Source organism: Scyliorhinus torazame, chromosome 8 (assembly GCF_047496885.1).
Source record: "Scyliorhinus torazame isolate Kashiwa2021f chromosome 8, sScyTor2.1, whole genome shotgun sequence".
Taxonomy (NCBI): domain Eukaryota; kingdom Metazoa; phylum Chordata; class Chondrichthyes; order Carcharhiniformes; family Scyliorhinidae; genus Scyliorhinus; species Scyliorhinus torazame.
Genome location: NC_092714.1, coordinates 223,184,320 through 223,256,408, shown reverse-complemented (window position 1 = coordinate 223,256,408; position 72,089 = coordinate 223,184,320). Strand labels below are relative to the sequence as shown.

Sequence of the window (72,089 nt, the reverse complement as noted above, 5' to 3'; positions counted from 1 at the left end):
GTAGAATTCCTTTGGGACACAGGAGGGTCCCGCACCACACTCAATTCCTCCACGATGTTTCAGCGAGACATGTGGCCCTCAACAGACACCATCACACTCAGCGGTTTTACAGGCCATTTACAACAGGTACACATCACAGCTCCTGTAGCAATACAAATAGGGAACATCTCGACTAAGCACCCCGTAGTTTTGGTTGATCTGCCCCAGACAACAGAACATATCCTTGGGATCGATTTCATGAGCTCCCATAACCTTTCTTTTGACCCAGTTAAAAAGTGTGTTTGGAAAATTGCAAAGGCAGCTCTCACAGTAGGAGAGTATGTAAACAGGATTAGCTCAGTAGGAGACTTTTGGTTTGACCCTCGAGCCATTAGTGCAGACAAACAGGTTAGGGCAGTCCTGCAGGAACATAAAGCAGCATTTGCACAGCACAAGCACGACTGTGGTAATTTGACTGGCTTTGTGAACATTACAGGTCCCGACCCCAAACCCCAGAAGCAGTACGAATTTCCCCAGGAAGCAGAGGGAGAAATCTCCAAAGTAATAGAGAGTTTGTTGGATCAAGGTGTACTCAGATCAGTAGCCTCCACAAACAACACACCGATTTGGCCCGTCAGGAAACCCGATGGATCATGGCTACTGACCATTGATTACCGGGAACTGAACAAAGTGACCCCAGCAGCAGCCCCCACCGTAGCCACGAGTCCCGAGACCATGCTCAAACAGGGACTCCAGTCAATTTTTTTTTCGGTTTTGGACATTAGTAACGGTTTTTGGTCCATTCCGTTGGCTAAAGCATGCCAGTACAAATTCGCCTTTACATTCCAACGGCAACAGTACACGTGGATGTGCCTTCCACAAGGCTTCCACAACTCCCCCTCCATTTTCCACCGACAGCTGGCAAATGGATTAGCAAAATTTTCCCGCCCCGATTGTCTGGTCCAGTATGTAGACGACTTGTTACTACAGACAGACACAAAGGGAGAGCACGTTTCACTTCTCGCCGAACTCCTAGCACTCCTAAAAGAAATTGGTTGTAAAGTCAACCCCAAGAAGGCCCAGATTTTGAAAGAGAAAGTGATTTACTTGGGAACAGTGATCACACATGGTAAACGCGAGATCGAGCAAAAGAGGATTGACTCGATCGTCAAATTGCCCCTTCCCCACAATGTCTCAGCCCTCCAGTCATTTTTAGGACTGGTTGGCTACTGCTGAAACCATATTGACGGTTTAGCCACTAAAACAGCGCCCCTTTCCGAACTTCTCAAGAAGCAGACACCTTGGTAATGGCTTCCACAGCATACAGATCCCGTGGATGCTTTAAGAAGAGCACTCAGCACAGCCCCCGCACTATAGGTCCCAGATCAACTTTCCCCATACGCAATCGAAGTTGCAAGCACCGACCGATCCCTTTCGGCCGTGCTCCTTCAGGAACGCCATGACCAATTGCGCCCCGTAGCATACGCCTCACGCGTGTTAGACCCCATAGAGCAAGGAATTTCTGCCTGTTAAAGGCACCTGCTCGCAGTCTTTTGGGAAGTACACTACTTCGCCTACATTACAGGACTCAACCCCATCACCATCCTCACAGAACACACCCCGACACAACTATTGTTAGACGGCTGACTTAAGGATGGCACAGTCAGCCAAATCCGCGCAGCCCGTTGGACCCTTCTTTTACAGGGACGGGGCATCACAGTAAAACGAACCAAGACCCACACCTTCCTTGCCGATAATTTGCAGTATTCAGGCACCCCTCATGAATGTGAGATCATCACCACTAAACAGAACACAGGCCCATTTATTTCCAAAATACCCTCCAGGAAAACAGGTAGTACACCCCAGAGACCCCAGCCCACAGACACATGCGCACCCCTGAAGATTTACGTGGATGGCTCCTCCACAGTGTTAAATGGAAAGAGAATTACCGGTTGCGGTATATATGTAGAGGACGCGCAGGGACGCGCCCTGGATGAAATTTCATTAAAGTTGCCAGGACAATTAGGCTCGCAGGCAGCAGAACTGGCAGCAATTGCTTACATTGTAGCCCACCCCGACTCGTTCCCGACCCCAGCAGACATAGAGGCTAGGAATAGGGAGAGAGTGCAGTTGAACACGTGGCTGCAGGAATGGTGTAGGAGGGAGGGCTTCAGGTATTTGGATAATTGGAGCGCATTCTGGGGAAGGTGGGACCTGTACATCTGAACCAGAGGGGCACCAATATCCTGGGAGGGAGGTTTTCTAGTACTCTTCGGGAGGGTTTAAACTAATTTGGCAGGGGAATGGGAACTGGATTTGTAGTCCAGCAACTAAGGTAGCCGATATTCAGGATGCCAAAGCGTGTAATGAGGCAGTGGGGAAGGGAACACTGACAAAGGAGAGTACTTGCAGGCACGGAGATGGGTTGAAGTGTGTATACTTCAACGCAAGAAGCATTAGGAATAAGGTGGGTGAACTTAAGGCATGGATCGGTACTTGGGACTACGATGTGGTGGCCATCACGGCAACATGGATAGAAGAGGGGCAGAAATGGTTGTTGGAGGCCCCTGGTTATAGATGTTTCAATAAGATTAGGGAGGGTGGTAAAAGAGGTGGGGGGGAGGGGTGGCATTGTTAATTAGAGATAGTATAACAGCTGCAGAAAGGCAGTTCGAGGAGTATCACCCTACTGAGGTAGTATGGGTTGAAGTCAGAAATAGGAAAGGAGCAGTCACCTTGTTAGGAATTTTCTATAGGCCCCCCAATAGTAGCAGAGATGTGGAGGAACAAATTGGGGAACAGATTTTGGAAAGGTGCAGAAGTCACAGGGTAGTAGTCATGGGTGACTTTAACTTCCCAAATATTGAGTGGAAACTCTTTAGATCAAATAGTTTGGATGGGGTGGTGTTTGTGCAATGTGTCCAGGAAGCTTTTCTTACACAGTATGTAGATTGTCCGACCAGAGGAGGGGCAATATTGGATTTAGTACTTGGTAATGAACCAGGGCAAGTGAAAGATTTGTTAGTGGGGGAGCATTTTGGAGATAGTGACCACAATTCTGTGACTTTCACTTTAGTAATGGAGAGGGATAGGTGCGTGCAACAGGGCAAGGTTTATAATTGGGGGAAGGTTAAATACGATGTTGTCAGACAAGAATTGAAGTGCATAAGTTGGGAACATAGGCTGTCAGGGAAGGACACAAGTGAAATGTGGAACTTGTTCAAGGAACAGGTACTACGTGTCCTTGAAATGTATGTCCCTGTCAGGCAGGGAAGAGATGGTCGAGTGAGGGAACCATGGTTGACAAGAGAGGTTGAATGTCTTGTTAAGAGGAAAAAGGAGACTTATGTAAGGCTGAGGAAACAAGGTTCAGACAGGGCATTGGAGGGATACAAGATAGCCAGGAGGGAACTGAAGAAAGGGATTAGGAGAGCTAAGAGAGGGCATGAACAATCTTTGGCGGGTAGGATCAAGGAAAACCCCAAGGCCTTTTACACATATGTGAGAAATATGAGAATGACTAGAGCGAGTGTAGGTCCGATCAAGGACAGTAGCGGGAGATTGTGTATTGAGTCTGAAGAGATAGGAGAGGTCTTGAACGAGTACTTTTCTTCTGTATTTACAAATGAGAGGGGCGATATTGTTGGAGAGGACAGTGTGAAACAGACTGGTAAGCTCGAGGAAATACTTGTTAGGAAGGAAGATGTGTTGGGCATTTTCAAAAACTTGAGGATAGACAAGTCCCCCGGGCCTGACGGGATATATCCAAGGATTCTATGGGAAGCAAGAGATGAAATTGCAGAGCCGTTGGCAATGATCTTTTCGTCCTCACTCTCAACAGGGGTGGTACCAGGGGATTGGAGAGTGGCGAATGTCGTGCCCCTGTTCAAAAAAGGGACTAGGGATAACCCTGGGAATTACAGGCCAGTTAGTCTTACTTCGGTAGTAGGCAAAGTAATGGAAAGGGCACTGAAGGATAGGATTTCTGAGCATCTGGAAAGACACTGCTTGATTAGGGATAGTCAGCACGGATTTGTGAGGAGTAGGTCTTGCCTTACAAATCTTATTGAATTCTTTGAGGAGGTGACCAAGCATGTGGATGAAGGTAAAGCAGTGGATGTAGTGTACATGGATTTTAGTAAGGCATTTGATAAGGTTCCCCATGGTAGGCTTCTGCAGAAAGTAAGGAGGCATGGGATAGTGGGAAATTTGTCCAGTTGGATAACGAACTGGCTTACCGATAGAAGTCAGAGAGTGGTGGTGGATGGCAAATATTCAGCCTGGATCCCAGTTACCAGTGGCGTACCGCAGGGATCAGTTCTGGGTCCTCTGCTGTTTGTGATTTTCATTAATGACTTGGATGAGGGAGTTGAAGGGTGGATCAGTAAATTTGCAGACGATACGAAGATTGATGGAGTTGTGGATAGTAAGGAGGGTTGTTGTCGGCTGCAAAGAGACATAGATAGGATGCAGAGCTGGGCTGAGAAGTGGCAGATGGAGTTTAACCCTGAAAAGTGTGAGGTTGTCCATTTTGGAAGGACAAATATGAATGCGGAATACAAGGTTAACTGTAGAGTTCTTGGCAATGTGGAGGAGCAGAGAGATCTTGGGGTCTATGTTCATACATCTTTGAAAGTTGCCACTCAAGTGGATAGAGCTGTGAAGAAGGCCTATGGTGTGCTCGCGTTCATTAACAGAGGGATTGAATTTAAGAGCCGTGAGGTGATGATGCAGCTGTACAAAACTTTGGTAAGGCCACATTTGGAGTACTGTGTACAGTTCTGGTCGCCTCATTTTAGGAAGGATGTGGAAGCTTTGGAAAAGGTGCAAAGAAGATTTACCAGGATGTTACCTGGAATGGAGAGTAGGTCTTACGAGGAAAGGTTGAGGGTGCTGGGCCTTTTCTCATTAGAACGGAGAAGGATGAGGGGCGACTTGATAGAGGTTTATAAGATGATCAGGAGAATAGATAGAGTAGACAGTCAGAGACTTTTTCCCCGGGTGGAACAAACCATTACAAGGGGACATAAATTTAAGGTGAAAGGTAGAAGATATAGGAGGGATATCAGAGGTAGGTTCTTTACCCAGAGAGTAGTGGGGGCATGGAATGCACTGCCTGTGGAAGTAGTTGAGTCGGAAACATTAGGGACCTTCAAGCAGCTATTGGATAGGTACATGGATTACGGTAAAATGATATAGTGTAGATTTATTTGTTCTTAAGGGCAGCACGGTAGCATTGTGGATAGCACAATTGCTTCACAGCTCCAGGGTCCCAGGTTCGATTCCGGCTTGGGTCACTGTCTGTGCGGAGTCTGCACGTCCTCCCCGTGTCTGCGTGGGTTTCCTCCGGGTGCTCCGGTTTCCTCCCACAGTCCAAAGATGTGCAGGGTAGGTGGATTGGCCATGATAAATTGCCTTTAGTGTCCAAAATTGCCTTTGGTGTTGGGTGGGGGTGTTGAGTTTGGGTAGGGTGCACTTTCCAAGAGCTGGTGCAGACTCAAAGGGCCGATTGGCCTCCTTCTGCACTGTAAATTCAATGATAATCTATGATTAATCTAGGACAAAGGTTCGGCACAACATCGTAGGCCGAACGGCCTGTTCTGTGCTGTATTTTCTATGTTCTATGATCTATTCAGACAGCTTGTATGTATGCAACAGTTTAACAGAGTTCCTACCACTCTGGGAAACAAGAGGATTTGTTTCCGCGGATGGTAAACCCCTACCCTCAGCCCCATTACTCCGCCATATCTTAGAGACAGCGAAGGATAGGAAATACGGAATAATTAAGCTTCGCAGTCATCACCGTTCTTCCCCCCCATGTAACGGTAAAGCAGACGCCCTAGCGATGGCAGGCTCCAGGCATGGTCATTTTTGGAACACCCCCGAAAGCACCCCAGTACACGCAGTTAAGGTCTCACAGACCAACATTCAGGATCTAGCGAAGGCACAGAAAGAGGATGAGAAACTCAGGGAAGTTTTAAAGGGTACATTCCCAGGCCCATATGATAAATACAAAAACGCAATAACCTCACACGACGGTGTAATTTTAAAGGACAGGAACCAGATAATTTGTCAGTTCCATGACAATCATGGACACCAAGGAATTGAACCCACCCTAGCCCACCTCAGACCGCTCTGTTGGTGGCCTGATTTATAAACCGATGTAACACACTACATTGAGAATTGCTTAATCTGTGCCCAGAACAATCCGGACAGATATGCGAAAAAGGCTCAACTTAGTCATACCCGCCCAGTTAATGGACTTTGGAAAAATCTCCAGATAGATTATATAGGACCCCTACCGCCTTTCAGAAATGGTTACAACTATGTGTTGGTGGTTATAGACACCTTCACAAAATGGGTGGAAGCATTTCCATCGCGAACTAATACAGCCAAGACAACGGCTAAAATATTAACACACCACATCTTTACAAGATGGGACCTCCCCTGCAGTATAGAGTCTGATCAAGGCTCCAATTTCACAGTGCGTGTAATGAAAAACGCCTCACGATTTTCGGCATTCGACAAAAGTTTCATATCGCATACTACCCCCAGTCAAGTGGTATTGTAGAACAACTGAATAGGACATTGAAAGCCACCCTCAGGAAATGGTACAGCAAAATAACAGCACCTGGGATTCAGTACTCCCATTTGATTTAATGTTTTTAAGAAACACGGTATCTACATCCACAGGATACACCCCCCACACCCTCATGACCGGACACCCCATGAAAGGCACTGAGTATTTATTAGGACTGGATTTGGCCAGCCCCGCAGTTACAGCCCTCACGCATGAAAATGCAGTTCAACAACTGCTCGAGAACATAAAGGCAGCCCAACTCGCAGCAGTTGTGAGACTTGGAACCAGGAAGAAACAGAACAAGGCTTGTTTCGACAAAACAGTACACGCCACTGAGTTTACATTCGGGCAACAAGTTATGCTTTCCCTTTACAACCCCAGTTCATTCCTTTCCCCAAAATTTTCTGGACCGTACCCCATTTCGGACAAAGTCAGCTCCTCAGTATACAAAATAACCTATCCCAATGGTAAGTCTGCGTGGTTTCATATAAACCAGTTCAAGGCTTATGGTTCGCAGAATAGCCACACACACCACATCCTGCTCGCAGTAGCAGATGAGCATGCCCCGCCCACAGGTGACGTTTTCCTACCCTCCCCCAACCAGTCCAGCTCGCCCTCAGACACAACTTCAACTCCGCCCCCAGAGGCACGACTCCGCCTCTCCCTTCTCTCAACCAGCAGCGACAGCGACAGTGATAGTGATCATGATGACGATAGCCAGAGCACACCACATTACGACTACACCCCAGCACCAGGCCCCACTCCCAGCGAATCCGAGCATGATTCCACTGACCCCTTTGAGATTACATATATCAAAGCCCCAGACCCAGACCCACCGCCCGATGATTACGGATTGAAAAGTAGTAGCCCCAACCTCGACACACGATTCTGGCACCGAGACAATTCGTTCAGGCTCATCCGAATGATGAGATGGACCCCAATTCGTCCCAAGCAGCTTTAGCACATTTACTACAGTCAAGAGTTTGGCAGCCGGGAGGAGATGATGACTTGGAGTCTGACTCCCACCAAACAAATCCCTTTGCGTCCCTGTTCGCTATTGAGCAGTGAGGTGTCCAGATGATGGAGGAAAAAGGAACCGATGGAGAGATACGGTGTCCTTTCTGATGGAACCTGCACCATTTCCGTTGTATGTTTGTTCATTAGTGTTAATGTTAAGTGTTGTTCGTAAACTCGAAAGTTTCATGGCCCCACGTCACCACTCCTTTGACGCCCAATGCCTGTTAATGGAACAAGTTTGTCCCCAGACAATAGTTCAGAGGAACTAGTTTGTCAACAGAAACCAGTTTAAAGGTACAAGTTTGTCGCCAGACAACCGTTCAGAGGAACTAGTTTGTCGACAGAACACGACTCATAGCTACTCTCCTGATTCGAGAGGAAGCCCCCACGACGACCACATTCTTACCCGTTCTTGCCGGTTGCTCAAGCAGTGGAGAAGTGGCATTGGTCCCCGCCCTGCCTGAGGACCTCCCCCTCTGGTCCACTACGCTCGGGTAGAGCACATACGGCATTGATCACAGTCCTACCCGGGGATTCCACCCATTTCTTACCCGCCGTGGCCCATACGCACCCTATTTTGGCTCATTATATTTGAAATTCTTTTGTTTGGTTTTGGCAACCCTTTATAACCCAATTATAAAGGGAAATTGGCAACAAAGGACAGACAGACAGACATACGAGATCATAAGCAAGATAATAACAGATATTATGCTTGTGTTCACAGAACTCCGGAACCTCAGGAACCCCAGAGGAAGACAAAGAAGTATACCGACAAAGGTGAAGACAGCCTTCGTGTTCACATGGATCTTAGCGGGATCCCTTCAGTTGCGCGCGGACGCTACCCCCCTGACCCCTACCACACAAACCGTAAATGATTCTCACCCCTGCAATACACGGAACCCCAAGATAACTAGCCCCGCGACAGATAGCAATACCCCGACCTGGTGTGATAAGTTTATCACCTGGTACTCACTCTCATATGTAGTCGAAGCATTCTTAGTGCTGGCGATACTTTGCAGTGTCGTGCAAACGTTTAGTGTTAGGAAATGGTGAAAGAGAGCATATCGCTCTTGCACCCCGGTATACAGGTTTAGGTCCCCCATTTTCGGATTTCACCAGACCCCCGAACCCTTTGGGATGGATTAAAGTGCATCCATTTTTCTTTATGTATCCTGTGGAACAAGGAGATGTAAACCTTTGTGTCTGACTGCCAGACCAGAGAAATGTGTGCTGCTATTTTGTACAGGTTAAGATGTATAGATTATTTTTGGATTGTTTGAATGAGGATAGTTTATTGAGAATAGTTAGAGGTTCCAGTTTTTAAAATTTTCTGTAATGCATGTATTATTGTCATAACGCCCCATAGTTTTATGATAATGAATGTATTTAAAATGGTTTAGGTAAAATTGTGTTGCATAGGATAGGACAGTGTAGAGCCTAAGTATGGGTGCCCCATTTGGTCAGAGGATGAAGACGACGCAGTAATGTGATCCTTCACGCTTCACGTTGAGGATCACAAGGAGGGTGTGTAGCCATCTGGGATGGCCACGTCCTGATTAAAAAATGGACACTTGCAAAGAATGCAGGGAAAATTGGACAATACTGAGAAACAAGCAGGTGCAAGGTCTCTCTGTTGATTAGAGCCTTAGCCCTCAGACAGGACAGAAACTGCTAAGCCATCTACATAATAATGAGCCATCTCCGGGGGCAAAAGGGAAACATTTAGATAAACAATGTTAAGGCAGACACCCCGGCACCAGAGGAGACTCAAACAAAGCCAACCTGGGACACGCCCAACCTGGGAACTCACCCCTCTATTGGAGGATGATCGATAAGAATGATTGGGAAAGGCCCAATTAATTGAGGCCAAGTTCAAGGCCCGCACAAAAGTGCACAAAGCCCTTTTAGGTATAAAAGGTGTTCCCCAAGAGAGAATCGTTCTTCTTTGGCCTTGGCTCTCAGCGAAGAGAGAGACCAGCCTAGCAGCTACACCAGACCAAGTAAGTTCCAAGTCAATGCACGCTACGAGATAGTCGCTCCTAGTTGCTATACTGTAAACAACTCAACCCAGCAGCCTCAGAACCGAGCAACGGCCATTGTTCCTCTGACTGAGTGGGCACTTGAAGCTAAGTATAGGCTTTAGTAATAGTGGTAGTTTAGTTTGTAGAGTTTATGCATGAGTAGATTTGACTGTGTAAATAAATGAGCATTGCTTTTGAACTTACTAACTGGTGTATCGAGACTTTGATCAGTATTCGGTTCTGAACCTTGTGGCGGTGTCGAAAGAAACCTGGCGACTCTTGAGCAAACGTAATTAAACAGAGCCAAATTAAGAGACAACAGCAAAGAGAGCAACATTTACAAAGGCAGTATCACGACACGGTCACTTTTGGAAACCCTCCGAGAGTGCCCCAGTACACGCAGTCTAGGTCTCACAGATGAATATCCAAGATTTAGCACAGGCCCAAAAGGCGGACGACACTCTTCAACAAATTTTAAATGGTAACTTCCCAGCCCCCAACGACAAATTCAAGGACACACTGACGGTACAGGACAGAATTGTATTAAAAAATGGAATTTATGTGGTCCCCATCCAGGACAGGAACCAGATTATTTGTCAATTTCATGACGGACACGGACATCGGGGGTAGAAACCACCATTTCCCACTTAAGACCTTTGTGCTGGTGGCCTGATTTAAAAGCAGATGTCACACATTATATTGAAAATTGAATAATTTGCGCTCAAAATAACCTAGACAGATGCTCCAGGAAAGGTCAGTTAAGACACACTCGCCCTGTTAATGGCCCATGGACGAATTTACAACTAGATTCTATTGGTCCCCTCCCCCCCCCCCTGCAAAAATGGTTTTAAATATGTGTTGGTGGTGATCGACACCTTCACGAAATGGGTGGAAGCATTTCCCTCCAGGACAAACACGGCTATGGCAACAGCCAAGGTTTTAACACAGCAAATATTTACACGCTGGGGACTCCCCCGCAGCATTGAATCGGACCAAGGTTTGCATTTTACAGGAAGAGTGATGCAGAATGTTTTGACAATTTTTGGGATAAAACAAAAATTCCATATTGCCTGTCACCCACAATCCAGCGGCATTGTGGTACGTATGAACAGAACCTTAAAAGCGACTATCAGGAAAATGGTGCAACAGGACAACACTACATTGGTCACAGTTCTCCCATTTGCACTTATGTTTATTAGGAACACGGTATCTAGTTCCACAGGTTTCACCCCCCACACACCGGACGAACCATGACAGGAACTGAATATTTATTAGGACTTGATTTGGCCAGCCCCACAGTCACCGCCCTCACCCGTGAAAAAGCAAATTTAGGGGAGAGGAATGAACTGGAAATCAACACCTACTGATTGACTGTATACTCTACTGGGTATACTGTTCTATGAAAGCAGGCCTTACTCTTCTTTTTCCTAGCGCCTAGTTGGACAGCTGCAGCGAGCTGAGCTGCCTTAACATTTTCCATTACCGGTTTGACCCTGGATCCTACCACCCTCAACACCGCCCTCGCATCTGCCCACGTCCCTTCCTCAATCTCCTCTCCCAACTCTTCCTCCCACTTACCTTTCACCTCCACCACCGAGGCCTCCTCCTCCTCCTGCATCACCTGGTAAGTTTCCGAGATCTTCCCCACTCCCACCCACCCCCCTGAGAGCAACCTGTCCTGTACTTTGTGTGGCAGTAGCCACGGGAATTCCTCCACCTGCCGTCTGGCAAATGCCCTTATCTGTAAGTACCTGAAGGTGTTCCCGGGGGGGAGCCCGTACTTCTCCTCTAGCTCACCCAGGCTCGCGAACTTCCCGTCCACAAACAGGTCCCCCAACTTTCGTATCCCTGCCCTGTGCCACCCCGCAACCCCTCCACCTGTTCTTCCTGGGGCGAACCGGTGGTTCCGCCGTAATGGGATCCACGCCGAGGCCCCAACTACTCTCCTGTGCCGCCTCCACTGCCCTGAAATCTTGAGGGCAGCCACCACCACCAGGCTCGTGGTATACCTCCTTGGAGGGAGCGGCAGCGGTGCCGTTGCTAGCGCCCCCAGACTTGTACCCACACAAGACGCCGTCTCCAGCCTTTTCCATGCAGACCCCCCCCTCCATCACCCACTTGTGCACCATTGTCGCATTGGCGGCCCAGTAGTACCCACAGAGGTTGGGCAGCGCCAGTCCCCCCCTATCTCTACTCCGCTCCAGGAACACCCTTCTCACCCTCGGAGTCCCTTGCGCCCACACAAACCCCATTATACTCCTGTTAACCCACCTGACAAAAGCCTTCGGGATAAACACGGGGAGGCACCGGAACAGGAACAAAAACCTTGGGATCACTGTCATTTTGATTGACTGCATCCTACCCGCCAAGGACAGCGGCAACGCGCCCCACCTCTTGAACTCCTCCTCCATTTGCTCCACCAGCCTTGTAAAATTAAGCCGATGCAGGGCCCCCCAGCTCCTGGCCAGCTGGACCCCCAAATACCTGAAGCTCCTCTCCGCCTTTTTTAGTGGGTGCTCGCCAATCCCCCTCTCCTGGTCCCCTGGATGAACTACGAACAGCTCGCTCTTCCCCATGTTGAGCTTGTACCCCAAAAAGTCCCCTAATTCCCTAAGAATCCTCATTACCTCCGGCATTCCTCCCACCGGGTCCGCCACATACAGCTGCAGGTCGTCCGCATAAAGTGACATCCTATGCTCCTCCCCACCCCGCACCAACCCCCTCCAGTTCCTTGACTCCCTCAGTGCCATAGCCAGTGGTTCAATCGCCAGTGCGAAGTGCAGGGGGGACAAGGGACACCCCTGGCTTGTCCCTCGGTGCAACCGAAAGTACTTGGACCTCCTCCTGTTTGTGGCCACACTCACCATCGGGACCTCATACAACAGCCTAACCCACCTGACAAACGCCTCCCCAAACCCGCACCTCTTCAGCACCTCCCACGGGGACCCCCACTCTACCCTATCGAAGGCTTTCTCAGCGTCCATCGCCACCACTAGCTCCGCCTCCCCCTCCCTCGCCGGCATCATGATAACGTTCAAAAGCCTCCACACATTCGCGTTCAAATGTCTCCCCTTCACAAACCCCGTCTGCTCTTCATGGATGATCTGCGGCACCCAATCCTCAATCCTCATTGGTAAGACCTTTGCCAGCACCTTGGCATCTACATTTAGCAAGGAAATCGGTCTGTAAGACCCACATTGTAGGGGATCCTTGTCCCGCTTCAGGATCAAGGAGATCAGTGCCCGGGACATCGTAGGGGGCAAAGCCCCCCCCCCTTGCCTCATTAAAGGTCCTGACTAACAGCGGGCTCAACAGGTCCATATATTTTTTATAGCATTCGACCGGGAAACTGTCCGGCCCCGATGCCTTCCCCGCCTGCATGCTTCCTATCCCTTTGATCAGCTCCTCCAGCCCACTCGGGGCCCCCAATCCCGCCACCTTTGGAAACCTCAATTGGTCCAGGAGCGGCCCATCCCTCCCTCCTCCTGTGGGGGCTCGGATCGGTAGAATTCCTCGTGAAAGTCCCTGAAGACCTCATTGATGCCAACCCCACTCCGCACCACACTCCCTCCCCGTCCTTAACTCCCCCGATCTCCCTAGCTGCGTCCCGCTTCCGAAGCTGATGCGCCAGCATCCGGCTTGCCTTTTCCCATACTTGTAAATCACCCCCTGGGCCTTCCTCCACTGCACCTCTGCCTTCCTGGTGGTCACCAGGTCGAATTCAGCCTGGAGGCTACGCCTCTTCCTCAACAATCCTTCCTTGGGCTCCTCCGCATACCTCCTGTCTACCCTCACCATCTCCCCCACCAGCCTCTCCCTCTCCCCCCCGCTCCCTCCATCCTTGTGGGCCCCAATGGAGATCAGCTCTCCCCTCACCACCACCTTCAGTGCCTCCCATACCATCCCCACTCGGACCTCCCCGTTGTCGTTGGTCTCCAGGTACCTCTCTATACTTCCTTGGACCCGCTCGCTCACCTCCTCGTCCGCCAGCAGCCCCACCTCCAAGCGCCACAGCGGGTGCTGGTCCCTCTCCTCCCCCATCTCCAAGTCCACCCAATGCGGGGCATGGTCCGAAATGGCTATTGCCGAATACTCAGTATCCTCTACTCTCGCTATCAGCGCCCTACTCAAAATGAAAAAATCGATTCGGGAATAAGCCTTATGGACATGTGAGAAGAATGAAAATTCCCTAGCCCCCGGCCTTGCAAATCTCCAAGGGTCCACTCCTCCCACCTGGTCCATAAACCCCCTCAGCACTCTAGCCGCCGCCGGCTTCCTACCCGTCCTAGACCTGGAGCGACCCAGTGCCGGATCCAGCACCATGTTATAGTCTCCCCCCATTATCAGGCCCCCCACTTCCAAGTCTGGGATCCGACCCAACATACGCTGCATAAAACCCGCATCGTCCCCGTTCGGGGCATACACATTGACCAGTACCACCCTCTCTCCCTGCAGCTTATCACTTACCATTATGTACCCACCACCATTATCTGCCACAATGCTCAACGCCTTGAATGACACCTTCTTTCCCACCAAGATCGCCACCCCTCGATTTCTGGCATCCAGCCCCGAGTGAAACACCTGACCTACCCACCCTTTCCTCAATCTTATCTGGTCTGCCACCTTCGATTGTACCCGGCCCTCCTCTTCGCCACCGCCGCACTCCAGTCCTGGTATATCCGAACCTCCGCGTTCTCCCACCTGCTGCTCCTCTCCTTCTTGGCCCACCTGAGCACACACTCCTGATCGACGAACCGATGGAACCTCACCAGCACCGCCCGCGGAGGCTCGTTAGCCTTGCACCTCCTCGCCAGCACTCTATGGGCTCCTTCCAGCTCCAGGGGCCCCTGGAAGGACCCCGCTCTCATCAGCGAGTTCAACATGGTGACCACATAGGCCCCCACGTCCGGCCCCTCCAGCCCCTCCGGGAGGCCCAGAATCCGCAGATTCTTCTGCCTCGACCGATTCTTCATCTCCTCGAACTGCTCCTGCCATTTCTTGTGGAGCGCCTCGTGCACCACCACCTTTACCGCCAGGCCTAAGATCGCGTCCTCATTGTCAGAGATCTTTTGTCGAGCCTCGCGGATTGCCACCCCCTGGGCCTTCTGTGTCTCCAGCAGCTTATCAATAGACACCTTCATCGGCTCTAGCAGGTCCATTTTAATCTCTCTGAAGCAGCGCTGGATACCCTCCTGCTGCTCCTCCGCCCACTGCATCCATGCTGCCTGGTCTCCGCCCGCCGCCATTTTGTCCTTCTTCCCTCGCACCTTCTTCGGGTCCACCACCACCTTTTTGTCGCCCCGCTCCTTGTTGAAGCCATATATTGACGGGGAGCTATTATAGACTCCTTCCCACACCGGGAAACGTCGAAAAAGTGCCCAAAAGTCTGTTTTTGCGGGAGCAACCGAATGTGCGACTTAGCTCCGCATAGCCGCTACCGGAAGTCTTGGCAACAGTTATTAGTCACGCTAGTGGGATAGTATTCCATTCATCAAAATTGGCAACAATCCTCAGACTGTGACCCCCGGTTCTGGACATACCCATCATTGGTAACACCTTCCCTGCATCTACCCTATCTAGTACTGTTAGAATTTTATGAGTCTCTATGAGATCCCCCCTCATGCTTCTGAACTCCAGTGAGAACAATCCCAACCTAGTCAATCTCTCCTTATATGACAGTCCCGTTATCCCTGGAATCAGCCTGGCAAACCTTTGCTGCACTCCCTCGTGAGCAAGAACATCCTTCCTCAGAGAAGGAGACCAAAACTGCACACAATACTGCACTTCAATCTGTCCTTTGTGTCTGCCAGCTGCATGGTTTTCATATATTAACTTCCTTCCTGTTGATACTGTTTCCAGATCAAGTGTCACTTCTTTAGATCCAACAAAATGACAATTAATGCAGCACAGTGATTCAGTGGTTAGTACAGCTGCCTCACAGTGCCAGGGACCCGGGTTCAATTCTGGCCTTGAGTCACAGTCTGTGTGGAGTTTGTACATTCTCCCAGTGTCTGCATGGGTTTTCTCCGTATGTTCCGGTCTCCTCCCACAGTCTAAAAATGTGCAGGTTAGGTGGATTGGCCATGCTGAATTGTTCCTTAGTGTCCAGGGATGCGCAGCATAGTTATGGGGATAGAGCAGGGTGGACATGGGTAGAGTGCTCATTCAAAGGGTCGGAGTAAACATGGGTGGAACGACCTCCTTCTGCACTGTAAGGATTTTAAGAATGCAAACTCTTAAACGTCCTTTGCAAACATTCTTAAATTCAATGACCCTTAAATTTTCCTTACTTTATTGCCTCTGGGTTAAATGTCATCATACTGAGAAGGAAGTGGATGAAGAGCAGGGGGTACAGGTGGCAGAAAGCAACTTAAAAAACCCTTTCCTGGCTGGGCTGGTTAGGCTTGACTCATTCAACTATGATATCAGTAAACACAACCCAAATTCCACATTTACCAACAACCTCGGTACACGTGACAATAAACAAATCCAAATCCAAACCTTGTGTAAAATTGAATCCGGCCCCCAGGAGATGTTCTGGAGGCAATAAAAACGCTATTGAATATCAGAGGGTGTGCTTAGACTCTTTGTTATTGAAAATGGTCATTTCCTGATGCTTGTGTGGCATGAATGTTACTTACCACTTATCAGCCCAAATATCCTTGTTTCTGACTCATGATGGAGGAAATGTCATTGATGAAGCTGTTGAATGTGGATATTGCCCTGAGGAACTCCTGCAGTGATGTCCTATGGCTGAGGTGATTTGCCTCCAACAATCACAATAATCTTCCATTCTGCTAGTTATGAAAGCAGCTGGTGCAGTGTTTTCTGTCTGATTCCCATTTACTTCAGTCTGACTCGGGAAACTGATGCCACATTTGGTAAATTGGGAGGATTCCTAGAGATTTTTGGCAGGGTGCTGCGTGCTGCATTAAATATTCTGAGAGGTATGTTGTGTAGTTGGTACGATATGGCATTTGAAAATGCATTCACTGACCTTGACCACTCGTGTAAGATCATTAAACCTTTCGCCGCACTTCTTCCAAATCCTCAGGGCTAATACACGTGAATTGGCCACTGTGGCTCTCTGGTCCAACTGCCTTTTGAGAATTTTCTGGAAGGTTTCCTGGCTCCTTTGGCATAGATGACATTTCTCTTCCACTCCATCTCTTGAAGCTGGTCTCCAGGGCAACGCTGTAAATTCTTGGAGCCACTTGCTGCCCTTTTGTGCCATTCTTGTGTTTTTCTCAGGTCAGAAGCCGTTGCAGAATGACGTCCTGCTCGAACTAGAATTCACTTCCCCTTTAAGAGATACAGGCTGACTTTAAATAGTGCTTAATAAGTTCGAGCCTGTCATGGATTTGCAGCCACTGTTTCGGAGACAGGCCCTCAGCAGCACACATAGTACTGGCTGTACATGACAATCATTTGTAGGAGACAGTACAATGTGAGTGCTGCCTGCATGGGAAGTGACAGGTGGGAGTTAATCACATGTTGTGAACCCCGCAGCTACCTTCAGGGATTGTGAAATTTTACAGCTAGCATTTTAGTTTGAACTGAAGATTATGGAGCCTGAGAGGTTTGGGAATGTAAATTCTGAAGTGGGAAGAGGAACCAAGGAAGAGCACAATAATGTAACACCGATGTTTCTGTTTTGTTAGCATTAGTTTGTTCACCTTAAGACCTGAACTAATCAGAAGCTCGTTAGAATTCATTGGTTCTCCAATGTTCATATAGAATCTTGGATTTTGTCTTTTCGAAAATGTAATGACCTTTCCTGAGGTGTTGTAAAAAAGAACTTGAGAGCGGGACTTTCCGTCGGCTGACCCTGGAATTGGGCGGAGAATCGGTTCTGACGCCAAAATCGTGGTGGGTTCCGGTTTCACGCCAGATCATAATTCACCACTGCCTCAACAGCGGTGTCAATGCATCCATTCTACACATACAGTAAACGGCGTTGGCATATCATTAGCGGGACTGACCCGATATTCTCTGGGGCCACTGCGGTTCTCCGCTTCCACGGCGGGGGTGGGGGAGGTCTGGGGCAGGGATTCCCTATGGCGAAGTTCACTTGTGCTTTTAAAAATCAAGAAATCGATGCAGTGGCTAATGAGGGAGAGAGATGAGGTAGGACACGGAGAGGTGCGACCATGGCCTGCCGGGCTGGACACTGGCCGGGCTGGCTAGTGTGGGGGGGGGGGGGGGGGAGCTTGCTGGCTGGTTCGGGGGGTGGGTGGGACTGGGGCAGTGTCCAGGCCCAGACCTCTATTGCCAGGGGAGTGCAACTTTCAGTGTCGCAAGGCTGCAGACCATGAGGGGGGGCAAGGGTCCACCGAACTTCGGGGTCAGGCTTCGGCGGCTGCATTGGAAATCCAGACCGAGCAGCAACGGGGCGCAGAGGTGAGGGAGGATATAGAGCTTAAAACAAGAGTATTCTGCGCCCTGGATCGCGAGATTCGCAATACAATACCCCTTGATTTGGACCGAGTGGGACCCAGAGGCGATGGCTATGGTTTGGGAAGTGGGGTAGGTGTGCAAGGAGCAGCGCCTTACCATTTCTGGGTGGACAAAGCCTTCTGTGCTCCCGGAGTCGAAGAGGCAGGGTGTGTCGAGCCCGTTGGTCTGGACCTGCATCATGAAGTTCCGCAGGTGCTTTGGCCGCGATTGGTTGAGGGTGATCGTTCCCAGTTGCGGGTAAGTCGAGTCCTCAGCCGAGTCGGATTCACAAAATGGCCACCGCCGTCGGTTGCACGTGTTGGATCTGAGAAGATGGCTGCCGCCAAGATGGCCACCCCACGACTTGCACGAGGCCGATGACGCGTCAGAAAGGGGCGTGTCCGGCCGGTGCGCAGCCAAATTGTGGGGCCTGCGGGCCTGTGAGCTCGATTTTCGGGTCTGGTGTGCTCTTTGTTTCTGGGCCTTGGGCCTGGCCAGCCAGACCCTCGCGAAATGCCCCTTCTTTCCACAGTCACTGCAGATGGCAGAGCGGGCTGGGCAGTGTTGATGTGGATGCTGGCCCTACCCACAGAAACAGCACGGTGTGCCCTCGGTCTGGGCGGGTCACTGCACGGCTCAGGCCCGTAGCGTGGCCGAGTCTGGGAAAGTCTGAGGGGGGCTTGCAGCGTCCGCGGGGTACGTGCCTAGGTTGTGGTGGGCCACTTCCAGTGAGGTGGTGAGCTTTACCGTGTCCTGAAGATCTTTAGCTCCATTTTCGAGGAGTCGCTGCCTGATATAGGTCGAACGGATGCCGGACACGAAGGTGTCTCGGATGTTCAGGTTCAAGTGGACTTCCCCCGTCACATCCTGATGGTTGCAGTTCCTGGCGAGAGCGGTGAACGTTTCCACGTACTCGTTCAGCTTTTCCCCTGAGCGCTGCCGACAGGTAGCGAGCAGGTGCCGTGCATGTACCTCATTTATGGGTTAGACTAAATGCTTTCGCAGGATCTCGATCACCTCGTCGTAAGTGGTCGCCTTCTTGATCATGGCGGAGATTCTAAGGCCACCCAGGCATGGAGTAGGCGCAGCTTGCAAGGACGGGAGCTTCCGAGGATTCCAGCTAGGCCTCGAAGCAGCGGAGCCAGTACTTAAAAATTTCTTTTGCCTCCGGTGTCCGTTCTTCCAGGTTGAGTTTTTCTGGCCTGAGACCGGCGCCCATCCTAACATAGTCTGCTTATTAAATTGTAGCACCCTCAATAACGACACGAAAGTGTGGAATGCTAAATGAAGGCTTTAATAAGCAGAGAACTAGCCAGCTACAGAGATGTGTGCTTACTGAGTGCCGCCTACAGGGCGTCACCTTATATCATAGAATGTACAGTGCAGAAGAAGGCCATTCGGCCCACTGAGTCTGCACCGGCTCTTGGAAAGAGCACCCTACCCAAGGTCAACACCGCCACGCTATCATAACCCAGTAACCCCACCCAACTCGAAGGGCAATTTTGGACACTAAGGGCAATTTATCATGGCCAATCCACCTAACCTGCACATCTTTGGACTGTGGGAGGAATCCGGAGCACCTGGAGGAAACCCACGCACACACGGGGAGGATGTGCAGACGGCTACCTGGTGGGCGGAGTCAGAGGCGGAGTCCCCCAGGATTCTAAACCCGATCTTAAAGGTACAGTAACCATTCATCACACTGCCACTTGACTTTTGTGCGCCTCAAAGTGTATTTCTCCTCTTAATGATTGAAACTCGTATGTAAATCAACAACTCAACTGTTAGCAAAGCTATCAATTTGATAGAGAATGTAAGAATGTATGAATGAGGCCTGACTGATAAAAGGACTTCACTCACATCAGCTTCAGGAATAATTGATAACAAGGTCACTGCATTTCTAATAATGATAGCAATTCTAATGCAAGAGATACTGCAAATGCTGTTTTTATGTTAGAAAAACTACATTCACTTCAATGAATAATATTGAAACATCTCTAAATGCCCACTCACATGGTCCTTTGTGCAAAACCACTCAGTGCTACACAAACGCTCATGCTGATATTTACTTCACTTTTGCGCTCTGCGTGGCATTAATTTTGCTATTGTCACAACCATGTAAAAGACATTTCATTAAAGTGTTCCGTGAGCTAAGAATTTGTCTTTGTGTATATACTCCCTTTTAATTCATGAGCGATTCAATTTAAAACTAACCCAGTAGACAAGCTTTAGTCTAAAGCAAGATGCTAATTTATTACAAAACTACTGCTGAAATTTACTCAAGTAAAAGTGATAAAGTTATTAACTACAGATACAAAGATTCAAATGCAGATAAAGGAAAAAAAGGTACTTGAAGATGAAGCTTCAAATCAGTCTCTGTGAGATAACACTGTGGGCCTGTTGCTTGAAATCCTTCTTTCCAGAGTGAAGCAGTTTGGTTTATCAGCTGCAATGGCTTGTGTGGTGGAAAACGCAGAGTTTACATTTGTAGTTGGGCTCAGCAAGCAGAACCAGCCTTGGCAGTGAGTGAAGGCTTCTGTTATCACTTTTTAAAGTCCAGCAAGCTTTGGCCCTTAGCAGATTGTTTTTAATACAGCAGTCCGATAGCTGTTTCTGGAAACCTTCCTCAGTCTCTCACTGCAGCGAAGCAGCTCCTTTTTCAAGGTGTCTCTTTCATGATATCCAAGATAGTTCCATTTTTTGGCAACTTCGTTTCCTGATAATATAAAACCCGAAGATGGCTGCTCCCAAAATGACAATACATGGTAGGTATTGGGCCATATCATAGATTATCATAGATTTTACAGTGCAGAAGGCCTTTCTCCTTCCTGGGGTTCTTTGTTTAGCTTTTCAATAAGATCCTTCACAGTTAATTGTCTTTGTTCTGAAAGAAGATCAGCAAGTGGAAGGATTTCATTGATGCACGATCAATTACACAAAGACGATGCAATCGAGGCTTTATTACACTAAGATGTGTGGCCTCCTACAGCAGCTGGCGAAATGGCTGCTGTATGAGGAGCACACATATTTATACTCTGCCTACTGGGCGGAGCCAGCAGGCCGGGAACTACCCCCATACCTGTAGTACAGGGCCTTACCACAAAGCACCTAATATATACATCAGTGGTGACTACCACACTCATTTACACTTGTGGAACACTCAATGAATTTCAAAATGACTTTTGAGATTGTTCTTGAAATCTGTATTCTGATAAGGTTTTAAACCCACACAGGAAGGTAGCAAAATGCCTGTCCATGCAGCCCTTGTTTGAACAAAGGTTTTTTAAAGCACTTTCTCAGCAATCATCGGCGGGATTCTCCAATCCCCGACGGGTCGGAGAATCGCCGGGGGTTGGCATGAATCCCATCCCCGCCGTCCTCCAAAATCTCCGGACCCCAAAAATCAGCCGGTGTGAGTCGCGCCGCCTGCCTCAGAGAATGGCGGGGTCCGGCGTGACTCAATGGGCCCTGGGGTTGCCCGAATTCTCCGGCCCACAGTCCCGCCCGTCTTTTGCCGGTCCCGCTGGCGTAAATTGGAGTAGGTCCCTTACCGGCGGGACCTGGCGGCGCAAGCGGCCTCCGGGGTTCTTGGGGGGTGGTGGGGGGATTTGGCCCTGGGAGGTGCCCCCATGATGGTCTGGCCCACGATCGGGGCCCACCGATCCGCGGACAGGCTGTGCCGTGGGGGCACTCTATCCTTCTGCACTGGAGGCTGTACCGGTCCGCCACTCCCGATGCGGAAGCGAAGCCCTCTGCGCATGCCTGGAGATGACGCCAGCACGCGCTGGTGCTCCCGTGCATGTGCCAACTCACGCCGGCTGGCGGAGGCCCTTCGGCGCTGGTTGGCGTGGCGCCAAGCCCCTTTCCTGCCTGCCGGCGCGTCGTTAACCACTCCGGGACGGGTCTAGCCCCTGAAGGTGCGGAGAATTCTGCACCTTTTGGCGGCCTGACGCCGGAGTGGTTCATGCTACTCATTCCCGCCGGGATCCCCGCCCCGCCGGGTAGGGGAGAATCCCGCCCCATGTATTTTTAGGGATAAGGCATTATTCAGTTTAGTTTTTAACTAAACTGGGAAGGGAAAGGGGCTTAACAGCTAAAGAGGGAGTATCTCTTTCAATTCTACTCAAAGAAAAGCCATGCAATGGAGTAAGTAGCAAAGAAAGCAAGTGCCAGAAATCAGAAGAATATCTAGTTAAGAGAACTAGAGAAATGAAGAGAGGTTTCCAGGAAGTCTGAAGTTAAAAGAGCAGAGAAACCGGAACTAGGACAGGGTCCATTGAAGCCACCACAGGCAGAGCTGAGAAGGAGGTGGCTAGTGAGAAGCCAGAAAGATATTTGACATGGTTCTAAGGTTTGTGATACCTCACTACAAACTGTGAAGTGAAGGGTGAAATAATTGTGGAGCAATCTGTGGCTAGATCTCAGAGTTTGTGTGAAAGCATTCAAGGAGCAGAGTGGTGCAGCAGAATATCCTGGGCCCATAACTCAGAGGTCAATGGATCGAAAGCATTTTCTGCTAGTAATCTTTTTTTGGGGGAGGCATGGTAGCACAGTGATTAGCACTGTTGCTTCACAGCTCCAGGTTCCCAGGTGCGATTCCGGCTTGGGTCACTGTCTGTGTGGGGTGCGCAGAAAGATGGATGCCATGCAGGCCGCGGCAATGGCGGTCCGTGCCTGCCATACTGCCCATTCCCCCATCACCCCCCTCCCTCTCCTGGCCCTGGCAGGGTCCCCCACCCCCACCCCAGCCAGCCTGGCCAGTGTCTGGCCCGGAAGCCCACGGTCGCGCTTCTCCATGTCCTCTCTCTCCCTCATCAGCCATGATGCCGGTTTCATGATTTTCAAATGCACAATTGACCCTCTCTGTCAGGGATTTGGCCCTTTGGAGGCGGAGAATCGTGGAGGCCTTGGAGAATACCGGGCCAGGTCCACTAATGACATGCCAACGGATTGGAATGCATTGACGCTGCTGTCGAGGCAACGGAAAATTGCGATTTGGCATGAAACTGACGCTCGCCGCGATTTCGGCATTGGAATCAATTCTCCGCCCAATAGTGTATCCCGATTCCACTGTCAGCAGATGGAAAATCCCGCCCTTTGTGTCTCTACTTTCTATTTTGCAATAAACAATGCAAAAAATGTTGAATTTGGAAATCACAATTAAAAGTGTTTTTTTAGGTAGGGTTTAGCAGACTGTATCTGGTAACCATGGCAGTTTTCCTGCACACTGCTTTTCCAGTGTGCCGAGCTCTACACACTAAGGATTTGGGATCCAGTATACTGTCAAACCAAGTGGGACGTATTCCAACATCCAGTTATAGATCAACGGTTCCAAGCATCTGGGCCATGCACATAATTAAGACCTGTTCCTGGGAGAGGATAAATTACTTCACTAGTGCAGGAAGACTGCAGGTCATGGAATGAATTCAGTCACTGTTCAGGTAACTTGACTTCATTAAAATCTAAGAATAATAGATGCAGAATATTGATTGTGTCAGTGATTTTCATGTTCGGTTGGGGATATCTCTATGTTAGTTTCTATGAACCAACAAGGAAAGTGGACGATGAATGTGAAGGCAGAACAAAGAACCAAGAACAATACAGCACAGGAACAGGCCCTTCGGCCCTCCAAGCCTGTGCCGGTTATGATACCAACCTTCTCCGAAACCCTCAGCACGTCCTTGTGCCGTATCCCTCTATACCCATCCTATCCATGTATTTGTCAAGGTGCCCTTTGAACGGCGTAAATGTATCTGCTTCCACAACCCCCCTGGCAACGCGTTCCAGGCACTCACCGCCTTTGCATAAAAAACCTGCCTCGCACATCTCCTCTAAACTTTGCCCCCCAGATCTCAAACTTATGCCACCTGGTGACTGACCCCTACACCCTGGTAAAACGTGCCTGCCCATCCACTCTATCCATGTCCCTCATAATTTTGTAGACCTCTATCATGTCACCCCTCAACCTCCGTCTTTCTAATGAAAACAGTTCAAGTCTATTCAGCCTCTCCGCATAGTTAACACCTTCCAAACCAGGCAACATCCTGGTAAACCTCCTCTGCACCCTCTCCAAAGTCTCCATATACTCTGGTAGTGCAGCAACCAGAATTGAGCGCAGTATTCCAAGTGCGGCCTTACCAAGGTTCTATACAATGTAGCAAGACTTGCCAGTTTTTATACTAGATGCCCTGTCCAATGAAGGCAAGCATTCCGTATGCTTTCTTGATTACCTTGTCCACATGTGTTCCCACCTTCAAAGATCTGTGGACCTGCACGCCCAGATCTCTCTGACTTTCTATATTAATAAGAGTTTTGACATTTACGGTATATTTCCCCTCTATATTAGACCTACCAAAATGCATCACCTCACATTTGTCTGTATTGAACTCAATTTGCCATTTCTCTGCCCAATTCTCCAACCTATCTATGTCCTGCTGTATCCTCTGACAATCCTCAACACTATCTACCACTCCACCGACCTTGGTGCCACCCGCAAACTTACTAATCAGACGAACTACATTTTCCTCCAAATCGTTTATGTATACTACAAACAACAGAGGCCCCAGGCAGATGCCTGTGGAACACTAGTCACAATCTTCCATTCAGAAAAACACCCTTCCATTGCTACTCTTTGCCTTCTGTGATCGAGCCAGCTCTGTATCCATCTTTTTAAAAAATATTTAGAATACCCAATTTATTTTTCCAATTAAGGGGCAATTTAGCGTGGCCAATCACCTACCCTGCACATCTTTGGGTTGTGGGGGCGAAACCCACGCAGACACGGGGAGAATGTGCAAACTCCACACGGACAGTGACCCAGAGCCGGGGTCGAATATGGGACCTCGGTGCCGTGAAGCTGCAGTGCTACCCACTGCGCCACCGTGCTGCCCTGTTCTGTATCCATCTTATTACCTCACCTCTGATCCCATGTGACTTTACCTTTTGTCCAATGTGAATAAAAGATTCATTTTGGGGTTACTGTTTTCTGATTTTTAAAATTGATTTGTTCATGGAATGTGGGCATCATTGTCAAGACCAGCATTTATTTTCCATCTTCACTTGTCCTTGAGATGATGGTGGTGAGCCACCTCCTTGAAGCACTGTGGTGTCGGTGCACCCAGAGTGCTGTTAGGGAGAAGTTCCAGGATTTCGACCCAGCGCCAATGAATGAACTACAGTACCTAGTCAGGATGCAGGTGATGGTGTTCCCAAGCATCTGCTGCCCTTGTCCTTCTAGTTGGTATCGGTCAAAGGTTTAGCAGGTATTGCCAAAGGAGCTGTGCTGCAGTGTATTTTGTCTGACAATGCTACTACTTTGCATCGATGGTGGAAGGAGTGAATGTTTAAGCTGGTGGATGGGTGCCATCAAGCAGGCTGCTTTGTCATGGATGTAATTTTTTAGTCAGATTGAAGTAAATGGGAATCAGACGGAAAACGCTGCTCTGGCTGCTTTCAAAACTAGCACAAAGGAGGATTATTGTGATTATTGGAGGCAAATCGCCTCAGCCATAGGACATCACTGCAGGGCATATACATCTTCAACAGCTTCATCAATGACTTTTCCTCCATCATAAGGTCAGAAACAAGGATATTTACTCATAATTGCACAGAGTTCAGTTCTATGTCAGAATGCAACAAGGTTTGGATGGCATTCAGGTTTGGGTTGATTTGTGGTAAGTAACAGTCATGCCACACAAGCATCAAGAAATAACCATTTCCAATAACAAATAATCTAAGCACACTCTCTGATGTTCAATAGCACTGTTATTGCTTCCCAAACTGATCCTGTGGGCTGGATTCAATTCTACACAAGGTTGTTGGTGAATGTAGAATTTGGATTGTATTTACTGATATCATAGTTGAATGAGTCAACCCTAACCAGCCCAGCCAGGAAAGGGTTTTGTAAGTTGCTTTCTGCCACCTGTACCCCCTGCTCTTTATCCACTTCCTACTCAGTATGATGACATTTAACCCAGCGGCATTACAGTAAAGAAAATTTGTAATTTCTTAAAAATGTCTGTGGAATTTGTAATTGAATTTACGAATGCTTGAAAAGGACTTTTAAGAGTTTGTATTAATTGTAATTTGCTTGGATCAAACAAAATATTGGTCCATGTGACCTGGTGACACTTGACCTGGAAACAGTACCAACAGGAAGGAGGTTAACATACGAAAACCATATGGCTGGCAGACATGAAGGAGAGCTCGAGATAGATGCCGATCAGCAGGCGATGCAGGGCATCCTGGAGATACTGTACACGTGGGCTAAAAAGACCTATAATCTGGAAAGCTGTGTGAATATCTCAGATATGCTAAAGAGCTGAGTGTTTTACCAGAAATGGCCAAACCGTGAACCGGGGTATTATTGGTTGGTCAGTCTGTGGAATCTGGAATTGAATTAGAATATTTGAAAAGGACTTTTAACAGTTTACATCAATTGTAATTTTCTTGGATCAAAATAAATATTGATCCATGTGACCTGGCTCCAAAAACACTCAAAAAACTTGATGTCATGGATGATACCAAGCTTTTTGAGTGTTTCTGGAGCTGCACTCATCCAGGAAAGTGGAGTGTTTTCCATCATATTCCTGACTTGTGCCTTGTAGATTCCCATCCTTTGACCTGCTCTTGTATTTAGGTGGCTAGTCCAGTTTAGCTTCTGGTCAATGGTGACATGCAGGATTTTGATAGCGGGGGATTCAGCAAGAATAATTCCACTGAATGTAAAGGGGAGATGTTTACATTCTCTCTTGTTGGAGATGGTCATTGCCTTGCACTTGTGTGACATGAATGTTGCTGGCCAGATATCAGCCTAAAACTGAATGTTGTCTTGCTGCATATGGACATAGACTGTTTCAGTATATGAGGAGTTGCAATTGGTGCTGAACATATCGCATTCATCAATGAACATCCGCATCTTATAATGGAAAGAAGGTCATTGATAAAGAAGCTAAAGATGGTTGAATCGAAGACTCTATCCTGAGGAACTCATGCAATGATGTCATGGGACTGAGATAATTGACCTCCGACAACCACAACTATCTTTCCTTGTGCCAGATATGACTGCAACCAACTGGTGGGATATTTCCCCCCATGATTCTGTTATGTGAGAGTACCTTTAAGAAATGAGTGTGTATATAAATATCTGTAGCGAGAGTACCTTTAAGAAATGGGGGTTTATACATGAGCGTGTATATAAATATCTGTAGTGGATGTTCCTTTAAGAAATGGGTGTTTATTACTGCCGTGATGTCAGAGAGTGGGTGGAGCTGGGCTGTTAGTCAGCTTTTTACTTTCGCTTTAGGCTTTTTGCTGCAGGGTGGGTTTGGTTTCATTTTAGTTTTGGAGAAGTTGAAATCACAGCAGGATGTGTATGAATCTCTGCAAGCCTATGAATGTTCATTTGCTGATTTCAACGTGGTAACTGCTCTCAATAGTGAATTTAAACCTGAACTTTGTGTTAAAAGGGTCTTTTGTCTTCTGAATGTTGTTTGGGAATTTATTAAGGATTACTTAGTGTTGTATTCTTTGGGGTTGTATATGAATTGATGGTTGCTATGATGTTCACTATATGTTTTAAAGAGGTTAACTTGAGTTCATAGAATATACATTGGTTTGCTTTAAAAAATACTTTTCCATTTCTGCTGTACCACACCTATAGAGTGGGCCATGTGCTCCACATACCACAATCTATTAAAAGTTGTGGGTCAGGTGAACTCCATGATACACTTTGGGGTTCTCTAAACCCTGGCCCATAACAATTCCCATTGACTTCAGTTTTGCTAGGGCCACTTGATGCTACATTTGGTCAAATGCTGCATTGATGCCAAGTGCAGTCACTCTCACCTCACTACTGGAGTTCATGTCTTTTCTCCATGTTTGGACCAAGGCTGTTTTGAGCTCAAGAGCTGAGTGGCCCTGGTGGAACCCAAACTGAGCATCAGTGCACAGGTTATTGCTGAGTAAGTGCTGTGTGGTTGCACTGTTGGCTACCACTTCCGTCACTTTATTAATGATTGAGAGCAGGTTGATGGTGTGTTAATAGGTGGACTGCATTTGCCTTGCATTTTGTGTTCACAACACACCTGATAAATTTTCCACATTGCCGAATAGATGCCAGTGTTGTAGATGTACTGAAGCAATTTTGCTAGGAGTGGGCAATTCTGAAGCACAGGTATTCAGTACTATTACTGGAATGATGTCGTAGTTTTTGAAGAATCCAGTGCCATCAACACTGTGCCTCGGTGTATGTGGAGAATAAGGGAACAGGGAATTCTGAAGGAAAATAATCTTTCTGATTTTATGTTCTTATTGCTGATTCTACTTCTCTTTGTTCACAACCTTCTTGAGATATGGGGCAACGTTCCATGAACCACTTTTCATCTGTGAACTTGTTTTTAGTGATTTATGAACCTGGACATTCAAATCTCTTTACTCCCTCACAGTTTCTAGTCTTTTGCCATAATGAAAGCATTCCAATTTATCTTTCGTGGACGCAAAGTGGATTACCTCACACTTTTCTAAATTGAACGCATCTGCTACATTTCTTGCCTGCTTTCGTACCCTATTTCTGCCCATTTATAACTTTCTGCACCCATCTGCACAATTTACTGTCTCTCCTAATGTAATATCATCTGCAAATAATGTTATCATGCTGCTGGGTTGGGGTTGTTTCATTAAATTCTCATAGACTGCAAGCTGCCAAAAAACTCTAACTTTATTATAAAGTATTTATGGTTGTAAGAAGACTTTACACCAGGCTTCTTGTCATCACAGACTGTTACAGTTAGTCCTTAGAAGGGCTTAGTCTGACAAAGTCTGTAAGACCTGGGCTTCACTTTAATTGCAAGTGTAATACTCAAGTCAAATACAGTTGTCAGAATGAGTTGCAAAAGTTATCTTAAAAGAACCTGCAGTTCCTGACTAGCTACAGACCAACCTGGATATGAGAATGTTATCTCAAGTTTCAAAGAGCTCATTAACTTAATTGTAATAAGTGCAAAATTACCATGTTTAGCAAGGCAGTGAAACAATCTGTTCACTCTGCAACACTGGCTCTCGACTTCTGGTTGACTGTGGTGCTGTCTCTTGTTTGGTTGACCAAAGTCTATCTTCTTTCTTCTTATTTTATGTTAATTTGAGCATCTAGCCACTGAATGTTGTTTGCTATTAACCCTTACTAGCAACTATCTCAATTCACGTTCAATAGTATCCTTTAGTTCTGATTGGTGTGACGATTGGAAGACGTTAGGAGAATTGGATTATGAATGTCACGGCCAATTTAAGGGTTCAAAGCCTGTGGTTAGAATGTGTTTGTTTAAAAAGGATTCTGTTCTGCAGGGTCTGGGTGGGTTTAGCAGCCAGCAGGTGAAATTGATGGAGGAATGTCTGGGCTAATGCATAGTGGTTTGCCCGGGGGGGTTATGTGCTTTTCAGCCTGCAGAGATAGGTTGTTGATCAGCTTGGGGAATAATGTTAGCTCTCAAACTACAGTTTTCTGTTGTGTGAAGAAAAATTGCTTTATCTCTCAAACTACAGTTCTATATATTTTAAATTATATTAACTTTTTAACTGAGTGTTGTAAGGAGAAATAGTTATTTTTCTTCAAAGTTTACAACAGATTTTTTGCATTATTGTGGTTTGTATTATCAGTTTCTATAATAGCTCACACAACAGAACTTTGAGAGGAATACCTCATAAATGTCAAACCTTTTCCTAAAGCCTAACCTCTGCAGCATTTATGCAGCATTTGCTTTCACAATTAAACTACAAGAGACTTCACATATATATATCCTTTAATCAAGCCATAAAATGTTCCAGTGATTCTCTTCAAACCATAAAGCGTAACCCTATTTTAGCCTAAGGCAGGCAATATGGCACATATCATTTGCCAAGTAGGAATGTATCTAAAGAGAGAGACACATGTCATAATGAAAAAATTAAGAGAATTGATTATACACTTTGATTCCTTGATAATTGAACATAACTAAACTAAAACTATTAAAATGATTCAACATGGAATTCCTGACAAATCCATTGTACAACATCTCCCCCAAGTCTCTGTTCTGACTTCAATATTCTGTAATGTTCTTTGAAACCCAATGCTTTGGTCTCTTAATCATTCAGACCATTTTGGTCTGTCACTTCAGAGCTCCAGAGCAGTGTAGGGGGATACTCAAAGTTGCTCTTGTGAATCCCCCCCCGCTGAATGGCCAAGCCTCCTTGATCTCCAGAGGTTCCCAGGTAGGAATTGCAGGCCAATTGCCCCTCACATGGAACCATCCGATAATGTGTTATAAATCGCAAACTTCAGATGGTTCTGACAGTCTTGCAACAATGGTTACCCAAAAAAGTTAGAAAGATTAAAACCACTTTTGCTTCTGAGTAACTATAGAACTGACCCACCCAGAACACCCACAGGACCCCTGTAACCCCCACAACTTCCCATGAGACACCTGCCAGCCCCCACTACCTCTCTGAATCCCTCGGGACTATCCACACCCATCCAGAACCTCTTGACAACTATCACCACAACCTGCCACAGGACTCCCTCAACACATCAACAAATCAGCCCCAAATGGACAGCCCCGTTCCCTCCCACCTCCCTTTCTACTTCCCAAGGGACTCCTCCCCTTGACCCGAGCAAACCTCCCCACCGAGCCACACCTCCACCTAGCCAGCCTAACCCAACACCTCCCACCCCTCCCCTCAAGCCTCACCCAACCCTATCCCGACACATAAACCCCCTCCCCCAACTAGGCCTGAACCAATCCTTTCCACTGCCCAAGCCTGGCCTGACCCAACCTCTTTCCCCCACCATTGCAGGCCTGGACCTGATGCCTCCGAAAAGGCCCGGCTTGAATCCATTCCCACCAAACCTGATCCAACATCCCCCCTGATGCCCAACCTGACACCCCAAGCCCAAGCCAACTCCTCGGCCAGGACCAATTCAATCTGACAACTCCTTCCCTATTCATCATGCTTAATGCAACCCAATGCCATCCGGGCACAGCCTGACCCACCAAAGCCCGACCCAACTTGACCCCCCCCACCAAATCCCACCTTAACACTTATCGTCTCCCTGGCTTGTCAAAGAGGCTGGACCTTTTAACGTGCCTGGATTATGGCAGCTGTTGGCATAAAAAGAGGGCATGGCTTGCTTACGTTCGACTGAGCTGCCCTCAGCTGTTGGCCTGGGGAACCTGTTGCACTGGAGTGACCTTGCCTGGCCTGTGTCAGATAAGTGAGTGAAGTAGGAGCGGCCTCATTTTAACGTTAGAAGCAAGGAGCAGTGTGGCAATTCGACTCAATAGCTACTCCATTGGAAGTTACGGCCCAAAATCTGTATTTATTTTTGTTCTCTTCGACAAATGTGTTATGGGCCAGGGTTTAGAGAACCCCAAAGTGTATCATGGAGTTCACCTGACCCACAACTTTTAATAGATTGTGGTATGGGGAGCACACGGCCCACTCTACAGGTGTGGTACAGCAGAAATGGAAAAGTATTTTTTAAAGCAAACCAATGTTTATTCTATGAACTCAAGTTAACCTTTTTAAAACAGACAGTGAACATCTTAGCAATCATCAATTCAAATACAACCCCCAAAGAATACAACACTAAGTAATCCTTAAGCTGTCCTTTTAACATCCATAAGACTTAAAAAATAACTTTTAACAGAAGCACATCAGGTTAAAGTCACTACTGACAGCAGTTATTAGTTTTAAATCACCAAAGGATCGATCTACAGTTTTTAGATTACAGAGAGAGAGACTAATACCTCTTCAGGCTGTGACTATAGCTATCCAGCTCTGAAAACTAAACTAAAACACACCCTGTAGCAAACAGCCTAAAACGAAAATAAAAAGCTGACTGACAGCCCAGCTCCACCCACACTCTGACGTCACTGATAAACACCCAATTCTTAAAGGTACATTTCTTAAACACCCATTTCTTAAAGGTAGTCTCACATGACAAATGTCATTTTTCTTTTTCTCTCCAGGTTCTCTTGTTCTCCCTTCTCTCTCCTCCACGTTCTCTTTCACTGCTATGCATTCTGTTCCCTTAATGGGTCTACCATACCTAGTTCTCCTCTCATTTGTAGCATTAAGATGCTCTCACGTGGTCTTCCGAATGCTATTGAGCAGCAGATTGTTTGGGATGACCTGCTTTGGTGCCTTCTTTCATTTGCAATGATTGTGAACTCGCTGGTCTCTGTTTCTTAATCTGTTGCTCAGTAGCAATCAAAGCTCTTCGGTTTCTTCTTACTGTGCTGAGTTTCAGCTGGACAATGTAATATCCTGGCCGTGGTGATTCCCCCACTATTCCTCCATATCCCAGTTAATTTCTGATCTAAATCGGTTCTCCCAGTTGAAAAGCTGATCATGCTTTCATTCTGCAATGACTATCAAAATGTTTCAACTGCTTTCTTCAGTAAGTTGCTTCTCTTTTCCGTACTTTCTCTAAGTCGGCATGGGATCCTGTGAGGGCAACCTCCTTTACATGAGTAATTTACTTGGAGCAAATCCATTCTGCAAGCGTGAGGATCCAGAACTCAAGCCCACTGATTGAAAATCCTCATTCTTTTTCAATGATACCTTTACAATTTGGACAGCTCTAACTCTGTAATTCCATTAGCCGGTGGAAACGTCAGTGAACTTGCTGTGTGAACAAAACCTAATGATTCTCAAAATTTTTCAAATTCTATGTTTGTGAATTGTGGACTATTATTTGATATCGCAATATCAGGAATACCCCGGGATGGCAACATTTCTTTAATTATACTGTTGCTGGTTCTGGTGTGACCATGTAACTGTTTCACTCCAATCCACCTCGAGTAATAATCTATTACTATCATGAACACTTTCTCTTCATGTTCAAATCCATTCCTGGGCATTACAATGGTTTTGTAGGAAAAGACGATGGCATCAGTGGTTCTTTAGATTTTTGTCTGTGAATTGAACTTGTGATCATAGAATCATAGAATTTACAGTGCAGAAGATAGCCATTCGTTCCATCGGGTCTGCACTGGCCCTTAGGAAGAGCACCTTACTTAAGCTCACACCTCCACCCTATCCCCATAACTCAGTAACCCCACCAAGCTTTTTGGACACTATGGAGCAATTTAGCATGGCCACTCCACCTAAACTGCATATCTTCGGACTGTGAGAGGAAACCGGAGCACCCGGAGGAATCCCATGCAGTCACGAGGAGAATGTGCAAACTCCACACAGTCACCTGAGGCCGGAATTGAACCCAGGTCCCAGGTGCTGTGAGGCAGCAGTGCTAACCACTGTGCCACCATGCTGCCCATATTCGGGCATCGCCTTTTCCAATACGTTCAGACTGAATACCGTGCTCTGGCATGGCAGTTGGTAATAACTTGAAGTAGGCAGTGCAAGATCTCAAGTTTCAATACCCTTGGGATTACTATTCAATCACCGAAGACCAGCAAAACATCAATCACTGTCAGATGTGTTTGCTGCTCAAAATACAGTCTCAATATGATTGCCAATTCTCCAGAATTGGTCTGGAGTCTCCGGAAATTGAAGATCAATCTCCGGGACACTGCTGTGTGTAACCCTAGAGAAAATCTACAGGGACATTAAAAAATTTTTTTTTTGTCATTTTCTTTGAACATTTATTTTTCACCAGATTATAAATATATTGAAAATAGGGGAAAATTCCGTTCAGCTGACAGTCAAGCATGATCCAATTGGTTAAGAGTCTTTTTGCTTTCCAATTGGTAGAAGAAGGCAGTGCATCACAGGGATGGACTTAATGGCCGACCAATGGCAAGTCATGTGGTGAAATCTCCAGGGTATATTTAATTTAATCACAGTTGGCAACACTAGTCTCAATCAAGGATTACATGATACATATGTTGATCATCCTCTAATACAAAATTCTGTCCTCCTGACTATCAGTTTCTGATTTCTGAGCCTCTCTGAATTTATTCAATCTTTGTGTCGTTGCCAGTAATATATGGACTGTCATTGCAGTAAACTCCTTGACTTCTTCCACAAATTCATCATTATCTCATGAAAGACCTTTTGACAAAGGGTCATCTGGACTCGAAACGTTCGCTCTTTTCTCTCATAGGTGCTGCCAGACCTGCTGAGATTTTCCAGCATTTTCTCTTTGGTTTCACCATTAACTTTCTGGATTCTCTGTTTCAATGCATGATAATGCGTCTGCTGTTACTCTTGAATGTGTACCATATAATAATAATAATCTTTATTGTCACAAGTAGGCTTACAATGAAGTTACTGTGAAAAACCCTGTGCCGTACAACATGGCGCTGGCCACCGGCGGATCTGGCCTGCCAAAAACCGCCCTCCTGTAACCTCCCCTGGACCACCCCTCACCAGTCCCCCCAGGCCCAGCCAAAGACCCCCCTGCCAGTGGAACGGCTCCTCCCCCCCTACTATGGCGGCGCTGGACACTTTGAGTCCGCAGCCGCCACGCGAGGTCCGCATAAACTGAGAGGACATGCGCTCCTTGCCGTCAGAGACTTGGCCATCGGGGGCGGAGCAGCAGGGGGGGGAGCCTCAGGTGACATCCTGAGGCCGTCCCGGCCTCGTGGGCGTACTCAAGGAGTACGCTGTTTTTGAGGGGGCGATGCATCGGAAAACGGCGCCGCTCTCGATTCCAGTGTAAAAATGAATTCTCCGGCCAATCGGCGAACATGATTAGCACAGTGCCTCACAGTGCTGAGGTCCCAGGTTTGATCTCGGCTCTGGGTCACTGTCCATGTGGAGTTTGCACATTCTCCACGTGTTTGCGCGGGTTTCGCCCCCCAACCCAAAGATGTGCAGGGTAGGTGGATTGGCCACGCTAAATTGCCCCTTAATTGGAAAAAATGAATTGGACATTCTAAATTTAAAGAAAAGAATCGGTTGACTTTTATAACAACAATTCCGGCACCTTTATTGGACTAGCACTGGCGCCACATGGAACACGAATGATTCCAATGAAAAATGGTGTTGGATTCGCCAAGGTCGGGATTGGTACTCAAGAGGCTGATAAGTTGCAGCTTCATATTAGCTCTCCACTCCCCACACACACTCATCCCCCCGGCCAGCGGCACAACTGTCAGCACACTATTGTGACACCCCCTCTCCCTCCCTCAGGAGCTACGGCGCCTGTTTCCCGATTTTTGAAACCACAAGTAAAAATCACTGTCGGTAATTCTTCCTGGCAGAGGCAGAGCATCGCGGAGGAGCTGGAGAATACTGGTACAGGCGCACCGGCGTTAGAGAACATAGAACATACAGTGCAGAAGGAGGCCATTCAACCCATCGAGTCTGCACCGACCCACTTAAGTCCTCACTTCCACCCTGTCCCCGTAACCCAATAACCCCTCCTAACCTTTTTAGTCACAAAGGGCAATTTATCATGGCCAATCCACCTAACCTGCATGACTTTGGACTGTGGGAGGAAACCGGAGCACCCAGAGGAAACCCACGCAGGCATGGGGAGAACGTGCAGACTCCGCACAGACAGTGACCCAGCAGGGAATCGAACCTAGGACCCTGGCACTGACCCTGGCTATCCACTTGTGCTACCATGCTGCCCCTACCTATTACACCAATGGTGTTCACTGTCTGTGTGGGGTAGAATGCACTGGCACTGCTGTTGAAGCACTGGAGCATGGCATTCTGTTGGGCGCCCAGCGCCGGGCATGGTTTTCCCATCACACTTCATTCTCCACCCAATCGCGTTTCCCAATTCTAACATCGGCCGACAAAGAATCCCGCCCCATATCTCTATTTGTGTGTGAAGCCACTCCTGAAGTGTCCTTTCCTCATAGTCTTACAACTAAAGTAAAATATTGAGGTTTCTGCCTGATATCCCAGCAAAGGTTGGGGTCTGGTCCAAGATCATTGTCGCATAATCGACTGGTCTGCGTTTTCCACTTCTTTGACCTGAAAAAGTGCTGCCCCTAATCCCAGTAGAAGATGCATCTGCCACGATAATTGCAGTTGATTCCAGAACATAATATGTTAATATCTCTGATGACATCAACCTCTCCTTGATTTTTTGGAATGATTTCTAATGTGCCTCTTCCCACCACCATTAATTATCCTGTTATAACAAGTGGCATAGTGGCTCTTTGAACTCCGATAGATTTTTTTTAGAAATTTTACCACCTAAGAACCTTCGTAACTTTGTAATATTTCTTGGAGCTGGAAATTATTTAATGACTCTGGTCTTCACCTTTATAGCTGATGCCCTCACTATGTGACCATAAAACCTGATTGTTGGCTGTGAAAACGCACACCTACTGTTGAGTATTAAGCCCGTCTCTTATGTTCTTTTCATTGTCCGCATGCCTGACATGAGACTCCCAAAACAAGCTTCGACATGGCAAGCAAGCCCCAGGAGGGCAAAGGAAATACTTCAAAGACACTGTCAAATCCTTCTTGAAAAGTGCTACAGCTGGGAACCTCTGGCCCAAGACCGCTCGAAGTGAAGGAAAAGCACCTGGGAAGAAGCTGAACATCTTGAGTTTCATCATTAAGGGCGAGCTGAAGCCAAGCGTTGACAGTGAAAGAAGCATGTGGCAACTTCAGCACCCCACCCGCCATCTACCCCGCCTGTGACAGAAACTGGAGGTTGCACATTAAACTCCTCAGTCACATACAAACTCATTTTAGTGTGGAAGCATTTCATCCTCAAATCCAAGGTAGTGCTTAATAGAAGAAGGAGTTTTCTCATCAGTGCTCTCACCCTCATGTAATTTAATGAATGGACCAATGTGTGAACACATCATCCATTTGGCAAACAACTCCATGTAATATTAAGATCCTTAATGAGAGCCCAACTATTTTAAATTTTTAAAACTGTGAGGAAATGTTACTGCATCACAGGAGCAATTACACTGACCAGTAGACAGCTTTTACGTTAAAACAAACTTTAATCTAATCACAGAATCAACCACATTAGCAACAAACAAATAGCTTTGAAGTTAACAGTTTAAACAGTTCTTATGTAAAAGAAGAAACCTTAGCCTACTTCCTAAATCTGCCACTGTATTCCAATTAAGCAACCAATATATATTAAATACCACTCATGAATAAAGTTAACAACCGTGTTTTACTTGCTTTTCTCTGTGTAGAATGTTTGGAAAGACAACCTTTCAAGACCACATTAAAATACCTCTGTTCAGATTAGAGTTCAAGGATCTACTGACTCTTCAGATAGAACTGGCTCTTCCCATTAACCACATCATCTGGACCCAAAACATAAGGCATTATTTTGTCTCTTCTTACAAGATATCCCTTGAGCTGTTTTGCCAGGACCAAAAACAATACCCCTCATAAATTATCTACACCCCAGGAGTCCTTCAAACCCACACAATATTCCATTTGCTAGCTATCTGTTAACAAATAAATGGTTCTCAAGATCTATTTGCAGAACACTTCACCTGCAAATTAATGATCACCTCACTTTTACAACACCTTAATAACTGCTCCAGCAGTCATACTGCCCGTATGCGTCTTAACACAGGTTTTAATAACATTGCTGCAAAAAAATATAAAATATGACCATTTCTTACATTCATCACAGTAAAAGATTTGACATTGTTCATTGAAAGATCTCTGGTGCTGATGTCATTCCAAAGGATAACCTGTTAAAACGGAATCTTCCTAAAGGTGATATGAACGTTGTGAGAAGCTTGGGCTCCTCTTTTAGTGCAATTTGCCAGAATCTGTTGTTAGCACCTATTTTAGAGAATATTGAGCTCTTCCCTAATTTTGCTAAACTCTCATTTACTGATACCATTGGATGGACATCTCTTTCCACAGCATTATTGAGTTGTATGAGATCAACACATACTCAAATAGAGGGGCTGGTTTAGCACAGGGCTAAATCACTGGCTTTGAAAGCAGACCAAGGCAGGCCAGCAGCATGGTTCAATTCCCATACCAGCCTCCCCGAACAGGTGCCGGAATGTGGCGACTAGGGGCTTTTCACAGTAACTTCATTTGAAGCCTACTTGTGACAATAAGCAATTTTCATTTTCATTTCATTTCATTTCATTTAGCTTCAGATACCATCCCTGAACACCAACTTGTTGGTGCTTTTCTGAGTGAAATTACTCCTCATCTTACATTGAGTTGATCTCCTTCTTTTCCTTCGAAAGTAAAGGGTGTGGAAACTTTCTGGGTGTTATATGATATTGATTTCACTTATGGGTTTAGTATTATACGATATGCTGTTTTCAGCCTTTCCAATCCAATCCTTTAAACAACTTCGGGAATTCTGCTCTGAATGACCTTCACTGTTCTATATTTCTTCTATACTGTGAATTAGTTTCAATTCCATACATGCCTTTCTACTTGAAGTGAACAACTTTGATCTTCAATTACGGACTGTACTTCAGTAATTACTTTCTCTCTGTGCATTTAAGTAGCTGTTAATTCTCCCAGAACCTTCACCTCAGTCTTCCAGTCCATGTAAACCTTTGCAGGATGGTTGAAGAATTCTCTGATTTAAACATGGTTCAACATCTGAAATAATCAAAACCTCTGCTCCAGTATGTCCAATTAAAATGTGTCTTTACGCCTTCTACCACGATCTCTTCACTTCAAGAATTTCTGCAAAATCCTTTAATCTCTCCTAAGAAGGTTACCTCACTTGTGAATCTTCTACTTCATGGTTTCTAGTCAGTATAAACTTTCTCTTTTTGAGTGTTCTTTCCATTTTTCCTACTGCAATACGATACTTGAAAATGCCCCATCTTTTTAGGCCAATGTCATTGCCCATCTTTGGCGGGGCAATCCCATGCTCACGTCTTTCTCTGTCACACTAGCAACAGCTAGTCTAGGGAGTTTTGGTCTCGAGGGGTTGTTGGGAGGGCCAGGAGTTAGAGTAGAAGGAGACGGGTAGAAGATGCATGGGAACACCACCAACTGCAAGTTCCCCTTCAAGCCACGCACATCCTGACTTCGAAATATATCGCCGTTCCTTCACTGTCCCTGGGTTAAAATCCTGGAAAGCCCTCCCTAATAGCACTGTGGGTGTACCTACACCACATGGGTTGCAGAAGCTCAAAAAGGCAGCTCAACACCACATTCATTAGGGCAATTAGAGATGGACAATAAAAGTGCTGGCCAAGCCAATGGCACCCACGTCCCATGAAAGAAACAGAAAAAGCTGGTCAACAAATAGTTGGGGTTTGGGATGGTGTTGCTAGTCGGATGGTGGCAGCTAGTCAGGCCAGGTCATTGGGAGAGCTGGGAGATTGGGGTAGCATCAGAGTGTTGGGGTTGATTTTGGGGTTCGAGCAGTTATCAAGAGAGCCTAGAGTTAGACTAGGATTTTTATTTGCAACATTTCGTGGATAACTATCCAGGTAAATAAGTTGGAACTGTCCAAAGTCTCCTAGGTCACAAAACCCGCTGATGTTAAATGTGAGGGTATCTCAAAACCCCAAAGGGTAACTTGGAATGCTGGTTCTTAGTGGTGTATGTTTTCAATTTGGTATAATGTTACAAAAGACAAGCAAACCAGGAATGAATAGTCCAGTCATTTTGTGATCAATTAGTAAAACATATTTATTAACTTAAAAGAAAAACACATGACAAGGAGGACTATAATACACAACAGTACACTATAACTACACAGATAACTATACACACACAGTATTACATGACGTTACCCCTATGTTCCCAACTACCTATATTTCCTGAACTCTGAGATGCCCTTTGTTCCCAAACAACATCCAATATCATATTGTCATGCAAGAGTGCCTTTAATGGATGTGTAAGCAATGTACCTTTAAGAAAACAGTGATGTCAGAGAGTGGGTGGGGCTGGGCTTTAGGTCAGCCATTTTTGCAGGTTTTTAGTTTCAGTTTAAGAAACAGTGTGTGTGTGTGTGTCTGTGTGTTTCGAGAGAGCTGCAAGTTTTAAAAAGGGCTGGTGTGTGTCTGTGTTTTGCAGGGAGCTGTGATGTCTGCCATGAAAGACTATCTCTGGATCATTTGAGTGATTTAAAGTAAAGCCTTTAACCTGATGTGATTTTGTTTAAAGGTGTTAAGTCTCTTGGAAGTTTGAAGGAACATTTTAAGGAATTATTTACTGTTGCAATATTTTCTGAGTTATCTTTGAAGTAAGGGGTGTTAAGAGATCCAATGTTTATTTAAGATGTTAAATTGAGTTCATGGAATAAACAGTGTTTTGTGTTTAAAAACCCACGTGTCCATAATTGTAATCCCACACCTGGGGAAAAAGCCGTGTGCTCGGAAAAGCAACAAATCCATTAAAGGGAGAAGTTGGTTGAACTCCATGATACATTTTGGGGTTCTGAAACGCCTCGGCCATAACAACTGGGGGCTCGAGGGGGATAAAAGTCTATCTATTGGATTGGCTTTTGTGAACTTAAAGACAGTGAAGGATTGTTGCTTTTCCGGTGTGGTATTTTAGTTTAAGTGTTGTGAACAATGGCTCTTTCAGAGGCTCAGAAGTTTTTGGCGGAGGAGAATGTCGCACGTAGTACTTTACGGACAGAAACGAAAAGCAGACTGTTAGATTTGGCAAGAACATTGCAGTTAACATTACCTGACAAAATGCGAAAAGATGAGGTATTTATGGCAGTGGTTAAGCATTTAAAGTTGCCTAAGATAGAGTTTGACTTATTGGAAATGTCAAAAATTCAGTTGAAAATTAAACAAATGGAACATGAGAAAGAATTAAAGCGGCTTGAATTCGAGAGTGAGAGAGAGGAAAGAGAAAGAGAGAGAGAGAAAAAAGAAAGAGACAGAGAGAGAGAGGAAAAAGAAATAGAAAGAGAGAGAGAGGAAAAAGAAAGAGAAAGAGAGAGGAAAAAGAAAAGGAGAGAGAAGATAGGAGAAAAGAAAGAATAGACCTAGCAGAACAAAAAGAAAAAGAAAGGGAGATACAAATCAGGGAAAAAGATAAAGAGAGGGAGTTTGAACTTCAGAAAATGGTCATGAAACATGACAATCAGTTAAAATTGGCAGATGTAAAGGGACACGTACAGTTGGAGGAGATGGATGAGGATAATGAGACAGAGCGTCATAGTCGAAGATGTGGTGAGGATCTATTTAAATATGTCCAATCATTGCCAAGGTTTGACGAGAAGAAGGTAGACGCCTTTTTCATTTTATTTGAGAAGGTAGCTAAACAAATGAAATGGCCACAGGACATGTGGGTGTTACTGATTCAAACAAAGCTGGTAGGTAGAACATAGAACATAGAAAATACAGCACAGAACAGGCCCTTCGGAGCTAGTGAAGTGTTTGCATCACCACCGGAGGAGGTATCTGGAACATATGAGGAGGTGAAGAAATCCATCTTAAGTGCATATGAGCTAGTGCCTGAAGCTTACAGACAAAGGTTTAGAAATTTAAGGAAAGAATTTGGTCAAACATACATGGAGTTTGAAAGGCTCAAACAGAGTAATTTTGACAGGTGGATAAGGGCTTTGAAAATAGACCAAACGTATGAAGCTCTCAGAGAAATTATACCTTTGGAGGAGTTTAAAAATTCAATTCCTGATGTAGTGAGAACTCATGTGGAAGAACAGAGGGTTAAAACTGTGAAATTAGCAGCGGAAATGGCAGATGATTATGAATTAGTTCATAAATCAAAGATTGGTTTCCGACATCAGTTTCAGCCGGTGAGGGATAGAAACTGGGGACATGAGAATACTCAAGTGGTAAAGGTAAAGGTGATCTGATGGGAGACAATAAAGAGAGTGTACCTCAGATTAAAAAAGAAATCCACGAAGGTGGAAAAGAAATGAAAAGTTTCAAATGTTTTCACTGTAATAAACTAGGCCATGTAAAGTCACAGTGTTGGTGGTTGAAGAAAAGCACTGGGAAGGCTGATGTGGTAACTCAGGATAAGACAGTGGGGTTTGTTAGAGTGGTAAAGGAAAGCCCAAGGGAAGCGAACGAGGTGCAAACGATTGTACAGCCTGTTCAAGAAGTAATTGTTAAGAAGGTGCCAGATGTCTTTTAAGAATTTACTTGTGTGGGTAAAGTTTACTCATGTGGATCAGGAAGAGCAGGTAAAGAAGTCACAATTTTAAGAGATACAGGGGCTAGTTAATTTTTTTTTTTTTCATAGAATTTACAGTGCAGAAGGAGGCCATTCGGCCCATCGAGTCTGCACCGGCTCTTGGAAAGAGCACCCTACCCAAGGTCAACATCGCCACCCTATCCCCATAACCCAGTAACCCCACCCAACACTAAGGGCAATTTTGGACACTAAGGGCAATTTATCATGGCCAATCCACCTAACCTTCACATCTTTGGACTGTGGGAGGAAACCGGAGCACCCGGAGGAAACCCACGCATACACGGGGAGGATGTGCAGACTCCGCACAGATAGTGACCCAAGCCGGAATCGAACCTGGGACCCTGGAGCTGTGAAGCAATTGTGCTATCCACAAGGCTACCGTGCTGCCCACGGTCCTGGTCCTTTGCACCACCAAACAGCTTTTCTTTGTCCATCTTCTCTAACCCTGTCAAATTCTTCTACACCTCAGTCTAGTTTCTCCAGCCTCGGCTCCCAAGTTGAGTGGAAGTTGGTAACTGTCCTTTACACCACCTCCAGCAGCTTTGCTATTGGGGGGGTGGTGGGAAGAGAGTTGACGGAGCCGAGAGAATTTTCTTCCTATCCCTTCCCTTCCACACCCCGTGGCGCTTCCCCTCATATCTCAGTGACAGGGCGCACTTACCACACTGGTACAGCCGGCTGAGAAACCTGTCCAACACCAACCACTCACTCTCGCCCATGGCGGCCACCGGCAGTCAGGACTCCACTTTAATGGTAAGAGATGAGGAATTATGTAGTTTGGGAAGAATGTTGCCAGAAAAGGTGGTGATGTGTGGAATTCAGGGTGAGAGGAGTAGCGTTCCAATATATATGAGGTAAGGTTGGAAAGTCCAGTGAAGAGTGGTGAAGTGGTAGTAAGAATAATAGATAAACTATCTTGTCCAGGAATACAGTTTATCTTGGGTAATGATATAGCTGGATCGCAGGTGGGAGTGGTGCCTACTGTGGTTGATCAGCCAGTGGACAATCAGACAACTGAAGTGTTGAAGGACGAATATGCTGGGATTTTTCCGGATTGTGTAGTAACAAGGTCGCAAAGTCACAGGTTAAACCAAGAGGAGAAATCAAAGAGTGAAGATGAAGTTGAAGTGCAATTATCAGAAACGGTTTTTGATCAGATGGTTGAAAAAGAACAGGTGGAGGATGAGGCGGATATTTTTAGTTCAAGAAAATTGGATAAGTTACAACAGAAAGATGTAGAAATAAAACGGATATATCAGAAAGCATATACGGAAGAGGAATCTGAGAGTATACCAGAATGTTATTACCGTAAAAATGATGTCTTGATGAGAAAATGGAGACCTGTACATATGCAGGCGGATGAAGTTCATCAAGTAGTATTGCTGGTAGGGTATAGAAAGGAGGTGTTGCGAGTTGCACATGAGGTCCCAGTGGGAGGTCATTTGGGAATAAGGAAAACTCAAGCTAAAATCCAGAAACATTTTTATTGGCCTGGACTACATAAAGATGTAGTTAAATGTTATCAATCATGTCACACATGTTAAGTGATAGGGAAGCCTCAAGCAGTGATTAAACCAGCACCCTTAATACCCATTCCAGCATTTGAGGAACCTTTTACAAGGGTCCTAATCGATTGTGTAGGACCGCTTCCTAAAACAAAAAGTGGGAATCAAAATCTTTTGACTGTAATGGATGTGTCTACTAGGTTTCCAGAGGCCATTCCAGTATGGAATATTGCAGCTCAAAGGATTGTGGAGGAGTTACTTAAATTCTTTACTAGATATGGACTACCCACAGAAATTCAATCGGATCAAGGAAGAATTTTACTTCAAAGTTATTCAAAGAAGATATGGATAGCTTAGGAATAAAACAATTTAAATCAACTGCGTACCATCCAGAATCGCAGGGAGCGTTAGAAAGGTGGCATCAGACGTTAAAGACAATGTTGAGGGCGTATTGTCAAGATTATCCAGAGGATTGGGAAAAAGGAATCCCATTCGTATTGTTTGCAATTAGGGATGCACCTAATGAGTCTACCAAATTTAGTCCTTTTCAACTATTTTTTGGTCATGAGGTAAGAGGACCACTTAAATTGATTAAGGAAAAATTGGTGGGTGAGAAATCGGAAATTACACTATTGGATTACGTGTCAAATTTTAGGGAACGATTAAATAGAGCAGGTGAATTGGCGAGACAACATTTGAAAGTTGCAAAAAATGTGATGAAACGGGTAGCGGACAAGAAATCCAAAGTTCTTAGTTTTGCCAGCGGGGATAAAGTTTTAGTGTTGTTACCAGTGGTAGGGGAACCTTTAAAAGCTAGGATTTGTGGACCGTATCAGATTGAAAGGAAATTAAGTGAGGTGAATTATGTGGTAAAAACACCAGATAGAAGGAAGACTCACCGAGTGTGCCATGTGAAGATGCTTAAAAGGTGCTTTGAAAGGGAAGGAGAGAAAAAGGAGGTTTTAATGATTCTAACTCGAAGTGATGAATCAAATCCAGATGACTGTAAATTTGACATACCTCAAATTAAATTGGAAAATGAGGATGTTCTTAAAAATTGGGATGAATTGTTAAGTTACCTTCCAGAGGATAAAGGAACTGCCCTGAAAGAGTTATTGATATCACATGGGCAAGTTTGTAGAGATAAATTGGGAAGTACTAAAATGGCTATACATGATGTAGATGTGGGAAATGCTGTTCCGATCAAACAACATCCATATAGACTTAACCCTTTACAATTGGCACAGGTTAACAGAGAGATTGAGTGTATGCTGAAGAATGGCATAATTGAAGTGGGTTGCAGCCAATGGAGCTCACCCATAGTGATGATACCTAAACCAGACGGCACCCAACGGTTGTGTGTGGTCTATCGAAAGGTGAATGCAGTTACAAGAATGGACGCTTATCCTGTCCCACCATTGAAGGATTGCATGGAGAAAGTGGGACAATCTGCTTTTATTTCCAACTTCCAGACATGGAAAGAAAATTTAAAACATCGTATGGAGTTCTTCGATCGACTTCAGGTGGCGGGTTTGGTGATGAACCTAGTCGAAAGTGAATTTGGAGAAGCCCGAATCACTTTCCTTGTGGAGTTTCCGTTATCCTCAAGGCAAAGGGAAATAATGTGATTTCTTAGCATGAATGGCTTTGATCGAACAATTTTGCAAAAGTTTTGTGGCGTGGTTACTCCACTGATGGACTTGTGAAAGAAACGTCAAAAATTTCAATGGACAGCGGACTTTCAACAGGCATTTTACTGCCTGAAAGATGTGATCACCAATGCTCCTGTATTGGAGAATTACAAGGGGCTCTGTGGTCAGATTGAACTAAATTATCTGATTCTAAAGAGAAATGCCGAGGAGTAGAGGAATGGATGGATTGTGCAGAGACTTTGTTCAAAGAGACTGTCAATCGAGAAGGATTTTGGTTGGAGGAAGAAGAACAAAGAAAAATTGTCTATATTATTATACCTGTTTTCGTGTGTTGTTTTCTTTAAATGAAAATGTATATTTACTGTGTGCATTTCTTAGTGGATGGTGCAAAAGTGAAAAATGAAACCATCTTGAAGTTGATGGTTCATTTTTTTTTCTTGGGAGGAGGTGTCATGCAAGAGTGCCTTTAAGAAATGGATGTGTAAGCAATGTACCTTTAAGAAAACAGTGATGTCAGAGAGTGGGTGGGGCTGGGCATTAGGTCAGCCATTTTTGCAGATTTTTAGTTTCAGTTCAAAAAACAGTATGTGTGTGTGTCTGTGTGTTTCCAGAGAGTTGCAAGTTTTCAAAAGGGTTGGTGTGTATCTGTGTTTTGCAGGGAGCTGTGATGCCTGCCATGAAAGACTATCTCTGGATCATTTGGGTGATTTAAAGTAAAGCCTTTAACTTGATGTGATTTTGTTTTAAGGTGTTCAGTCTCTTGGAAGTTTGAAGGAACATTTTAAGGAATTATTTACTGTTGCAATATTTTCTGAGTTATCTTTGAAGTAAGGGGTGTTAAGAGATCCAATGTTTATTTAAGATGTTAAATTGAGTTCATGGAATAAACAGTGTTTCGTGTTTAAAAACCCACGTGTCCATAATTGTAAGCCCGCACTTAGGGAAAAAGCCGTGTGCTCGGAAAAGCAACAAATCCATTAAAGGGAGAGGTTGGTTGAACTCCATGATACATTTTGGGGTTCTGAAACGCCTCGCCCATAACAATATAACTCCATGAGCTAAATCCAACAGATAATTACCATGCACCGGTTATTTATCCACATTCGGGAAAACCATTTTTAGTTTCAGTGAAGGTGTAATCTTCCTGGTTTGAGTATTTGACTTTAACCTGCTGCCCTTCTGGCAATAATTTGTTTTTAGGGGAGATTGTTTTCTGCAACTGTATGTGGCTGGGGCAGTAGCTGCCTCTACTTTGTCCCTGTCTGCAGTTACAATGCTCTGGATATATCATGACTTCTCTTTGATGTTACCCATCCTGTGGATCTGGCTTTTTAGCATATAAGTGCCAATTCCCTTATTTCTCCACTTTGAAGTTGCCTCTTCATTACCCATTGCTCTCTCCTGGTCACAAAGGTAAACTTTGCTTTTCACACTGGTATGCTAATTTGCATATCCCCCTTTTTATTTGATCCCGATTTCATTTATTTATCTTAATTTTCACCAAATTCTAACACTGAATCTAAATCCGGGTTGGAGGGTTCCAGAGAGTAGGGGAAGGTCAAACTTCCCTGGCAATTCTCACAAAGTTCTGTCAGAACTTCTGCGGGGTCTTGAAGCGCTTCTTGAGGGGTGAAGGGGTGGGGGGGGGGGGTTGGTACGTCTGGTCTGTGGCGATCCAGAAGGTCTGGGCCAATTTGAAACTTCCTCCCTCAGCACCTGAAGTGCTCAGCTGCTTAGATCTTTTAGCTTTATCTTTTATTGTATTCCCATTTAATAAAAAAAAATAAACTATGGAAAGATCAACAATTTCCAACTGAGTTCTAACAAACTTAAAATGTGTTCAATCCTTCGCGGAATCCAATGGGCAAAGCTCAGTCGGACTCCTTCCTGGCAAGGAAGGTTTTACCTATTGCAATGGTGTCTTGTGGGGATTCGTGATTTCGGGAGGCTTTAGGACCTAGAAGTTGCAGTCGCCTCCGCTCCTCAGTCGTTGCAGTTGCTCTTTGGGCAGCTCGGCACTCTCCAGACGGCATTCAGGCGGGAGCTAAGGAGGGATGACAGCCTCTTGTCACTTTAGTTCAACCCGGCCATCGCAAACCACTCTTGGCTAGCAAGGTAACTGAGTCAAGACAGCGGATGAATATTGGCTCCTCACGAAGTAAGTGACACTTTCAGTGGAAATCATAATTTTGCCTGTTTCCTTTCACGGTTAACAAGACATTTAAAATAGTTTAAGGTGCAACTTAGTAAATCCTTTGACAGGTTACTGATCATTAGTCCACCAGTAATGTGCAATGCGCTGGTCTTCACACACGGGGAAAATTTCAAACTGAGGAAATAATCAGAATTGAACAATATTTCTGGACTTATTTTATCCCCGTTGGGTTGGGGGGGGGGGGGGGGGGACCTCGATTAAAAGCAGGAAGATGTATAAAGCAGTGCTCCCTATTTTGGAAATAGGAAAGGTTTGAGCAAATGGCTTGTAACAGGGTAACTTGAACCGACGGTGTCTCATTCTCAAGTGGAACTGGGTTAGGAATTGGTGAACGGGTTAATTAAATTTAAAATGTACATCTTGGTAAAATTACACGTAGCACATCAGATGCCCAATTTTCAAGTATCATTTAAAACATTACACAAGTTCAAAAGTATCCGGATGCAGTCGACATTTCCTCAATGAGGAGCCCCAACATTGTAATCCAGCCTCTTAGTTCCTACACGCTGTCCTTCCAAATGGTCTCAGGGATCATTTGTTTGGGAACAGTGCGGCGAATAAACCAGCGCAAAGGGAAGCGCCAGTCACAAATAAGCCAGTTCGTCAACCTCAGTTAGGGAGAGATTAAAAAAGAAACTTTCAGCTCAGGCTTTTTTTCTATTCTGTTGAAAAGTTGTTTCAAATTGTCTAACGTTCTCCGTTAAGTTAGGCTGTTGCTGTTTATTTTTATTTTAAACGTAGGCATCAGTGGCGCAATGAATCCCCAAACCTAAGGAACGGCAGGCAAGAGCAAGGCGGTGAGCATGGAGAACATAACAAGTGTGGTTGAGCTATTCAACAATTCGCTGAACCGTACTGAGGAGGTGGGGAGGATGCCTCAGAATCCTCTGGAGTATCAGGTAGTGACTATCCTCTTGGTGATGTTGATCTGTGGGGTGGGGATAGCTGGAAACGTCATGGTCGTGCTGGTGGTGCTGAAGACCAAACACATGAGGACGCCCACCAACTGCTACCTGGTGAGCCTGGCCATTGCCGACCTGATCGTCCTCCTTGCGGCGGGCCTGCCCAACATCACAGAGAGCGTGGTCGCCTCATGGGTCTATGGGTACGTGGGCTGCCTTTTCATCACTTACCTTCAATACCTGGGCATCAACGCGTCCTCCTGCTCCATCACCGCCTTTACCATCGAGCGCTACATCGCCATTTGCCACCCCATCAAAGCTCAGTTTATCTGCACCGTGTCCAGAGCCAAGAAAATCATCGCCTTTGTCTGGGCCTTCACCTCTGTGTACTGTGTCATGTGGTTCTTTTTACTGGACATCAAGCAGATCCAACACGCCAATGGCATTCAGGTGGTTTGTGACTACAAAGTGTCCAGGAACCATTACTTGCCCATCTACTTCCTGGACTTCACTATATTCTACGTGATCCCTTTATTCTTGGCCACAGTTCTGTATGGGCTCATTGCTCGGATACTGTTCCTGAATCCGATTCCCAGCACACCGCAGGACACGGCCAACAACTCCATTCACAAGGGACGTGCCAGCGCCTCCAAGATGTCCTGTCGCCGCAACAAAGGCGCGCAGTCCTCACGAAAGCAGGTAAAAACTGTCCATGAATTGCCATCTTCTGTCACTGGACCCGCTTCTTTCATCGTCTTTCATTGCTCGGTGCCAGACTTTATGCATGTTCACCTTGCCCTGGCATCTGGGAAAGGTACAGCATTTGACAATTCTGGTGCTTATCACTGGGTGACGGGTGTGTTTAAATAAACAGCACTTCCGCAACTTGCGGGGAGCTAGCTGCACACCTTAATAAACCAACCAGAGCATGGTTAGGCTGGTCCCGGAAATCAGGGCAGAAGCAAAATACTGGAAATCTGAAATAAAGATGCTGCGAATTCTCAGTAGATCTGGCAGCATCTGTTCAGAGAGGAACAAGAGTTAGCATTTCAGTTCGAGGAGCAGACCTGTATTTCCAGCACACCGTCTGTTTTTATTTTAGACAGCAAGGCAGGATTGTTTCCTGCAATAAAATTGCATTAATGCTAAAATTGACAGCTCAACATTGTAGTCATCATTTGATTTTTTTTTGCCGACTCTTATGCAATTCTTTTTCGACCAAACATTCATTTTTGCAATATTGGGGCAGCACGGTAGCACAGTGGTTAGCACTGTTGTTTCACAGCTCCAGGGTCCCAGGTTCGATTCCCAGCTTGGGTCACTGTCTGTGTGGAGTCTGCACGTTCTTCCAGTTTCTGCATGGGTTTCCTCCCGGTGCTTCGGTTACCTCCCACAAGTCCCAAAATAGACGTGCTGTTAGGTAATTTGGACATTCTGAATTCTCCCTCTGTGTACCTGAACAGGCGCCGGAATGTGGCGACTAGGGGCTTTTCACAGTAACTTCATTACAGTGTTAATGTAAGCCTACTTGTGACAATAATAATAATAATTATTAGAATATTGTTATTATTGTTGCACATTTGAAAGTACACAGTGCTCAAGATCACAAAGGCACACCCCTCTTAATTAGCCTAAAATAAACAAGTACCTTGTTTTTACCCAATGCAAGTTTATGTTTTGCAATTTAAAATGCCAGAGAACAGAATTCTTGAAGGTTACAGCAGGTGGTGATATGAAGCCTCTCAAAATATTGAGTTGAAATGATGTACTCCTCCTGCATTTTGAAACCGCTTACTCACTATTATACTACCCATTTCCATGCAACCAAATATTTTACAGCAACAAAAAGCATGTACTATGTTGTAGTATCCAAGTAACAGGATTCCTGAAACAAATAATAAGAAATAGAAAGTTGTCACAAGAACATCAGCAAATGATAAATATTTAGGGTCATCTTGTAAGATTTATAATGTACACAGATTGCTTCAACATTACTTGGTAAATTACCATGCACGCAATTTGGTTTCATTGCTATAAAAGCCAGACATTTGTCAATGCAGTTTCACTTACAGTAGATCATTTGGTCTTTTGTTTTATTTATGTCTTTAATGCCACCTGGAAATTCAATTTACCCTTAGAAATGCCAGGTACCCTTGTTTGTCTGTGGCATTTATTGGTAGCTGAGCCATAAAGATCAGGAAGATTTCACATTTGATCTGAGACCTATGCTAAGTTATTCGATTTCAGGCAGTAAGGCAAGCTTACAGTTGGCCTTAACACCCACTGGTCAGTGAGCCTAGAAGTTGTTGTACCCTGCTCCTGATTAGTGTCTAGTGACTATTGTTGGAAGTCACATATAAGTATCAAATAAGAGTGTGATGCCCTCTGCAAGCAAATAGCTTGCAGCCATTCCTTGTCAATGTTCACACATGAACAGTGATTATTTGGCCAAGATAGTGAAGGTCACGCACTGCCCATGGACTGGTCACCCAGAAAGAAAAGCAAGGAACAAGAAAATATTTTTCCATTATTTTTGATTCAGTATTTCAAGTTTTCTTCACCTGTTATTAACTAGATTTTGATTTGAAATTGGAATTTAAGTCTGCCATATCCTCTGAATGGTGAGTTACATTTTCTGATGGATAAACCATATTGGTTTTTGAATATCTCCCAAGTCAAATGCAAACTTGGATATACAACTCTCTCTTTCTTCATCCGAGACATTGACATATTTGGTGGAAAGCTGAGAGCCCAGTACAGATCCATGGGGAACACTGCTTGTCACATCCAAACACTCAAATAATGTTGCCTTTTTTCCCTGCTTTTGTCGCCTGTCTCCTAGTAAATTGCCACCATTTATCTACCAAATGGAAATTAATATGTACAATATTATAATATTCAATATAATAATATATACATAGAACATAGAACATACAGTGCAGAAGGAGGTCATTCGGCCCATCGAGTCTGCACCAACCCACTTAAGCCCTCACTTCCACCCTATCCCCTATACAACATCAATGGACTCTCCCCACTCACCAAGTTCATGACATCCTCAAAAATTGAACGAGTCAGACATAATCGACTCTCCACAAATCCATGCTGACTCTTTTTGATCTGCCGGTGCAAAAGTTTAGAGAGGTATTTTGAGAACTTAGGACAGAGATTGGCAACCTGTGGTGCCTGAAGCCCCCCCCTCCAATAGCTCTGTATCAGCCCACATGGGCTCCCAACATTTTCCAGTTGGTTTGAATTATCATGAGAAAAGCCAAAAAAAAGGGCAAAACATAAAGTAAGAGACACACTTCTATTGTGGGGACAAAAGACGAATCATTCCGCTGCACTTGATGATTGCAAATGATTATGTCAACAAATGACATCAATGTGCTCTGTTCAAGTGGTATACCTACACCATAATTATGGATAATGGGCTGGATTCTCCGTGTCTGCGGCTAAGTGACAGCTCGAACAGAGAATTTGCGGGTGTTTTACCACCTTAAAATCGGCAGCGACCCAACACCGATCCGGGACCGGCGAGGGGCTAGCAGCGCCGCCGGGTGAAACACCTGCGCCGAAAATGGCTGGTGAATGTCCGGGTCCATAGCTGCGCAAAAGCACGGCGATGACCTGCAGCGGTCGCAGCCGTACAACGTGGCGCAGTCCATGCGCAGACCCGACCCGCAATCCACGATCCCACATGCCACCCCCTGGCCAGCAGCACGGATCCCAGCCGGGTGTGACAGCGCTGGACACAGTGCGCAGCCGTCACCCTGGGTTCCCGACCGTTGAGACCACATGTGTCCCGTGCGGTCAGGAACGCAGCCTATTGGGGCAGAGCATCGCAGGAGGGCCTGCCAATGACGCGACAACGTTGCTACCAAGGCGTGCAGCGTGCAACACGATGATGCCATTTTGGAGGGGCGGAGCATGGCTGAGCGACCCTGATTTGGGCATCGGAGTGGATTCTCCGCCCAATCACCGATTACGATATTGGCATTGGGCAATGGAGTATCCCGTCCAATGCCTTTCGTTTTAGGGATCATTATTGTTTCTTATGTACCTGGGATGATAAATTATTTTGAATGTGCCATTGGAATCTTTTTTATCAGGAGATTCAATTGTTGAAAACATTGTCCTCATTCTATGCATTTTAAGTTCAGATTTGTTTTGAAGATGAATTTGCTGATAAAATTATTGTTATAAAAATCCATTTGCTACAAGATCTGTCCTGCATTTTTTTCAATTTAATAAGTACATTTCTGACTTTTAAAATTCAAAGTGGAAATATGCTGTTTGTTTCCATTAATTAATATGCAAGTTTATGCATAAATGCTAAACATGCATGTATTGGAAATACAGAAAGAAAAAAATTTCAAGATACATGCAATGTCAAAAAAAATTATAATTCAAAATTAGGTCTATTTTAACTTATTTATGATATAGATAAAACATATATTCTATAGGGACACTTCGCAATCTGCCATATATTTGCTTTACAGATGCCAAATTCTCACCTTGTGCCTCCGAATAGATTTATTTTACACAAATTGTTAGAAAGGATCTTTAGATAAAAATGATTGCTGACCTCTGGCTTAGAGCTTTAATAACTGAAGTCATGGCAACTAAGTATGGAGCAATTAAATCGGGGATGTTTAAGAAATCAGAATGAGAGGAACTCAGATAACTTGGAGAAAGAGTTAAAATAGAAACATAGAAAATGGGAGCAGGAGTAGGCCATTCGGCCCTTCAAGCCTGCTCTGCCATTCGTAATAATTATGGTTCTTCATCCAACTCAGTAACCTATTCCCATTTTCTGCCCGTATCCTATGATTCCGTTAGCCCCAAGCACTATATCTATCTCCTTCTTGAAAACATGTAATGTTTTGGCCCCAACTGCTTTCTGTGGTAGCCAACCCTTTTCTCTTCATATAGAAGTTTTTACAGTCAATTTTTATGTTCCCCACAACGTTACTCTCATACTCTATTTTCCCCTTCTTAATCAACCCCTTTATCCTCCTTTGCTGAATATTAAACTGCTCCCAGTTCTTAGGTCTGCCTTTTTTATGGCCAATTTGATTGCCCCTTCTTTGGATCTAATACTATCCTAATTTCCCTTGTAACCATGGTTTTGCCACCTTTCCTGTTTTATTTTTGCACCAGGTAGGAATGAACAATTGTTGCAGTTCAACCATGAGCTCTTTGAGTGTTTGCCATTCCCAGCCACCGTCATCCCATTAAGTAACGTTCCCCAATCCATCACAGCAAACTCGCGCCTCATGTCATCATAGTTTCCTTTGTTTAGATTCAGGACCTCAGTCTCAGAATCAACTACATCACTCTCCATATTGATGAAGAATTATGGTCACTCATCCCCAAGGGGCCTCTAATAATTAAAGTGCCAATGATTCTGTTCTCATTACACAATACGCAGTCGAGGATGTCCTGTTCTCCAGCTGGTTACCTAACAAATTGGTCCGGAAAACCAACCCTTATGTAGTCCAGGAATTCCTCCCCTATGGTATTGTTATTAATTTGATTTGCCCAATCTATATGCAGATTAATGATGCCCATAATTACAGATGTTCCTTTATCGCATGCATCTCTAATTTCTTGTTTACTGCCATTCCCAACATCGCCACTACAATTTTGGGGTCTATATACAACCCCCACTAATATTTTCATAGCATTTACAGTGCAGAAGGAGGCCATTTGGCCCATCGAGTCTGCACCGGCTCTTGGAAAGAGCACCCTACCCAAGGTCAACACCTCCACCCTAGCCCCATAACCCAGTAACCCCACCCAACACTAAGGGCAATTTTGGACACTAAGGGCAATTTATCATGGCCAATCCACCTAACCTGCACATCTTTGGACTGTGGGAGGAAACCGGAGCACCCGGAGGAAACCCACGCACACACGGGGAGGATGTGCAGACTCCGCACAGACAGTGACCCAAGCCGGATTCGAACCTGGGACCCTGGAGCTGTGAAGCAATTGTGCTATCCACAATGCTACCGTGCTGCCCTATTTTCTTCCCCATCGTGTTTCTCAGCTCTACCCATACAGATTTCACATCATCGGAGCTAATGTCTTTCTTCACTATTGTGTTAATTTCCTCTTCAACCAGCAATGCAACTGCACCGCTTTTTCCTTTTTGTCTGTCCTTCCGAAATACTGAATACCCCAGATGATCACTTCCCAACTCTGGTCACCCTGCAGCCATGTCTCCGTAATCCCAACTATATCATAACCATTTACATCTATTTGCACGATTAATTCATCCACATGACTGTGAATGCTCCACGCAATAAGGCACAAAGCCCGAAGACTTGTCTTTGTAACATTACTTGTTCCGTTCCCATTATTTTTCACTTTGGTCTTGTTTGATTCTGGCCTATCACTTTTCTTATTCCCCTTTCTGTTTTTTGTCCTTGTCCATGTTTTCACCTCCTCTGATTCCTGAATAGGTTCCCATCCCCCTGCTATTTTAGTTTGAACCCTCCCAGCCACTCTAGCAACTCCTCCTCCTAGGATATCAGTCCCGGTCCTGCCCAGGTGTAACCCATCCAATTTGTACTGGTCCCAGCTCTCCCAGAACTTGCCCCAGGAATCTGAAGCCCTCCCCCTCTCACCATCTCTTCAACCTCATATTCATGCGAAAACACCCTGCTATTTCTAATCTGACTAACACTGGTAGTAATCCTGAGATCCATACCTTTGAGGTCCTCCTTTTCAACTTACTTCCTAACTCTCTATACTCTGCTTTTAGAACCTCATCCCTTTTTTTTAACCTATGCGATTTGTTCCAATGTGTACTACAGCTACTGACTGTTCACCCTCCCCCTCCAGAATGGAACAGCTCAGAGACATCCTTGACCCTAGCACTAGGGAAGCAACATAGGGTGGCACAGTAGCATAGTGGTTAGCACTGTTGCTTCACAGCGCCAGGGTCCCAGGTTCGATTCCCGGCTTGGGTCACTGTCTGTGTGGAATCTGCATGTTCTCCCTGTGTCTGCGTCGGTTTCCTCCGGGTGCTCCGGTTTCCTCCCACACGTCCCGAAAGACGTGTTGTTAGGTAATTTGGACATTCTGAATTATCCCTCTGTGTACCCTAACAGGCGCCGGAATGTGGTGACTAGGGCCATTTCACAGTAACTTCATTGCAGTGTTAATGTAAGCCTACTTGTGACAATAAAGATTATTATTATATCATCCTGGAGTCTCATCCGGCCATAGAAACGCTTATCTATTCCCTTACAATTCTATAACCATTGAATCTCCACACTTTTTACTCCTCACATGTGCAGCAGAGCCACCGGAGACATGGCTGCAGTGTGACCAGGTTTGGGAAGTGATCATCCAGTGTAACAAATTTGGCTGAAGCTGCTTTCCCCTGAGAGGCCATTCCCCCAATGGTATCCAAAGTGGAATATCTGTTTTGCAGGAGAATGGGTACAGTAGGTTCCCACACTGCTTGCCTGTTTTTTTTGCACTGCCTTGTGGTCACCCATTGACTGCCTGCCTTTGGAGTCTTAGCCTGCCGGGGACCACCTCTCTATACGTACTATCCACTATACTCTGCAACTCGCAGATGCTCCACAGTGTCCCCAGCCACTGTTCCAGCTCCAAAACCCAGGCACCCAGGAGCTGCTGCTAGAGACACTTGAAGCAGACATGCTGGCCCTGTGCATTGGAAAGGTCCCCGGCTTCCCACATAGAGCAGGATGAGCACACCACAGCTTTGACCTCTGCTGGCATGATTTACCTCTTTAATTAAAACTTTTGAAGATACTTAAAATAAAATAATATCAGTTACTCTTTGATCCTTCTTCCCTGGTTTTGTTACAACAGAATATAGCCCTTACAAACGATAGGCCGCAAAACTTACAAATTATAAGCGCCAAAAGTAGTAAATACTTACCCGACCGTACTTACCAAATCATCTGCCCTGTGTCACTTTTGAATCCTGATGTCACCTCAGGAGCTCTAAACTACAAACTAACATTCTGCTCTCAGTCTCTTTCTCACATTCTTTTATCCTCCCGGCTCCACTCAGTCTCGCTCATTGTCGTGCTATTTTATGCTCCCAGCTCTGCCCTCTGCTCCTTTATCCACCCGGCTCCACTATCAGTCACACTCTTTCTCACACTCTTTTATCTCCTGGCTCTGCTCTCAGTCGCGCTCTTTCTCATGCTCTTTTATCGCCTATGCTTTGCTGTTTTTTCTGCGCTGTCACCCTTTGTTGAGCTGAAGTAGGGAGTGGTGAGGCCATGGAGGGATTTGGAAATGGATGAGAATTTTAAGATCAAGGCATTCCTTGTCTGGGATCCAATGTACGCCAGTGCGATTAAGGATATGGGCATCACAACTTTGAATTCCTTATGTCCATGAAGGATGGGGGGTAAGAGGTTAGCCAGAACTGCAATGGATAGTGAATTCTAGAGGTAACAAAGGTATAGATGAATGTTTAAGAAACAACTGAGCTGAAATAGCCAGGTGATGTAACAGAGGTGAGAGGAAGTGATTAGGTGTGATGGAATGGATAGGAAGTCAGAAGCTCATTTTTGGGTTGAATATGACACCAAAGTTATGAACAGTCTGGTTCTGCCTCAGGCATTTGCGAGGACGTGAGATGGATTCCAATGAATGACAATGTGAACTAAAGAAGCAATTCACAACATATTACTCACGACCTAACAACATCAAATTTATTGTCAATAACAAGAAGTAGTAATGGAACCAACAAAATCTACACTTCAACAACTAACCTTCCAATTATCTCCCTCAATTTGTGTGGAGTTCAGATTTGTTTGAGACCTTACCTCATTGTATAACTTCCACCAATATCTGGTATGACATGAATCAGTGTCACAAGGAGGAATTTAATATTTATGATAGGGGTGTTGCCTGCTGGAGGGAGAACTAACAGGAACACTGCGTTGTCTCTGTTGTGGAATGCTCGGCAGCATTAAGTAGCCAGTATTAAGGATGGGATTTGGCGGGTCCATTTGCCACAGACCCTGGTGAGGTACATAACCTGGCACCCTGGCAGTGCCCCTGGAACTGCCATGTTGGCACTAACAGGGGTGGGCCCTCTGGGGCGTCCAGTGGGTGTTCCCCTTATGTGTGGGAGGGGTGAGATGATTGTTGAGAGGGGGGTTTATGCATGCATTGGGGTGGGGGGGTGGAGACTGTGGAGGGGGTAGGGCTGGTGCCAGTGATGGGGAGTGGAGGGCGGTGCCAGTGACGGTGAGGCACCTCGATTCTGGTGGGAGATGTCATATCACCCCAATGCTTGCATGGTGTAGGAGGGCTGCCCCAATATTTGCATGGCAGGGGATGGTTGCCCTTCTGCGTGTTAGGGTAGGAGGTGTTCCCCTTGTCTGTCGCAGGGTCCCAATCTCCTGGGGGAGGGGTCTCAATCTCCTTGGGGTGCTCCCAATCTCATTGGGGAGAGGGGAGACTTTAATCTAACATTGAGATCGGGGATCCCTTTCAGAATCCCGGTCTTACTGGCCTGTTTAGACCCCCCCCCCCCTCCCCCCCCCTCCCCCCCCAATCTGGCTGTGTGATCCTTGCCAGCACTTTGAAATTGCATAGAGTGCTGTTTAATCAGATGAGAAAAGTCATCTGTGAAGCCAATAGGTTTCACACAGCTTTTCTAGCCTGATCCAGAAATCTGCAATTTGGGAAAAATTCCACCCTTGGCATTACTCGGGATTATGCACCCGGGAGCAAGCACCTTGCACACTGCAGCCCCCCTACAACACCACCCCCTCACCCCCAAACGATCTGAGAGCTGGCCTGTCATAGGCCGGCAACTCTCCATTATCATCAGCGCAACCGGGAACAGGAGCTGCTGCTCCTAATGCACCCTCCAAAGGCTCAGCATCAGAGGGGGACCCCAGGCCAAAGGTAAGTGAGGATGGCTGGTCGTTGTGGGTGGGGATCATGGGAGGGGGTTTGGAGGTAAAGGCTGGGACTACTGGGGGAGGGAGAGGGAGGGATGTGGAGGGGAGGGAGGGGCTGGGGTAGAAGGGGGTGGGGGGGAGGGAGGGGCTGGTGGAGGGAGGGGCTGGTGGGGACGGGCTGGAGGGAGGGAGGGAAAGGGGGAGGGAGGGGCTCAGTGGTGGGAGGGGCTGGGGAGGGAGGGGCTGTGGGAGGGAGGTGCTGGGAGGGAGGGAGTGACTGGGGGGGGGTGAAGGGCTAGAGGGGGAGGGGCAGGGGATGAGGGGCTGGGGGGGGTTGCAGGAGGGGGTTGGAGAGGGTGCGTGATGGAGAGGGTGTGGGCCGGGAGGAGGGGGGGGCGTTGGGAAGGGTGCGTGCTGGGGAGGAGTGGGGAGGGGAGTTGCTGGGGGGGGAGGGAGTGACTGGAGGGGGGGAGGAGCAGGGGATGACGGGCTGGGGGGGGGGGGGGGTTTGAGAGGGTGTGTGATGGAGGGGGTGCATGCCGGGAGGAGGGGGCGTGGGGGTGGTTGGGAAGGGTGCATGCTGGGGAGGAGTGGGGGGGGGGGGAGGTGGTTTGGGGACGGTGCATGCCGGGGAGGAAAGGGGAGGGGTTGGGGAGGGTGCGTGCCAGGGAGGAGTGGGGGGGGGGGGGTTTGGGGAGGGTGCGTGCCGGGGAGGAGAGGGGGGTGGGGTTGGGGATGGTGCGTGCCGGGAGGAGAGGGGGGAGGGGTTGGGGAGAAGAGGGGGGGGGGACTGGAGAGGGCGAGTGATGGAGAGGGTGCGTGCCGGGGAGGAGTGGGGGGGGGGCGGTGGTTGGGGGGTTGTGGGGGGGGGAGCGTGCAGGGGAGGAGAGGGGGGATGGGTTGGGGAGAAGAGGGGGGGACCGGGGAGGGCGAGTGATGGAGAGGGTGCGTGCCGGGGAGGAGGGGGAGGGGGGTTGGGGAGGGTGCGTGACGGGGTGGAGAGTTGGGGGGTTGGGGCGGGTGCGTGCCGGGGAGGAGAAGCGGGGGTGTTTGGGGAGGGTGCGTGCCAGGGAGAAGTGATGGGGGGATTGGGGAGGGTGCGTGCCAGGGAGGAGTGAGGGGGGTGCATGCCAGGGAGGAGAGGGGGGGGGGCTGGGGAGGGCGAGTGATGGACGGGGTGCGTGCCAGTGAGGAGAGGGGGGGTGGGGTTTGGAGACGGGTGCTCGCCTGGCTATGTGCCAGCTGGCAACAGTCGCGACCATGCAGCCCATGGCACCAGGCTGCGTGAGGTGGGGTGGGGTATGGGCAATGGTGACATGTCGTCTGTCTCCCCCACCCCCACCCCCCACCCCCTGCAGGCCGTTATGTTTGGTCATCACCGAGCGATGTTGGCCGCCGTGGCGGGAGCCGCACTTCTACATGTTGCCCTGGGAGAGCTGGAGCAGGGAGGCAGCGGTGGCTGCCGCAGAGGAGCGTGCCGCAGGGAATCAGGTGACAGCCGCCCAGGCTGGCGGGCCGCCCACATGACAGGATGAGGAGGAGGAGGAGGTGATGGTGCCACGGCGACGGAGACATCTGATGAGGCCTCGTGTGTACCGGCCCCGTTCGTCGTACCAGGACCTCACGGAACAGGCATGCAGGAGGAGACTCCAGATGAGTCGGGAAACCGTGGCACACATCTGCCACCTAATGGCACACCTGGCACCACGTGGCACTGGGGGAGGACACCCTCTCCCCGTGGCTGTCAAGGTCACGGTGGCCCTGAACTTCTATGCCACGGGGTCTTTCCAGGAGCCGACTGGGGATCTGTCTGGCATCTTGCAGGCATTGGTGCACCGTTGCATCCGTGCAAATACAGACGCCCTACATGCCATTGCGGACCGCTACATCCAGTTCCCTGTGCACCGGGCCAGTCAGGCTGCCTGGGCAGCGGGCTTCGCTGCGGCGGCCAGTATGCCCATGGTCCAGGGAGCGATCAATGGGACGCATATCGGGGTACGGCCACCTGCGGATAACAGGGTCGTGTTCACGAATAGGAAGGGGACCTATTCCATGAACATTCAGGTGGTCTGTGACCACCGCATGATGATCCTGCACCCCTGCGCCCGGTACCCGGGCTGTGTACATGACTCATACGTATTGAGGCAATCTTTCATCCCCACCATGTTGAAGGGACGCCTCCCCCCGGCTGAGGGACTGGTTGCTGGGCGACGGGTTACCCGTTGCGGTCGTGGCTGATGACGCCGATACGGAGGCCACAGACTGACGCAAAGAACCGCTACAACGATGCTCATGCAGCGACTAAGGGTGTGATAGAGAGGTGCTTTCGGCTGCTAATAATACGCTTCAGGTGCCTGGACCGCTCTGGCGGGGCCCTCCAGTACCCATCAGGTAGGGCGGCCGCATCGTTGTGGTCTGCCACGTCCTGCACAACATAGCCCAGCAGAGGGGCGATGTGCTGCAGGCAGAGGAGGGGGAAGGGGAGGAGCAGCAAGATGAGGCGCAGACCTCCCCAGATGAGAAGGATGGGGGCAATGGTCAGGACAGATGGGCTGGGCCAGCGGGCACGGGACAGGCAGATAGCCGCCTGGTTCATGGACTATGGGGGCGTGGGAATCGCCGAGTATGGGCACAGATGCAGCCTATCACCCTCACCCAACCTACCAACACCAACCACCCTCACCCTGCCCACCCAACACCAACCACCCGCACTCCACCCGCATGTACACCACCCCTCCATTGCACATTCACCTGCGGCACAACGGGCCGGGCTCACACGGTCGCCGGTGGAAGCGTGTCTATTGCAGGCCATGGAGGATGATGACAACCCGCCCTGCGATGAGCTCTGGGCTGTACATCATTGGACAATGTCTGACCCATCGCCACCCTCCACCCGGACCGTCCCTGCATGAGACCGTGACACTGCAGCACACGGTCCCGTCGTCAGTCCGAAGGGATGGCGAGGGCGACTCGGGGGGAGGGGGGGGCACACTCACCTGAGGCCGATGTTCTATCACCCCTCACACACCCACTGGCGCTCACCTCACACCACACCCCCGCACACATTGGACAGAGCACAAAGGCAGCTTCTGTAGGTGTGAAAGTGATTTTAATAACAAACAGTTCATGCATGTGCCCTAGCCCCAGAACTAATCTGTGCCCTGCACCCATGCCAACTTACTCAGTGTTTAATTTCTTGGCCTTACGGTCCCTATGACATCATCTAGGTGGTTCCCCAGATGGTACAGCAGAACTGGGGTGGACTCCTGTGATTCCTGCCCTGTGACTAGGGACCCCTCTGGCGGCCGTTTCCTGGGGCGGCCCGGCCTAGATGGGCCAGGCTGCGGCTCGGGCAACTGGGATGGCGAGCTGCCTGCCTGTCCTGCCCGTTGTCCACCAGATGCACCTGGGACGGAAGGGGGGGAGTCCGAGGTGTCGCCGTGTTCCGGGACCTCCCCTACAGGGGAAACCGGAACGGGCCCCAGCACTTCCTCCTCCCTCGGGGTGCCCGATGGTCCCCAGGCCTCTACATGGGTCGGGGATGCGAACAGGGATGCGCTGCCAGTCCTGGAGGCCCGCCCTGGTATCAACAAGGGTCTGCAGGTTTGCAGCCATGGAGCTCAAGGAGTTGGCCTTCCCTGACTGTGTCTGGGCGACGCCAGCCAGCACCTGGGCAATTGTGCCGATGCCCTCAGCGATGGCCTGCTGAGACTGAACCACTGCCTGCTGAGACGGGGCCACGGCGTTGAGCACCTCTGCGATCTGCTGCTGGCTCAGGCTCATGGCTGCCTGTGAGAGGGCAGCCATGTCCTAGGCATGAAAGCCCCACACCTTACATACTGCGACCCATGTCTGACACCATCGCACCCATTGCCTCCACCGCAGACGCCACCCGTGCAGTGTCAGCCTGGGTGGCACGCATGACCGGCACCACTACCTGCTCCTGCATGCGGGTGGACTCCTAAACCTCGTCTGCAGCTGCCGCAAGCCGGCCGTCACCCCTGTCAGTCGTCCCTTGGTCCATGCCTGTATCGGGTTTATGGGTGGGTGTTATATTGGGGATATGGAGGAAGGGGGATATGGGGGGAGGGGAGATATGGGGGTAGGGGGATATGGGGGAAGGGGGGATATGGGGAAGGGGATATGGGGGAAGGGGATATGGGGGAAGGGGGGATATGGGGGAAGGGGGATTGGGGGAAGGGGGATATGGGGAAGGGGGATATGGGAGATTATGGAGGAAGGGGGGATATGGGGAAGGGGGGATATGGGGATATGGGGGAAGGGGGTATGGGGAAGAGAGATATGGGGGAAAGGGGATATGGGGGAAGGTGGATATGGGGGAAGGGGGAATATGGGAAAGGGGATATGGGGAAGGGGATATGGGGGAAAGGAGAATATGGGGGATATGGGGGAAAGGGGATATGGGAAAGGGGGATATGGGGGAAGGGGGATATGGGGGCAGGGGTGATATGGGGGATATGGGATAAGGGTGGATATGGGAGAAGGGGTAAATGGGGGAAGAGGGATATGGGGAAGGGGGATGTGGGTGGACATGGGGGAAATGGCAGAAGGGGGATATGGGGGAAGGGGGAAATGGGGGAAGGGGATATGGGGGAAGGGGGGATATGGGGAAGTGGGATATGGGGGAAGGGGGATATGGGGGATATGGGGAAGGGGATATGGGGGAAGGGAGATATGGGGAAGGGGATATGGGGGGATATGGGGGAAGGGGGATATGGGGGAAGGGAGATATGGGGGGATATGGGGGAAGGGGGATATGGGAGAAGGGTGGATATGGGGGAAGAGGGGATATGGGGAAAGGGGGATGTGGGGGATATGGGGGAAGGGGCGAAATGGGGAATGGGGGATATGGGGAAGCGGGATATGGGGGAAGAGGGGATATGGGGGACGAGGGGATATGGGGGAAGGGGGATATGGGGAAGGGTGGATATGGGGGAAGGGGGATATGGGGGAAGGTGATATGGGGAAGGGGGGATATGGGGGAAGGGGGCTATGGGGAAGGGGGAAGGGTGATATGGGGGAAGGGATATGGAGGAAGGGGGGATGGGGAAGGGGGAAAGGGGGGCAGGCAGTGAGGAGTCTCACTTGGTGCTGCGCGGCAGTTGGCCATTTTGCCGAGTCTCCGGATGATGCCGTCGCGAATGGCGTCACGCCGCTACTAGCCCATTTGGGGCCAGAGAATTCGCGACATTTCAGGGTCCGACGCCGGAGTGGTTCGCGCAGTTTTTGGCGCCGGTTTCGGGCCATCGCGCCGATCACGGAGAATCCCGCCTCAGGTTTCACTCTACTAAATATGGGAATGATTATTTATTGAAAATATGTATCTGATAAATATATGTCAAAGCTTTTCCTGACTAAAGTTAAGGTTTAAGGAACTGTCTCATCAAGCAAAACTTCATACAAAGTTAATGTCAAATGAAAAAGAAATGTTAAATGAAATAAAACCTCATATTGCCTGCTTCTGTATTTCGAAAACGAATGTGCTAAGATGCAAACATATTTGTGTCTAATGAAGTTGCTTGTCTAACTGTGTTCATCAAAATATTGTGAATGTTGTATTTTGTAGTTCAATATTTGTTTTATTTTTTTCCTGGTTACATTCTACTTTCCACTCAATACCCTGCATAAGTTTTTTTCCCTGACCACAGTAAATTGTTTCTAAATGACACTGCATTAAAATAACTACCCAGTGAAATTACATCACATATATCATTTCCTCAAACGGAGCCTCCCTGATAGTTTGCCCCTCATCAAATCATTGATAAATGAGCTCAAGAGATTGTTATACGCATTTGCACATGATCTGTAAATAAAAGGCACAGTAAGTTATATTGAGGACCAAAGGAAGCTACAATGGAATATTGTTCAGTTGGTAGAATGGGCAAAATATATAGCTGATGGAATTCAATGTCGATAAATGTCAGGTGCTACACTTGCATAAAAAAATGAATTATACTTTGAAAAGTAGAAAACTGGAAGGTGTGGAACAGTAGAGAGAATGGATGATTCATTGCGGAGAATTCTATCAAGTCCAATAGAAGAACCTGCTGCCATGTTGTTGAATCAAACTTTTTAATTCCTTCGTTGTCGTCATGTCAGTGGAAATGTAAATCTTTTTAGTTTATTCAAGTTAATCACAACCATAAAGTTACCATGTTGTTTTAAAAATACAATGTGGATTTTTTTCAGGTGTCCTATTCTTCCCATTTAATCCTTCATGCTCTGATGACTGACTCTGGGTTGCAGCCTATGATTGAAGTATCCAAAAATCATAATGTCAGATTACCTATTGATTTGCTGAAAAAACTGGACATTGTTCATATTGTGCTATTTATTTGTTGCAAAACTACTGAATCTGCTGTAGATCACAGATACAGACGTTCCAGTTACTTAGAGTGCCAATCTTGACTCAGGGATATTACGCTTTCTTCTAGGTCAAAAGACCGTGGCCAGGATTTTATGCTCCCCTGGTGGGTTTTGTGGCTGGGTGGGGGGGGGGGGGGGGGGGGCGTAGGGGGAGGGGCGGGGAGTTGCATCTCATTGGAAGCCCCCTTCTTCTGTGGTGCCCTCCCATTTCCAGACCTCCCTACTGCCCTCCCCTCAGCCTATCCCCATTATCACTTCTCCCCCTACTGACCCCCCAGGGCAGCCCCTCCCCTCCCCTCCCCAGACCTCTGCCACTTACCTCCCACCGGCTCCCTGCACTTAGTCCCAGGCACGGCGCTGCACTGCCTCTACTGGTCGCTGCAGCACTAGGACCAGATGGGCTGGAGAGCTGTCGGCCCAACTGATTGACTGACAGCCCTCCAAGGCTGTACTTATTTCCAAGTTGGGATCAAGTCCCACTTGCTGCCAATCAGTGCTCATTTGAACGTGAAATGGCAACGGCCTGTCGGAGTCGACAGGGATATGTTCAATTCCGATTCTCTGGATGGCAGGGGTCAAGCCCCCACCCATACAAAAAAATCAGTTCCATTCCAGAGATATGAGCACCAAATTGTAGGCTGACACACCAGTGTGGCAATGTTGCACTGTCAGAACTGCTGTCTGTTAGATGAAATGTTAAAATGAGGACCCATTTGCCCAGTCAGATGTACATAAAAATTCAATGGCATTATTTCAAAGAAACTTAGGATTCCTTTTCAGTGGCATGGCCAAAATTTATCCTTCAATCAATATTGCTAAATTAGATTCTCTAGTCATAATGTCTTTGCTTTGAGTCTTGCTGTACGCAAATTGGCGGCCACAATTCCTATATTACAACAGTAGCGAGACCAAAAGTGCTTCCTTGGCTGTAACGCACCTTGAGACATTCTCAGGTTGTCAAAGGTTTTTGTATAAAAGCAAATTCTTTCTATCTTCCTTTGATTGTTGTTTATGGAGCAATATTACCGTTCCTGGTATTGATGTTTCAGATAGATCTATTCGTTTGTTTTTATCCAGTCATTAATTTTATAGTTTTGGGATTTGGAAACACTTTCTTTCTAAATAATTTCCTGCTTCATTTAACTTACAGCAAGTATAACTGACTCAATGTCAGATATTTGTACTTTACTCTCTTAATTCCAGACATTTATATCTGTTTGTTTTCCCTATGGTAAATAACAATTAGGAAACAATGCTTCCGTGTGTCACCATGGATAGCCAATGTTTCTGACTTGTACATGGTTTAAGTATAATAATCCTGACTCAGTTGTCTTTTCTCTCGTCTGCTACGCACACATTCCCAAATGATTTATCGATATTCAGGATATGGTCCCGAGCAGACTGTCTATTATCCTCAGTGCCAGATTTGCTCACTGCAAGTGTTATTGCCCAGAGGGTCAAAAGATTGTGGATTGAATTCCCACGCCATAAACTGAGCACAGAACCAAATTCACACTGAGGAACCACTGCATTATTCGAGGTACTATCTTCCATATCAGACATTAAATTAAGGCTCTGTTAGCCTGTTTGGTTGGGCATAGAAATTATCATCATACTATTTTTGTATAAAAGAGAGGAGTTGTCCCCGGTGCACTGGTCAAAACTCTGCCATCAACCAATACGACAAAAACATTAACTGGTCACTCGCCTCATTACCACCTGTGGGGTCATCTCTGCACAAATTGATTGTCACGTTTGCCTACAAAATAACAGTGACAGTGAAACACTTCGAAACATCCTGAAAGTTTGCTAAACAAATTAAAATTCTGTCATTATTTCTCTTGTTCTGCATGCATATTAGGAATGCAAATTATTGGAATAAACATGGTTTGCATTGTTTGGTGTGTATGTAAGTCCCCAGTTATGTTTCCCTTTTTTGTTGGAATGGAGGAAAAGTGCCTCTCCCATAAATAAAGGTTTCTTGTCTGCAGGAAGTTGTATCTTTCTGGATGATGATTTATCACAGAATCCTCAGGGACATTAGTTTACAGATTCAAGAATTAAAAGTGAGACCATTAATTCTGTTTGTTATGCATTGCTCCCCAGGTCACTAAAATGTTGGCAGTGGTGGTCATCCTTTTTGCCCTGCTCTGGATGCCCTACAGAACCTTGGTGGTCGTCAACTCTTTCATGAACACGCCCTATTTGAACACCTGGTTTCTATTGTTCTGCAGGATGACCATTTACCTGAATAGCGCCATCAACCCTGTCATTTACAACCTAATGTCTCAGAAATTTCGTGCTGCCTTCAAAAAACTTTGCAAATGCAAACAGACACGGGCAGAGAAACCATCTGCCTATAATGTGCCTGTTTACTACAGTGTAATGAAAGATATGTCACATGAAAGTCCTGATCATGATCTAACAGAGCAAGAGGATATTAATGGCTACCCAATTTCTAACAAGAAGTTAAATTTTGATAATACCTGTTGTGATACCAACACATTCAGTGTTGCCTGAAGCGGTAATGATCATCTTATAAAACTTGTTAGAGAAAATTAAATACCTATTTGGCAATCATTTGGTTTAAAAATGATCTATTAATGTCCATTGCTTACACACGATAAAATATTCTCAAATGAAATGTTAATTCCTTGACAGTTTTAAAATAAAATATTTGAAGGTTTTATGGGACAGTTATGTTTCTCAAATACTCACGCTTTAAATTATAATAAGTTAAAAACTTTGATTTCATGTCTGGAAATTAAAGCTGTCATATTAAAAGCAATTAGCTGGATGAGTGCAAAAGATAATTTATAGCAAAATAGTAAACTTGATTTATTACTTGAGTTTACACTTGAGCTACCAATTACATTTCCAACACTCTTTACCCTCACACAGTCTGTTAGTAGTCAAATCTTTGAAATATGTCTGTTACGTTAGCCATTCTGGTGTAAAGATTCAGCTTCTTATTCACAGAGCATGTTGATTTAACATGTCATTGGATGAATTCAAGAAAAGTTCCAGAAATCTCCTGAAGCTTTGCCACTTTAAATATTTGTTAAGGGGAGCAGCAACTGCTCCCACAGGAAAAAATATAACACCACAATAATTATATTGCTATGTTTCTTCCTTGAGTGGTAGCAGAAATGTTAGAATCGGGTAATTTCAGGTTAGGTGATGTGAAATAAATAGGTAACTTCTGGAACATTTACAGTGTTTTTTAGATCCTTATTTATGGTAGCTTTATGACAATCATAAAGAAAATTAAGTGCCATTTCTTCATGTGACTAAATTATTAATAAATCATAGTAATTTTCAATAGTTACCTTTTTTGCTCAACATAATGTAATAAATTACATTATTTAGATTAAAAATAAAAGTATGCAGCAGTACAAAAATGCAAAATTGATCAAATATATTGGTTTAATATTTATCTTTTTCTATTGTGCCCAGACTTCTGAATCCAATCCTAGTAATTCACAAAATAACTTTCTGTTGAGGGTCTTTTAAAATAATTACGCTGATGTACATGATTTGCTACTGTTTATATAGAAATGTCCTCAAACATATGTTGCAGCTCTGCATATTTATTAGGACTAAGACTTTGAGAGAACATCACAATGCACTTTCTGCGAATGTTAATATTAAGTAAACATACTATAGGTTAATTTATTGAACTTGTTATAAATTATTGTCATTCTTTTGTCAGCACTGTGCATAGTATGCAACTGTGTTTTAAATGCAAGTGAATCACACGCATACAACAAAATATACCTACAGCTTTTAAGTAGTTTTGTGAATTTGGTTGAGGCTAGAATGCCAATTAACAAGCTTCAGAGTCATGTCTGCAATTATTCATGCTGTCAGTGTAAACCGGAAATTAAGTGTATTTTGGGAGTATTAGATATGTTTCTTTGTAAAGTGTAATGATTTAATGTATATTGCAATCGAAAATATTTTCACTGTAACAGATTTGTGATCCTTTATTTATACATAGCACAAATCAAACGATTCCATAAGTTGTTGTATATGTATTGTATTGTAAAGTTATAAGGCTGTATGTAATGTTCAGTGAATGTTCTTGTACTTAAGTATTTGTCCATTAAAGTGATAAATACAATGCCCATATCTTTGATTGATATCAGAAAATCTGACATCTCTTGGTCTGTTGACCTGTAGGTAATAGCACCTCAAGCACAAATCTGGTGTTCTTGATTAATAAGGAGATTTATTGATTAATAAAGGGGTTGGAGTTGTGGGGAGAAGGCAGAAGAATGGGGATGAGAAACATATCAGCCATGATCAAATGGCGGAGCAGATTCGATGGGCTGAATGGTCTAATTCTGCTCCTATATCTTATGGTCTTAGACAATGTTATACTTTCTTAAAGTCCATTGCCACTACACTCCTTATTTCCTCACCTATTAGCTTTCGGTTGAGAATCTTTTTAATTGTTGTTGTCATTTTAGTTTTCTCTGCATTTAACTAAATCATAGAATCATAGAATTTACAGTGCAGAAGGAGGACACTCGGCCTATCGAGTCTGTATCGGCTCTTGGAAAGAGCACCCCACTTCAGCCGACATCTCCACCCTAACTCGGTAACCCAGTAACCCCACCTAACCTATGGGCAATTCAGCATGGCCAATCCACCTAATCTGCATATCTTTGGACTGTGGGAGGAAACTGGAGCACCTGGATGAAACAAACGCAGACACAGGGAGAGTATGCAAATTCCACACAGACAGTGACCCAGGATCGGAATCGAATCCGGATGCCTGGAGCTGTGAAGCAACTGTGCTAACCACTGTGCTGCCGAGCCCCTCATGGATGATCCTCAATGCCATCTTCCTGCACAATCCCGTATCCCTGATGTCATCAGTATCTAGAAATCCATTGACTTTTGCTTTGAACAAATCTAATGGCCGGAATTTTCTGGCTATTCCTACTGGAGCGGTCCAGTGGTCCCATAGACAGCGAATCCCGATGTCGGGGGGATGCATCCAATGGGAAACCCCGTTGACAGCGGCAGGACCAGAAGATCCCACTTCCGGCCAATGAGAGGCCACCCACGCCACCATGAAACAGGTTGCGGGGGAGCGTGAAAAATCCCACCAAATGATTGAGCGTCCACAACCCTTTGGGCTGGAGAATTCCAAAGATTCACCACTCTCTGGCTGAAGAAATTCCCCCTCATTGTAGTCCAAAATTAGACCATGCCCCTTGGTTCTAGACCCAATCCCCCCACCAACCAAGGGAAACATCCTATCTACATCTACCCTATTTAAGATTTTTGCAAACTTCAATGAAATCACCTCGTTCTTCTCAACTCTGGAAAAGATAGGTCTAGTCTCCTCAATCTCTCCTCATAGGACAATCCTAGAATCTCAAACATTAGTCTGGTGAACCTCTGCTGCACTCTCTTTATGGCGCGTATATCCTTCCTTAACTAAAGAGACCAAAACGGTACACATTTTTTCAGGTGTGGTCTCACTAAGGCTACATAGAAATGCAGGAAGACATCTCTACTCCTGTACTCAAATCCCTTGTAATAAAGGCTTTTAGTCTGCCTATGTTGGTAAAACACAGGAGCAGTGGCAGGAAGGGCCCTTGAATTGTCATTTTAGTGGCTCAATAGGCCTATGGTTCACCTTCCCTACTGCTGATGAAATGCTGAAAAGACAGTGGGGTGATGATGGGCACTCCACTACCTCATGTTTCCTTACTATAATACAGCATGGTGGCACAATGATTCGCACTGCTGTCTCACAGCTCCGGGGACCAGAATTTGATTCCAACCTTGGGTGACTGTGTGGAATTTGCACACTCTCCTCATGTCTGTGTGTGTTTCTTCTGGGTGTTCCAGTTTCCCCGCACAGTTCAAAGATGTGCAAGTTAGGTGACTCCCTGCCAGACCCCACAAGGCTGGTAAAAGTCAGCTGACAAGATATGAAATTGGTGTGCCAATAGTGAGAAAAGGAGTTTATGGTTAGTTGATAGCTCATTTAATCCTGTGCCTGATTTTCTCCACTGGACTGCTGAGGCTATTTTGAGCTTCTCTCCAGAATAATGTCACCCTGACAATCTGAATAAAATGGCTGTAAAAGTCCTTGGGAGTTCACTAGCATTCTGACCCTTCCAAGTCAAATGATTGGCAGGGTGACTCTAGAATAAGAATGACCTCTCCTTCGACTGCAGTGACATCCAGCTTGCCAATGGGAACCCTGAGCATTTAGAGGTTTACTGGTCTTCATAAGGCTCTTACTGGTGATGACCAGGCTGAATACCAAAATTCTTTTGTAACGTATTATAGATTGACTGACTTGGTCGAGCAGCTGAATAGACAATGTCATGAATTTAGGAAGATGAACCGAGGGAGCCACCTACCAACACCCACCAACCTACCCACGCATCCCCTCACCCCTTCACCCTCTCATTGTCTCTTACCAACCACCCCCCGCACTCCATGGACATATGTGAGCTCAGGACTTTGACCACCTGTTCCATGCTAATTCGATGCACACTTCAGAAAGAAACTTGTTTCTTTAGTTTGTATTCTTCAATAAAATATTCATGGAAAGATTATGTTATATCATTTCTCCTTTACTAAGAATCCATCCTGCATGATTAATGGTTGGCACTCGTGGATTAACACCCTTGCATAATTTAAATAATAACCACTTTGCAAGGTTTGTAAGACATCAAGGGTGGGATTTTTCAGCTGTTCCTGCCAGTGGGATCTTACGGACCAGCCGATGGTAAATTCCTCCACAGGCTCCCCAGTGCTGAAGGGTGCAAACAAATGCGATTTGAAATGCCATTAACAGTGGTGGGACAGGAATATCCCGCCGGCAGTAAAACACGCTGCGGGGAAGTGAAGAAAAATCCCAATCCCTGAAAATGCAGTTGTAGTCACTTCCGGACTCCCCAAAGCACCTGCAATACACACGTCAGGGGTTGTGATGGAATACTCTCCACTTGCATGGATGACATCAGCACCAACAACACTCAGGATTTGCCACCATCCAAGAAAAAGCAGTTTTTTCAATTTGCCGCCCCATCCGCCTCCTTCAACATTCACTCCCTCTACCACCGAAGCACAATGGCAGCAGTGGGTGCCATCTACCACCTAGAAGGACAAGGGCAGCAGATGCATGGGAACACCACCTCCTCCTCTTCAGCTCATTCACGAGCCTCCCTTGTGTCATGTGAGAGTACCTTTAAGAAATGGGTGTTTATCAGTGATGTCAGAGTGTGAGTGGAGCTGGGCTGTCTGTCAGCTTTTTACTTTTGTTTTAGGCTGTCTTCTGCAGGGTGTGTTTTAGTTTTGTTTTCAGTGTTGGAGCTGAAGCCAGACAAAGCAGGTGTACTGTTGATCTCTCTGCCATGAAAAGATTATCTCTTGATCATATAGTGAATTACGAATTATAA

The 72,089-nt window shown here is 46.4% G+C and overlaps 1 protein-coding gene across 1 annotated transcript; it reads left to right on the top strand.

Moving 5' to 3' along the window:
* The first annotated feature begins 47,268 nt into the window (after positions 1 to 47,268).
* On the top strand, positions 47,269 to 69,266 carry LOC140428402 (thyrotropin-releasing hormone receptor-like). The gene is made up of 3 exons (XM_072514813.1): positions 47,269 to 47,399; positions 48,198 to 49,057; positions 66,763 to 69,266. The coding sequence occupies exons 2-3, from the start codon at positions 48,260 to 48,262 to the stop codon at positions 67,174 to 67,176; spliced, it is 1,212 nt and encodes a 403-aa protein (XP_072370914.1). The 5' UTR covers positions 47,269 to 47,399; positions 48,198 to 48,259; the 3' UTR covers positions 67,177 to 69,266.
* Positions 69,267 to 72,089: the final 2,823 nt, after the last annotated feature.

Coding starts and splice junctions, on each gene's coding strand:
- LOC140428402 (XM_072514813.1), top strand. CDS start 48,260: ATGGAGAACATAACAAGTGTGGTTGAGCTATTCAACAATTCGCTGAAC. Junction 49,058..66,762: donor CGCAGTCCTCACGAAAGCAG/GTAAAAACTGTC, acceptor ATTGCTCCCCAG/GTCACTAAAATGTTGGCAGT.